We start from the raw sequence: 71,937 nt of genomic DNA, 5'->3' as shown, positions 1-71,937 counted from the left end.
ATGGTTTAGACCACTACTCGAGGTTTGTATTTTGCTGCGGTTTGAGAATTTAGTTGCGTGTTGCATTGGTTCTTCCGGAATGAGCTAAGTAAAAGGTTTCTATGTGATGAAGTGTTTACCCTATTAATAGTTCGGAAGTTAAGATGAAATTCTTGTACTCTTGCGCATTGGTATGATTAAATGCAGTGATCGGCATGGGATTCAGAAATTGAGGATTAAGGTTGTAGTTTGGTGTCGACAAGAATGTCAAGAGCTCGGATGAGCGGGAAATGACTCAGATGGTTAGAGTCAGCTGGCATTGTTTTTGGCGTCACCTGAGATCGGTGTCTGGTGTGAAGAGGCTTGGCATACTGAATGCAGATTCTTGAATTGTTTTACAGCGTTGGTGCGACCGGTAGTATGAATGTACAGACTCGTTGTCTGGTGCGGAAGGTCGGGGGAGCGTGTCCCACAGAAAGATTGTATAAGTGTAACAGCTAGTCACTTAAATGATTAAAGATCTAAACCAAGCATGGAGGTTGTGGTATTATCGTTGATGTGAGAATTTGTGCCTGAAGGGCGCTCGGTTCATTTGGTTGTGAACTGAGAATGTTGTTCTGGATTTGGCGGCTATTCGTATGTGTTATGGGACAAAAGGGTTATTATGGACCCTTGAAAGGTTATTAGCCTAGTACAGTGCGATCAGAATCGTCTTGAGGTCCATGAAAGGATTTAAATATGAATATGGGCTCTGTATCAGGCTGGATGTGTTCATTTCAGCATAGTGCTCCTTATGGAGGAGTATTCGGATGTTGGATGTCGTTTCGTCGTCAGCTATTTCATGTAATACTATATTGTGTCGTGTGAGTTGTAAAACAGATTGATAAATTTCCTATGTGTTGAGGTTCCGCATAGCGATGGTGTTATGTGAGCGGGATGGCTCTCGAGATCCAGATCATATATCGCACCTTAGTTGTGCTTGAGTTTTGTAGCGTATGGTGCTATCTGTCTCCCTAGGGATGGTATTAAGCACTTAGCGTGCTTGTGGCCGATATTCGGGTATTTTGTAATAATGAGTATTCTAGCTCGGTAAGTATCTCCTTATATACATTTTATGTTTGGATCAGGTTGCGCGCCGCAACAGTGTGATGTTGAGTACAGTCCCCTATATTCTATTTTGTGTGCTTTGCATCCCATTTTCTGAGGAAGGTTCATGATACCTTTTCGGTTGTCTAATTAGTTACGTGTGTTGAGTATCCCTTCCAGAGTTCATTTTCCTTATGTATAACATTCAAGTTTGTAGTTTGTCGGCACATTGTGGCATCATATGAGAATTTTGGCAGAGTCTGAGGTGGCTTATTGCCTGGGTAGCTATGCTGGGAGAGACGGGATTATTGGACTTGGGGTCAGGGTGATCAGATCGGTATGAGGCATAGTTAAAGAGTAAATATCGGTATTCAGTCCAGAATGAAGTAATGATTCTTATCAAGGGGAGAAACTCAATGAATGGTTGACTCGGCAGTTGGTTGTAAATTTCTACGCATATTTTCCGCTACGGCAGCATTACAAGAGTTAGAGCAGGACATGTATGTGGCATGAGGTGTGTTGTGGACATCAGGTTCGTGGAATTTCAGCTATTGTTATCAGAAGATGTTATTATGGTCGTGTGAATTATGCGGTGCATGGTGTAAATTCAGCAAAGGTATGCAGTCATGTTTTGGTATATCGTGTGGTGATTGATACGGTGATCGTATGTTGGAAACAGGCCTAGCAGAAGATTTCGGATGTTAGAATTTGGCTCTAAAGCTAGTTTGACTAAACAAAAGGGGAATCTTCAGATGTACTCGAGCCATTGTGCTCAACTGAGTTGTGGTAGAACGGGTAGGTGCACGAGGTGCTAAACAGTAATTTCGGACAGCTCCAACGCAGTTCTTAGCATGTTCGAGGACGAATGTATGTTTAAGTGGGAGAGAATGTAACGACCCGACCGGTCGTTTTGAGCTCTAGCGCGTCGTTCAGCGATTTGAGGCCATGAGCAGCTTCACTTAAGGTATTATGATTTGCGCGTATGGTCGAAATTGAATTTCGGGAAGTTCGGAGTTAGATTGGAAAGAAAATTCTCATTTCGAAAGCTTTAAGTTGGAAGAATTGACTAAGATTGGATTTTACAGTAAACGGCCTCGGAATCAGGATTTGGAAGTTCCAGCAGGTTCGTATGATGATTTTGGACTCGGGCGTATGTTCGGATCAGGTTTTGGATGCCCAGGGAGCGTTTCAGCACCTATTGTGGAAGTTGGCATTTTGGAAGAATTTCCATAAATTTGGGTTGAAGTACATTTCAATGTTATCGATGTCCGTTTGGAATTTCGAGTCTGAGAATAGCTCCGTATGGTAATTCTGGTATTGGGAGCACGTCCGGAAGTGGATTTGGAGGTTCGTAGGTCATTTTGGAGTCGTTTGGCGAAAGTTAGAAATTTGAAGGTTTTTGAGAAGTTTGACCGGAAGTAGACTTTTTGATATCGGGGTCGGATTCCGATTCCGAAAGTTGGAGTAGGTCCGTAATGTCAAATGTGACTTGTGTGCAAAATTTGAGGTCAATCAGACGTGATTTGATAGGTTTCGGCATCGAATGTAGAAGTTAAAATTTTAAAGTTCATAAAGCTTGAATTGAGTGCGATCCATTATTTCGATGTTATTTGATGTGATTTGAAGGCTCGACTAAGTTCGTAATGTGTTTTGGAACGTGCTGGAATAATTGGTTGAGGTCCCGAGGGCCTCGGGTGTGTCTCGGATCGAATTCGGACGGATATTGAACTTTGAGGAATTGCTGATTTCTGGGCATTTGCTTTCCTCTTCCGCGATCGCGAAGAAAGGGCCGCGATCGCGAAAGGTTAAGTAGACTGATGGGATTTTTACTCTACGCGATCGCATATAATGGTTCGCGTTCGCGGACGGTCGAGCGGGAGGTTATTCGCGTTCGCGTTGGGGCTATCGCGAATGCGTTTTGTTAATGGGGCTGGCCCGCTTGGTGAAGGTTGTTCTAAGCGATCACATAGAGGTGTTCGTGATCGCGAAAGTGGAAGGGGCTGAGCAATGCGATCGCATTTTGGGCATCGCGATCGCAAAAGGGAATCTTTTAGGCAGCTGTTGATTGGCCTTCGCGATCGCGAGTCGGTTTCCGCGATCGCGAAGGGGAAAGACCTGGGCAGAGTTCTTTTAAAATTGAGGTTTTGGCTCATTTGCACTTCATTTCCTTCATGAGAGCCGGTATTGGAGCGATTTTGGAGCTCCATCTTCATCATCTACATCAAGGTAAGTGATTTTCACCTATTGCAAACTAAATACAAAGTTTATAAACGGATTTAGATATGAAAACTAGTAGAAATTCGAGATTTTGAAGAAAGACCTAGAACTTGGTATTTTAGATTTTTTCACGAAATTTGGGAATGGAATTGGGAATAAATTATATATTTGAGTTCATAAGGCTATGGGTAGTAATTATCTTTGAAAATTTTCGGAATCCGGGTACGTGGGCCCGGAGGTGATTTTTATCAACTTTTCGAATAGAGTTGGGAATTGTTGTAAATAGGATTATAATGAGTATTAGAGTATATATTTATGGATTTGCTTACTTATTGACTAGTTTTAGAGCATTGTGCATCGATTTGAGTTGATTGAATGGCTTGGGAGCCGGTTATGAAACTTCAGAGCGAGGTAAGTCTCCTTTCTAACCTTGTAAGAGGGAACTAACCCCATAGGTGAATTAAATAAATGTTTGTACCTAATTGTGGGGGGCTACATACGTACGAGGTGACGAAAGTCCGTACGCAGCTACTATTATGCTATTTTTTGGGTAGTTTAGGACCCGTATCTTGTTATACTTGGAATGTTTGTGCCCTTACTTGCTACTATAATCACTTAGTCATCATAGAAATTGATAAAAGAATTGTATAAGGTTAAATTCACTTACTTGAAGGTTCGTATGAGATACTTGATTGTAAATAAGAAACTTGTGTTTTTTTGAAAATAATTGTTATTTGTGGATCGGGCCGAGCACCTCGGTAGTAAATAGATGCATCTATGGTTCGCGTCATTCAACCCTCTAGCAGTACACAGTTTAAATATTTATTGGATCGGGCCGTACGATCTCGACATTATTTGCGCATGACTTAATTGATTGATTTGGAATTATTGACAATTGATATGGCCTCATTGGCCAGAGATATAAATTGTTAAAAGATGAAAATAAATTTGGAAATCCCCTATTAACAAGAGAATTATTTACCTACCTCATGTTATTGTGTTTACTGTTGCCTCATAAAATCCATAATTCATCATATCATTGGTATATTAATTATAGCCCATAGTAAGTGTCCGAGTCGACCCCTCGTCACTACTTCTTCGAGGTTAGGCGGGATACTTACTGGGTACGTGTTGATATACATACTCATGCTACACTTGCTGTATATTTTTGTGCAGGTACACACATGTTTAGCGGCCTTGTGGGCGCAGAGGCGCGAGTATGGCAGGGACTTAGGTGAGCTGCATTCTATACGACGCTCCGCAGCCAATAGAGTCTCCTTCAGAGTATTTGTATTTTTTTTTCTGTCCAAATTTGTATTCCGGACAGTTATTGTATTTTATTTTGTTCCTTAGTAAATGTTCATGCTTTTGTGACACCGGGTTTTGGGATTATTCAGTATTGAAATTTGCGAAAACTCTTATTATTTACTCTGTAAAGTTCATCATTTATTATTGAATTGAAGGAAAATTATGATTTTAAAAATATTAAAATAAGAATTTATTAAGTATTTATTATTGACTTGCCTGACAGTGGTGTCCGGCGCGATCACGACCCTTATTGATTTTGTGTCGTGACAAGAGTCTTAGTTGAACGTCAATTTAACACTAAAATTAAAGCAATTCAAACAGACTGGGGTGGTGAATTCCGTTCTCTATCACCTATTTGTGCACAAGGAGACATTGTTCATAGAGTTTCTTGTCCTCACATACATGAGCAACAAGGAAAAGTTGAACGTAAACATCTGTCATATTGTTGAAACTAGACTTAATCTCATGGCTCATAGTTCTACTCCCTCCAAGTTTTGGCATTATGCGTTCGATACTACGGTCTATCTTATTAATAGACTTCCTACTCCTAATAACCGGGGCAACCTCATTATCATTGACTTTAGAAGTCGACCTTGTGTTTTCTTAGGCTATAGTCCTAGTCATCATGGGTATAGGTGCTTTGATAAACTTTCTGGACGTATATACATAGCTAGACATGTGAGCTTTTATGAGAAGCAATTTCCTTTCTCCAATGAGTCTATACTTGGTCCACCACCGTCAAGCTCGTTTCCTTCATCTCCTTGGGTTTCTTATCCAGTTGTCCTACCTATCTCTCCCATTGGAAGAAATTCACTATCCAACTACCTCTTTGAATAATCAGAGTGTTGACTCCAATGTGGAGTCTTCCCAGAATCCCTCAATGAATATAACATCCAAACACACTAAATCTTACCGGCAAGAGTCACATATAGACTCTTCACAAGCCACGTTGCCATCCCTTAATCCAATTCCCACTTCTCATATTCCCTCATCCCCTATAACTAATGTCCCATCTTCCCTTAAAGAAGTCCCTTTAGTTGTTGAGTTATCCAAATACCACATGACTAGTCAATCAACTAAACAAAATCCCTTGCAATCTAGTAAGACACAAAACCAACCCAAAGCACGTAAAACAAAGAACACAGAGGCACGTCAGCGTACTCACCATATGCATTTGCATAAAATGTCGCCTTCTACTAATCTGGCTTCTAGTTCTCTCTCTTCCACATCTCCTCCTCCTTCCACAGAACCAACTTGTTTCACGTGTCTATCCTTTCGGAGTTTAAACGACAAGCCTTGTCCAACTAAAACTCTATAGGATCTCTCTTATGTTTATCATATAGAGTTTGCTCTTATCTTGACTTCTTGTTGGTTTGTACTATAAAATATATGTTGTACCATGTTAATGAATGTCAATAAAGAGTGGTTTTCTAGTGTGTCATTCCAACGTGTTTCTAGATTTTACACTAGTTTAACTCGAACTCTTTGTCCAACTATTTAAAAATAAAAGCATTTCACAAATTAATACACTCTTCTTATTCTCATCGTAAACGAGAGACCTTAATTCACTCACGTAGTGAAACTTCATTTCTTTACTTCTTTTATTTGTGAAAGAGATGCATAAATAAACGGCAAAGGGATAAATATACCCATGTACTATGAGAAAAGATTTAGATATACCATTCGTTATACTTTGGGTCCAAATATATCCTTATCGTAATACTATTGGTTCAAATATACCCCTCTTCTGTTAAGTTTGTCCTAGGTGGACATCCAATACTACGTGACACTGTTATTTGATGAGGTGAATGTCACATGGCATGCCACCTCAGCGCCCCTAATCCATATATAAAAGACTAAAATCTGAAATATAATATTTTTCATGGTAGCGGTAACGGTGACAATAGTGGTGGAGGAGAAGAAAATTTTAGTGGTGGAAAAACAAATAGAAGGGAGGAGTAAAACGGGTTAGGGGCGCTGAGATGGCAAGCCACGTGGTATCCACCTAAGCAAATGTCAGTGCCACATGGGATATAATGTCAATTTTGGATAAACTTAACAAAAAAGGAGTATATTTGAACCAATAGTATAACGACAAGGTTATATTTGGACTCACAGTATAACAAGGAGTACATTTAAATCTTTTCTAATAGTATAGGGGTATATTTAGTATTTTTCCGATAAATAAGTACTAATTTTTTTTACTAAGGATAGAGAGGGGTGTTGTTAGTTTTTTTTTTTAATTATTTTGTGGTGGTGGGGGGATAAGGGGATAAAAAAGAGGAGAAGTTAGGATTTCAATTTTACGGGTTTTAGAATTTAGAATAACGAGTTTAAATGTTGATTACTGGGTTCTAAATTTAATATTTATACATATTTCATAAAATTTTTAACAAAAATATATTGTCTGAACAAAAATTATTGGATTTAGCCGAATCTGTAGCGGGCTTCTTGCTCCGTCCTGAATGACAATAATCATTTTTGTTGGGTAGGCATCAAACAACATGCCCCATTGACATGTACATCATACTTGCTTTCGTTGGACGAGTATAAAAAAGATCGGCCTAACCAAATAATAATTGCATAAAAGAAAATGCTTTTTGAAATATTTTTCAAGTATATAATGAAACACTTTGTAGTGCGTGTTCAAAATTGGCATATCAAAACTTAATTGAGTAAATTTTATTTGTAGCCGGCTGGTGAAATTATTATTATTTACTAGTCATGAATTAAGCCATACAATTTATAGCCCCAAACAAATTATAATGACTAGCCTAAATTGGTCTTCTAGCACCTGCATAATTCAGAATAGCACGTGCCCATTTATGTAGCTTGAATTCTTCTTTGTACTACTATATCACATTTATTTTATCTTTTATTTGAGTTGTTCTTTTATTTCTTGTTCCAAGCTATAGAGCTAACGTGTTCCATATCTTTTCCTCTTAGTTGAAAGTATATATCCTCATAGAAAATATGTGACTTGGCCATGATTAATTTTTGTCATAACCTCATTATGTTTGATTTTTGCTTCTGTACCACGCTAAAGCTAATAAGAAGCAAGTTTAAGAGCTGGAAATATTATGTGTTCTTCACTTTAAATGAGGGTTTTATATACGCAAAGTACTTGTAATTAATTAATTTTCGTTGATGCTACCTATGAAGTTTTTGTCTTTTTCGAGTTGATGGTTAGGGACTCAAAGCCTCATGTATTGTAGACCAGAATAACAAGGGGAAATACTTTATACTCTCTGCGTTTTATTTAACTATTTTAACACGAAATTTAATAAAGAAAGAAGTATATTCAAAACTTGTAGTCTTAAATATGCCATGAGTTATATTTTGGATAATAGCGTTCAGGATACATTAATGATACATTAAGGATACATTGTAAAATGCACGATACATTTTATATATTCAAAATTTATACATCGTAGAACAGTCTATACACTTTGGAAACACAAAAGCGCTCGAGATACATTAATGATACATTATGGATACATTACAAGATGCACGATATACTCTATCACTATATAAAAAATATACTAAAATAGACTATCACTATATAATTTATATACAATAGACTCTCACTATACAAAATATATACAAAATAGACTGTCACTATACAAAAAATGAATGTGCGCTTGTATATGGAGATGAAAAAGAAAAACCTGGATATCACTGAATATCCATTATGCATAACGTTGAAATATATACAAAATAAACTGTCACTATACAAAGAATATACTAAATAGACTGTCACTACACAAAATATATATAAAATAGACTGTCACTGTACATAAAATATACAAAATAGACTGTCACTATATAAAATATATACAAAATAGACTGTTACTATACAAAATATTTACAAAATAGACTGTCACTATGTAAAATATATACAAAATAGACTGTCACTGTACAATTTATATACAATAGACTATCACTATACAAAAAATATACTAAATAGACTGTCACTATACAAAATAGATTGTCACTATACAAAAAATATACAAAATAGACATTTTGAGCTATTAGATGTAATATATTTGAGCCGAATGGACATTTCATGTCAATTGAAAAAACATGAGCTATTAAAATTTTGAGAGGCTATAGAGGACCATTTTCTCCAACTTAATTCATCTCAAAGTTATATAGGACTAACCTTTTATCGGGAGCTCTGAAGTAGGAAAATAAGAGATTGGTGAGTATTAAACCCCCTACCTATTCGATATATGATAAAACTTGACCAAAAAAACATTTATTTAGTTCTTGGATTTCCTTGTTGACGGTATTACTAATTTTTAATTTTCCCAATTTTTGATTTTATATCTATAAGGGGTCAGAATATAATGGTCAAAAGTTTACTATATTTGGTTTGGTTTATTTCCTCATTGTCAAAACAAAATGAGATAAAAGTTGATAATGTAAAGGTTAAAATAGGTATTTTATTAAGTTAATTGAAAAATGAGGGGGAGACTGGCAATCTATATATATATATATATATATATATATATATATATATATTTATATCTATCTATATTATTATAAAAGCACGAATGTTTCACGCTAAACGTTGAGGGACGAAAATATCCTTGAAATATTGATCGTCTTTTATGCTCTTTAAAAATAAACTATTTCCTTAAGAAAACAATTCAGGATAAAATTGTAATATTTAGGCTACCTTGAATTCAACTAAAATTGTGTCAACTTAAATTCAAAATTAGTCCGATCGAAATTGATTATGATAAGACTTCGAATTACATTACAAGTACATCACTTAATTAACTATATGCATATCGCCGAAGTAGGCAATCCCTACCATTACCCATAAAGTCAAGACCAACACTTCACAAACTTCTTTCCGGGAGCAAACAGTAAGTTGTCATACAACTTTTCTAAATCTACTCTATGTTGATGCGATGAGTTACTTGGTTGTCGAGGAATAGCAGGTATGTCGTCGAAGTTGAGATTTTTGTTGAAATTGGTTTTGAGCTTTAAAAAGGTGGATTACGTATGGTTCCAATCGGATATTTGGTTTCTTTATTTTTTGAAAATCGATTGTTTCTTTTTCTTGATAATATTTGATTTAATATCCTGGAGAAAAATAAAAATATACCAGTAGGGAATAATGCGTTTGATATATGAAAACAAAAACCTTTGATTAGGGTCTAGCATAAAGCCATAAAAGCTTATGCAGTGCTCTATATATTCAATACAACATCGTACCATAGATCAAGCATATATGAATATTCATAGATTTTGATGTCTGATTTAAAGTCTTAGAGAATTTTTAAACTATAGATCATATTCCTAAATCAGACAATTTATAGTGAAATCAGACTTAGAGATTTTGACCAATCATATTCCTCTTGCACTAAACCACAGATCATATTCCTCTTGCACTAAACCACAGATCATAATCCTCTTGCACTAAATTAACTCATTTAAGGTCTTAGAGATTTTGACTCTCGGATTCAAAATATTTATGCAAGACACGAACATAGAGACTAGTTATTATAAAAGTACGAATATTTCACGCTAATTATTGAACGGCAAAAATATTCCTAATGTGAGCACCTAATTTTTGACCATATTTAAAGTTCTCGTAACTTTTTAGTATGTAGATATATTTTAAGTTTAATATACATATTTTGCACTTATTTGACATTTTATAGATTTTATTTAAGATAATTAAAAATGATAAAAAGATTCATATTAAGAATAGTACTTTGTTTTGATTTGCAAAAAAAAAAAAAAAAAGTAAAAAAGAAAAATCAAGAAAGAAAGGAGGGAAATACGCCTCTCTTCCTCATTAGTTATAAAGTCACATGCACATTCTTCTCATTTGGTGTTTAAGAAAAGGAAGTTTGATTATTTAATAAAAGAAGATTCTTTAAATGTGGACCCCACCCAACAATTGGACAAAATTGGGCTAACAAACTCTCATGCATAATTGAAATTTATAATCACACACACGCCACATGACAAGGAGAAACAAGAAATATTCCTTTAGTAGGGACCCCACACAGACTCTTATCTCAGTGTTTTCTTGGCCAACAATTCATACTACTACTGCATATATATACACACACGAAAAATAGAGGGACGGGGGTGAGAGCAAATTGGGGATAACAGATCTGGGAAAACGAAAAGGGAAATGGGAGAAGGGGAAAAAGAGATCTGAAAGAGAGAACGATTGGAGAGCTCAAAAACCAAGCAGTGCCTTCTTCTTCTTCTCCGGGCGAGCAACAACAGTAGATCTCTCTTCCTTCTTCCTTGCTTGGTTTCACCTTCACTGTGAGATCGACATGAAAAGCACATCCATAGAACTCCATTAAAGCCAGCTCTTCTCCTCCAAAAAAACCACCATATATCACCCCAAACTTCAACTCTAAAACCCGGCAAAACCTGCCATGAAACAGCTCGAGTTTAGCTCCTAAAACAGTTCAAAGAAGCAGTGAAAATACCGCTGCTTCATGCGACGAAAAATGCAGCAGCTGCCGCTCATCTTCTCCTTCAAAAAACTGACCTCAAACCACCTGTAAACCAACCGAAAATACAAACTCAACAGTTGGCTTCCACCACTGTTAAAACGCAGTCGAAGTTTGAGCTCTGAAAGTCCGTTCTAGTTAGAAGTTTTCCGGTTGAGGTCCTGTTTGTGTTTCCGGTTCCGATGCTGTTGTTCGGTTTCTGTTTTCTTAGCTCAATGGTTATTTCTATTGTACAAAGCTTGGCTTGGATTTCTCTTTATTAATACATTAAACATGGTTTTCCACCGGTGAAGGTCCGTTCCCTTTTATCTTGTCATTCTATTAAGTTGTCATCAATATGCTGCAATAGAAGAACATGAATCCGTAGTCCTTACTGCTTTATTTTCATTATTTAGTTTTGTCTTGTTATCTATTTTTTCTTAGTTATGTTATTTACTTTGCATATAATCTATTTGTTTAAAGTGCTCAATGGTGAATCTTTTATTTATTTATTTTTTTTTTATTTTTTTATTTTTTTTGGTTTAGTCCTGATTTGCGAAATATTAGTTTAATTTGTATGATGTCATTCTTGTGTTGTAGATTAGAGGTATGCTTAGAAGTTTAGAATAATATGACATGGGTTTGATGAAATGAGCCACAGGGAAATGGGTTTAACGTTGGGCCGTCGGGTGGTTTTGAAACATAGTATTTGGACTTTGATTTAAAACTAGGAAGATTTGGACCCTATAACAAGGTGTTGGGCTTCAGTTGTTGGGCCGTGGAATAGTTATAATTTGTCACTTGCTAATAATTGTTAAATCATACATTTCTTCCACAATGCCCATTCCATAAATTTGGCCTCACAATCAATCTCAAGTTAGTTTAGGAACAATTATGAACACTCGTTAGATATGTTTTAGGCGCGATTAATAATACATCATCGTGACTATGGGTACGATTCCCGTGGCATAATCATGATACGCAACCCCAATTCGAGTGTGCGTTTCACGTGACTCGACCACAACTTCAAATAATAATAAAAATAAGCATGTTGTAAATCGCGGGTGCATTTCATGTGGCGCGGTTTGCGGTATGTGTCAAAACGACAAGTGTACGACATCGTGACTTGTTCCAGAAATAATTTTATAAATAATTAAAAGCGGTTAAAAAGTAAAAATGTACAATAGGCTTTAAATATGTAATAAATCAGACAATTAGGCCAAGTATTGATTGTTAAGCGACCGTGCTAAAACCACGGAACTCGGGAGTACTTCACAACTTCTCCTGGGTTAAAAAAATTCCTTACCCGGTCTTCTGTGTTCGCGGACCATAAAATAGAGTCAATTTTCTCGATTTGGGATTTAAAATACATCGGTGACTTGGGACACCATAAATTATTCCAAATGGCGACTCTGAAATAAATAAATAATTCCATTTCGATTAATGTCACTTAAATTGGAAAAACTCCCTTATCCCTTATCGCCCCATCGGGAAAAAGGAGGTGTGACAGCTCTGGCGACTCTGCTGGGGACCGAACCCAGAATCTCTGGTTCAGGGTTCAGAATTCGAGCTTAGATGACTGTTAAACTTGGCTTTTACTTATTATCTGATTTTTTACGTGTTTGAGCCTAATGTGCTAAATGCCTCTTTTTACCGCTTTGATATTGTTTGGACTGTATATAAACTGTCACGAAAACCCTTCTTCTCTCTGAGTCTTCTAAATCTTCTAGGAAGTGCACGCTGGCATGACTTCTTTTCTGTTAACGTCATATCCTAATTTAGAACGAGGATCGGATCAGTTACAAAGCTGGATGGCCTTTTGGTTACCGGTACGTTGCCCCCCCTCGGCTCGAGTTGTCCGCTCGGGTAAGCCAGGTCTAGAACAACACACTTCAGGATTCAAACTTAGAATAACATAGCCTCATGCTGGATCCCTAGTAGGAACGTTTGTTTGTATCACGTGCATTTGACCTTAGGGACTCAACACAGGGGTTGGGTCCGTCTAGGACAGGTGTACCCAAAAATTAAAAGACCATCCTGATACATTTTACGTGCTACTTGTGTTTTCATTTGCTTCAGCTTGTATGTTGACCGGCTTCTAGAATAGGGAAAGAAAATCAAGAAAAAAAAAGTGAGGTAGGTATTTGAAACATTTCGAAACTCTGCGAAAATTTTGAAAAAGAAAAGAGAGAAAATAAGCCAATGCTTTCAAAAGTCACTGTTTCCCTTGTTCCGTCAAAACTGACAGAACTACGCGGGTCTGATTCTCACCAGATGTGGGATACGTAGGCAAACCTCATCGGTTCCTGCCCACAATTTTTTAAAAATCCAAAAATATTTTCTTTACCTCCTCTTTAGAAAGTCTTTCTTTTAGACCACAATTTTTAAAAAATCCAAAAATATTTTCCTTTACTTCCTTCTTTGGAAAGTCTTTCTTTTAGACCCAAACTTTTTAAATATATATATATATATATATATATATTTTTAAAATATATATATACAAAAATATTTTCCTTTTAATTTCTTCTCAAAATCCAAAAATATTTTCATTCTTCTTTCAAAAATTGAAAAGAAAATTCAAGATTCAAAAATATTTTCATTTTTTTTCTTTAGAAGTATTTCTTTCATAAATTCAAAATAAAATTCTAAAAATCCAAAAATATTTCCTTTCTTATTTAGAAGTTTTTCTTTCGAAATTCCGGAAAAAATAAAAACTCAAAAAAAAATATTTTCTTTCTTCTTTAGAAGTCTTTCTTTTCAAAAATTCAAAAAAAAAAATAAATCGAAATCCAAAAATATTTTCTTTCTTATTTATAAGTCTTTCTTTCAGAAATTAGAAAAAAAAGAGTTGGTTTATTTCCTTTATTCCTGATCTTCCCGAACTACGCACGATCTGATTCATGTTCCCACATGATACGTAGGCAACCCACATCAGGTTTGATCGACCAAAAAAATAAATAAATGAAAAAATAAAATAAAAATGATGATGATAATAAGGACCGACTGAGTCCATTCTAACGTGTCTCTTGTTTTGAATCATAGAAAAAGTTTGAGGTGGTCGGTTTGTGGTAAGTTGGCAACACAATATCCAAGGGAAAAATGCCATTGACAACTGGCATCAAAGCTGTTACAAGTGCTCAAGAGACTCAGGGTCAGAGGGTTCTACATGAGTCTACTGTGGTTGAGGAAAATAGAGTACTGAAGCAGCAAATGACTGAAATGTGTCAAGCATGGGCCAATGGCCAAGGACCTCCTTTTTCTATTCATGGTTTCCCAGAGTTCACATCCATTTCGACTACTACCATTCCGGTCTCATTGCCCGATCAATCCTATCCACCTGGGTTCAGTCTTTATCCCAACTGTATGACTACAACTGAAACTTCTGTTGCGCGCTCCCAAAGTGTGCCATTGACAACCAATCAGACAACCACTACTGTTATACCCGTCTTCACCATCCCACAACCGACGGTGGTGCAAAATAAAACTCACGAGTCACAATTTGCTACCCAACAAGAACAATACCATTCTCCTGAGTACCATTCGTACCTATTCGATCTTCCTGCAAAGATTGAGAATCCTGCCCGTAAGATGGCACAGGAAGAAATGACCCAAAGAATGAAAAGCTTAGAACAGCAGTTGAAAAATATGCAAGGGTTGGCAGGTAAGAAGAGTGTTGCCTTCAAGGATCTATGTATGTTCCCCGATGTTCGTTTGCCACTTGGTTTCAAGATCCCCAAATTTGAAAAGTATGATGGGCACGGCGACCCCATAGCTCACTTGAAAAGGTATTGCAATCAGCTAAGAGGTGTTGGAAGAAATGAAGAATTACTAATGGCTTATTTTGGGGAAAGCTTGACAGGGGTAGCCTCTGAATGGTTTATGGATCAAGAAACCTCTCACTGGCATGTCTGGGATGACATGGCCCAGGCCTTTGTCAAACAGTTCCAATACAACATCGATATCGCCCCAGACCGCAATTCCCTTTCAAACCTGAAAAAGAAACCAACTGAAAGTTTCAGGGAATATGCCATTAAATGGAGAGAGCAAGCGGCTAGAGTTAAGCCACCCATGGATGACCACGAGTTAATCACTGTCTTCCTTCAGGCTCAAGAGCCAGATTATTTTCAAAACATGATGTCCGCAGTGGGCAAATCCTTCTCGGAAGCAATCAAAATTGGGGAAATGGTTGAGAATGGCCTTAAGACAGGCAAAATTATAAGTCAAGCAGTTCTCAAAGCTGCAACTCAGGCTGTCCAGATTGAATCTGATAATTTTAATGACACGAATGAGAAGGATGAAGAAACCATGATGACAATAAGGTCGAGAAGAGGTCCTAGGAGAACATCTCGAAGGTATGAGCAGCCTCATCAGGTTTCCGATGATTCCCCTGAGCACTACTATCCACCTCAGAACCCACAATACTCTATTGCTCCACTTTAGTTTGTTGTCCAGCCACCAAGACACCCCAGAAGGCGAGCACCAGCACCACAAAATTTCCACCAGCTTCCACAAAATTTTCAAGTGCCCTATAACCCACATCCAAGCCAGGCGTATAAAGGGGAACAAAGGTTGAAAGATAATTTTACACCAATAGAAGAGTCCTATGCAAGTATGTTTGAGAAATTAAAGTATTATGACATGATTGCACCTATTCCTCCAAATCATGTGGACCCACGTGCAAGAAGCTTTGATCATTCTAAAAGGTGTGAATACCATTCCAATGCCTAGGGGCACAATGTTGAAAGTGGTCGGGATTTGAAAAGAGAAATAGAAAGGATGATCCAGGAAAAACTGATTGTGATCCAAGATAATGACACCTAGAATATCACGCAGAATCCTTTACATGCACATGATGATGCACACTTTGTAGGGATGATGTGTGGTGACATGGAGTATGAGAATCCTCTTGGTAACTTGCCGACTGAAATTGGAGAAGGCCATGGTGATTCTGATGAGCAAATTTATGGCTAAATGTCAAGCTTAGCAATTGAAAAGTCATTCCCTCATCACTAGGAAGGAATCTTGGTAGCTTGTTTTGATGTTTTTTCTATTATCTGGGTTATTCCAGGGTGTGATCCAGATTTTATTTATTTTATTGAGTCAAACCCTTCTATCCCTCTATTTTGTTTGTGTGAGTCTTGTCTGTCCGTTTTGTTGCTATTTTCATTAGCCGGGTTATTTTAGAGTTGTGACTCGGATTTTAGGTTGTTTGTCTTATTTTTTACTCAATGAAATACAGTTTGTCCTTTTGTGTCATTCCATGCTTAGTTCTTTTCCCGCTAGTTTTAGTGATATGACATGCATGCGAAATTTTTGGCCAGATCTTAGAAAACTGATTTAAGCTTGAATTGGATAAATGAGAAAAAGGAACTTTCGAGGATGAATAAAGAGTTGAAACACTTTGGAATTAAGCTCAAATAAAATGACCCGTGGAGGTTAATGATCTTTACCTTCAAATCATTGTGAAGGTCGGGTTTGAGGAAGAATCAATTGAAATTTATTGGTAAGTTTGACATTAATGGGTGAAAAATGTCTTTCGATCACGACACACCAAGAAGACAGACATGTTCATCAATGTTGTGTCGCGAAAGGAAACCATGTTTGGCATTCTCGAGGCTAGGAGGCCATTTTTCTGCTACCCAAATACTTTATACCCTTTGTTACCCCTTTTGAGCCTGCGTTATTTTCTTTGACCACCCTCTTTTGGAATCAAGTTTAGAGTCAAAAGTAAAAACAAATGATGAAATGACAGAAAAATGAAAGGAAAAGTTCATGTCCCAAGAGTACAAACTGGGGCGACTCTTAGAAAGTACAAGTGAAAAAACAAAATAGAATAGTCAAAGATCCATGTCCCAGAAAATAGAAGTTGGGCAACTTGTTTTGAAAAAAAAAAGAAAAAAAAGAAAAAAAAGAAAAAAAGAGAGCAGAAAGAAAGATGAAAAAATAATAGTTAGGTCAGATGTTTGAACTACGTTAGACCTGATTCCTTTAAAAAAGGGATACGTAGGCAGCCTTACACGGTTCGGTCCAACCAAATAAGAATTCAAAAAAAAAAAAAATTACAAAAATCCCCAGTATCAGAAACTGGGGCAAAAATTTTATTTCACTTTTGAAAGAGTCGATTCCAAGAGTTGTAAAGTGTACAACCCATCATATTGAGTCTACTTAGAGCCTCCATGCCGACCCATCTTTCCAACCCTATCCAAAAACCTTCCAAATAAAGACCTCCCGATATGCCTTCAAGAATGCCAAGAAACGCATGCAATGAGCAACGGTTGTCACACGACATAGAACACCGCCGAGTTTCTCACACAAAGAAAAAAAAAAGAGAAAAAGAGAGGGTCTTACTAGTGAAAACCCTCACGGGCACTGTAAGATGACGGTAAACAGAGATGAATAAATGAGAGAGACTTGTTGGTGAAAACCCCTCGGGGCATCATTAGTCGATAGTGAGTCGTGAAGCTGATGCAAAGGATTGGCACGAACAAGCCCGACTTCAAAGGTCATAAGAATGGTAAAAGGGAAGATTGGATCAATTTGAGAGATCAGGCCGTTAAGTCCAAAATGCATGTCATGACCATTAAGGCTAGTTATCGCAAAATAAAAAAAATAAAAAAAAATAAAAAACTCTTCCTTCTATCCTTCCGACAGGGGCATTTCTTGTTAATACCGTTTCTTCGCACCATTGTGTCCCTTCACTTTGAGTCAGTCCTTGTCAAAACAAGCAAGAAAAGATTTCAAAATCTGCTACCAGCTTTTCAGTTGCACAAAGTAAATTTGGCAAGCACAGTCAGGTGTTACAGTCAACTTTCCTTGAGGATTCATGCAAAGGCTTCCCCCCAAAATACCCTTGTCTGCCTACTTGGCTAAAGCAAGCAAAGATAACCTCGAGGTTAATTAGGGGCTCGGGCTCTCTGTAGTACTGAACAATGACTATAAAGTGTGCACATCGTGCAAAAGGCTCTTACCAGTGTGATTCTCTCTGATAGACAAATTGCTCCAAAAGCAAAGCCATTCAAGATATCAGAAAGGTTATCCAAGAAAAGAAATCTCTTTTTTGAGATAAGGCTGACTGAGCCACAAATACAAATGGTGCTGGGTGTGAAACGATCAGGATTGATGCAGAGCAAAAAGTTTCTTGAAACTGACTCAAGCTGATTGAGCAAAAGCCAAGCTGCCTAAGACTCAAGGCCACAAACCGACCACCACTTTTAAAACTGACAAAATTTTCTTTGTTTGAAACAGGAACAAAGCAGTGCAAGGAAGTTGGTTCAAAAACAAAAAGAAAAAAAGAAAAGAAAGAATAAAAAGAAGAAGAGAAGAGCCAACAAAGGGAAGTTTCTCAAATCTTTGCCTTTATCTGTCTTGCTAGTGTGCATAAAATGTTGCCATTTCTCTTCTCATTTTTCCTCCTAGGATAAAAAGTCCTAGTCTGATGAACTTTCTCCTAGGATCAAAATCTTAGTCTGATGAATCTTTCTCCTAAGATAGAAAACCTAGTCTGATGAATCTTTCTCCTAAGATAACAAAAAAGGACCTAGTCTGATAAACTTTCTCCTAGAATCAAAATCTTAGTCTGATGAATCTTTCTCCTAAGATAGAAAACCTAGTCTGATGAATTTTCTCCTAGGATAAACGTCTTAGTCTGATGAATCTTTCTCCTAAGATAGAAAACCTAGTCTGATGAACTTTCTCCTAGGATAGAAGTCTTAGTCTGATGAATCTTTCTCCTAAGATAGAAAACCTAGTCTGATGAAGTTTCTCCTAGGACCGAAATCTTAGTCTGATGAATCTTTCTCCTAAGAATGAAGACCTAGTCTGATGAACTTTCTCCTAGGATAGAAATCTTAGTCTGATGAATCTTTCTCCTAAGATAGAAAACCTAGTCTAACGAATTTTCTCCTAGGATAAACGTCTTAGTCTGATGAATCTTTCTCCTAAGATAACAAAAAAGGACCTAGTCTGATGAACTTTCTCCTAGGATCAAAATCTTAGTCTGATGAATCTTTCTCCTAAGATAGAAAACCTAGTCTGATGAATTTTCTCCTAGGATAAACGTCTTAGTCTGATGAATCTTTCTCCTAAGATAGAAAACCTAGTCTGATGAACTTTCTCCTAGGATAGAAGTCTTAGTCTGATGAATCTTTCTCCTAAGATACCCAAAAAAAAAAAAAAGACCTAGTCTGATGAATTTTCTCCTAGGATAATAAGTTTAAAAAAGGGAAGTCTAAAAAAAAAAAAACAAAGGTCAACTTTTAGTTTTCTTGAGTCATCAATCTTTAGTTTTCTTGAAATCAGGGGTCCTGCCTGGAGAATAGGGTCAGTTTTTAGTTTAGTCAAGCTTAGTTTATAGTTTTCTGCAAGCCCAATCTCAAATTTAGGAGATGCACTTCCTAGTTTGGGTTTTTCAGATTTTTATTTCTTTAGAAGACGCACATCCTAGTTGAGTCTTCAATTTTGTTCTCATCATTGCATCCTTCATCAATAGCATAGGTAATTTATAGTTCTGCTAATAACTCACAAATCTTCCTAGTGTAAACTGGGGCAGAAAAAGTTTCTTTTGTTGTTTCCGTTTTGTTGTAGTTGCAGGCGCCCACCTGGAGAACGAGGGAATTAATTTCAAGTCAAAATAAGGCGCCCACCTGGAGAACGAGGGAATTCATTTCAGTTTCAAGTCATCAGACGCCCACCTGGAGAACGAGGGAATTTATTTTAGCTTTAAGTCAAAATCAGGCGCCCACCTGGAGAACGAGGAAATTAATTTCAAGTTTTAAGACAGCAGGCGCCCACCTGGAAAATGAGGGAATTCATTTCAAGTTTTAAGTCAGCAGGTGCCCACCTGGAAAACGAGAGAATTTATTTCAGTTTTAAGTCATCAGGCACCCACCTGGAGAACGAGGGAATTTATTTTAGCTTTAAGTCAAAATCAGGTGCCCACCTGGAGAATGAGGGAATTCATTTCAAGTTTTTAAGTCAGCAGGCGCCCACCTGAAAAACGAGGGAATTTATTTCAGTTTTAAGTCATCAGGCACCCACCTGGAAAACGAGGGAATTTATTTCAAGTTTTAAGTCATCAGGCACCCACCTGGAAAATGCGGGAATTCATTTCAAGTTTTTAAGTCAGCAGGCGCCCACCTGGAGAATGAGGGAATTTATTTCAAGTATTTAAGTTATCAGGCGCCCACCTGGAGAACGAGGGAATTTATTTCAAGTTTTAAGTCAACATCAGGCACCCACCTGGAAAATGAGGGAATTCATTTCTGTTTTAAGTCAGCAAAAGCGCCCACCTGGAGAATGAGGGAATTTATTTCGAGTTTTAAGTCATCAGGCGCCCACCTGGAGAACGAGGGAAGTCATTTAAGAATTCAATTCAAGTTAGAAGTAGCAGAAGCTCGCCTCAAGAATGCGAGCTGACAGTCCGAGATGACCAAAGGAAGAAGTCTCAATCCAGAATAAAAGAAAAAAAAAAGAGAAAAAGGAAAAAAGAGAAGTGAATCCAAAATACGTAAGCCGATGAAAGACATGAACTGCTCAAGACATGGCTAAATATACGAGCACTGCATGTCCGGTCTTGATCCGAAGAAGCTGTAAAAGAATGAATCAGCACCTGCAGTTAGCAAGCAGCAAGGTTCAAATCAAAAGTCTGCATGAAGAACCATTCAAGCCTCAAGATCAAGCTTCAGAAGACTTATAGATAGGAATCTTGTAACTCATAGCTGACAGGCTTAGTTAGTCTTTTTTATTTTTTTTGATTTTGATGTAATAACAGGATCGCGGACCGGAACCTCGACGGAACGGTATCTCACTCGACTCTGTCATCCTCTCCACATACTCCATCACTTCATTCACCTCTTGAACTACACGCGACCAGATTTCCTTATAACCCGGGATATGTAGGATGTCCAAAACCAGGACTCGGTTGCACCTTTTCCTTTTATTTTCTTCCTCTTTTGAATAACGTTATGGTCAAAAATTAGTCACATGGCTCACTTTGTCTTTGCTTGAAAACTCTTTATGTTTCCAAGCAAAGAGGGGCAGCTGTAAGCACCTAATATTTGACCATATTTAAAGTTCTCGTAACTTTTTAGTATGTAGATATATTTTAAGTTTAATATACATATTTTGCACTTATTTGACATTTTATAGATTTTATTTAAGATAATTAAAAATAATAAAAAGATTCATATTAAGAATAGTACTTTGTTTTGATTTGCAAAAAAAAAAAAAAAGTAAAAAAGAAAAATCAAGAAAGAAAGGAGGGAAATACGCCTCTCTTCCTCATTAGTTATAAAGTCACATGCACATTCTTCTCATTTGGTATTTAAGAAAAGGAAGTTTGATTATTTAATAAAAGAAGATTCTTTAAATGTGGACCCCACCCCACAATTGGACAAAAATGGGCTAACAAACTCTCATGCACAATTGAAATTTATAATCACACACACGCCACATGACAAGGAGAAACAAGAAATATTCCTTTAATAGGGACCCCACACAGACTCTTATCTCAGTGTTTTCTTGGCCAACAATTCATACTACTACTGTATATATATACACACACGAAAAATAGAGGGACGGGGGTGAGAGCAAATTGGGGATAACAGATCTGGGAAAACGAAAAGGGAAATGGGAGAAGGGGAAAAAGAGATCTGAAAGAGAGAACGATTGGAGAGCTCAAAAACCAAGCAGTGCCTTCTTCTTCTTCTCCGGGCGAGCAACAACAGTAGATCTCTCTTCCTTCTTCCTTGCTTGGTTTCACCTTCACTGTGAGATCGACATGAAAAGCATATCCATAGAACTCCATTAAAGCCAGCTCTTCTCCTCCAAAAAAACCACCATATATCACCCCAAACTTCAGCTCTAAAACCCGGCAAAACCTGCCATGAAACAGCTCGAGTTTAGCTCCTAAAACAGTTCAAAGAAGCAGTGAAAATACCGCTGCTTCATGCGACGAAAAATGCAGCAGCTGCCGCTCATCTTCTCCTTCAAAAAACCGACCTCAAACCACCTGTAAACCAACCGAAAATACAAACTCAACAGTTGGCTTCCACCACTGTTAAAACGCAGTCGAAGTTTGAGCTCTGAAAGTCCGTTCTAGTTAGAAGTTTTCCGGTTGAGGTCCTGTTTGTGTTTTCGGTTCCGATGCTGTTGTTCGGTTTCTGTTTTCTTAGCTCAATGGTTATTTCTATTGTACAAAGCTTGTCTTGGATTTCTCTTTATTAATACATTAAACATGGTTTTCCACCGGTGAAGGTCCGTTCCCTTTTATCTTGTCATTCTATTAAGTTGTCATCAATATGCTGCAATAGAAGAACATGAATCCGTAGTCCTTACTGCTTTATTTTCATTATTTAGTTTTGTCTTGTTATCTATCTTTCTTAGTTATGTTATTTACTTTGCATATAATCTATTTGTTTAAAGTGCTCAATGGTGAATCTTTTTTTTATTTTTTTTTTGGTTTAGTCCTGATTTGCGAAATATTAGTTTAATTTGTATCATGTCATTCTTGTTTTGTAGATTAGAGGTATGCTTAGAAATTTAGAATAATATGACATGGGTTTGATGAAATGAGCCACAGGTAAATGGGTTTAACGTTGGGCCGTCGGGTGGTTTTGAAACATAGTATTTGGACTTTGATTTAAAACTAGGAAGATTTGGACCCTATAACAAGGTGTTGGGCTTCAGTTGTTGGGCCGTGGAATAGTTATAATTTGTCACTTGCTAATAATAGTTAAATCATACATTTCTTCCACAATGCCCATTCCATAAATTTGGCCTCACAATCAATCTCAAGTTAGTTTAGGAACAATTATGAACACTCGTTAGATATGTTTTAGGCGCGATTAATAATAAATCATCGTGACTATGGGTACGGTTCCCGTGGCATAGTCATGATACGCAACCCCAATTCGAGTATGCGTTTCACGTGACTCGACCACAACTTCAAATAATAATAAAAATAAGCATGTTGTAAATCGCGGGTGCATTTCATGTGGCGCGGTTTGCGGTATGTGTCAAAACGACAAGTGTACGACATCGTGACTTGTTCCAGAAATAATTTCATAAATAATTAAAAGCGGTTAAAAAGTAAAAATGCACAATAGGCTTTAAATATGTAATAAATCAGACAATTAGGCCAAGTATTGATTGTTAAGCGACCGTGCTAAAACCACGGAACTCGGGAGTGCTTCACACCTTCTCCCGGGTTAATAGAATTCCTTACCCGGTCTTCTGTGTTCGCGGACCATAAAATAGAGTCAATTTCCTCGATTTGGGATTTAAAATATATCGGTGACTTGGGACACCATAAATTATTCCAAGTGGCGACTCTGAAATAAATAAATAATCCTATTTCGATTAATGTCACTTAAATTGAAAAAACTCCCTTATCCCTTATCGCCCCATCGGGAAAAAGGAGGTGTGACACCTAAAATATTAGCCGCCTATTATGCCTTCAATAATTAAATTATATCTTAAGTGTTAATGCCTAAAAACGTAAAAGCAATTCAAATATTATAGAGTCCAAGTCAACATGACATTCTTAGAGTCATATTAGTAAAGGAAACGTATTCGTTCATTCATTATATGAATGGAAAGCAATTCAAATATTATTGAATGTGTGTCTTTGTCGGTGAAGATTAGATTTTGGAGACTTGGAGTTTATTTGTGGAATTTCTGAGTTTTAAATATATTAGATGTTTTACTATTTTTATAGTTAAATGCCAGTTTTTGATTTTCCTATTTCGTGTTGAAAGATTAGATGAAAGTGTTAAGTTTAGATCACCCAGAGAAGAGTAGCAGTTATGGTAACTTTAACAGTAGCAGATGCAATTAGCAGATTCTGAAAAGGTTTTAATTCATTATGATGCATTACAGATTTTGATTTATACAAATTGCCTCGTGAGATTGAAATAAAGTGCATTGCATGGAATTACAATATTTATATGGTTCAGAATCTATAAATTTCAATATAAGATTTGTAATAAACAATATAGATGTTATTTATCATATCTTAATCTAAACAAATATGAATCCCATATACCTGTATCATTAAATATTAAGTAATTACATGGTGTGACCATAAATTTTGAATATACCTATTCCATAAGTGTTTGTTGCATTCTTGAAGTGATTTTAAATCTTTTAACATACTCTCAAAATGTTCAGTTCCAATTTGTCTTTAAATTATGTCAAAACTTTATTAATAAGTTGGTTTCGATTATATAATATTCTTTTTTAAGGAATTGATTATTGAACTGTAAAATACATATTCAGTTAACAAGTGCTTTAAAATACTTATCGCGATAGAAAGTTTATTATTTTGGTACACGTTTTGTAATATTTGACACGTGATATTTAATAGCTATAACTTTTGTATAATATGATTTCTTTTTGTATAACAAAACAAATGTGTTTTGAATGTGTGGCTAAGAAATCTCAAACTTTTTGACATAAAAATATGTAGTAATTGAAACGGAATAATGTCCAATGCAAAAAGAAAAGAAAAAATTATCATGGAAGGCATTGTCACGCCTCGAAACTGGAATGGGACGTGATGACTCTCAACCTACCTCACCTGTTGAGAGAACCCTATTCTAGTTGGCTAATAATTACTTATGCACTAAGCATGTCACAAGTTATTGATAAAGTCTACAAACACAATTGTCGGAAGGAAATTGAATCACGAATCAAATGATAAATATCTACGTAACTAAATCCACTATCAAGTCATGAACCTCTATTGAAAGCTAAATACATAAAACTTTGGGACATTCCCCTCGAAAAATATACATATCTAAAATAAATAAAATCCTGAGAAAAGATTTGCGACCGCTGGAGTGAATCTACATTGCACTACGAGTCTTGAAAGCTTGCCCTCTAGTCATGGACTTTATTACATGTGCACTCAACGCCTGTCACATGATATGGAAGGTCCAAACGGGCTAATTAGTATCTCCAAGGATACCTAGAAAGTCTCATTGATAACCCCCTAAGCGGAAGACAAGACTAGCATGGGCTATATACATATATAATAAAGTGCTGCAAGTAGAACAGACGTTTCACACAACATAACTGAATAATCTAAAAGCTGAAATTAATTCTGCAAATTGAATATAAACTGATAACTTAAAGTCGGAGCTAAAACTGAGTCTTTATCTGATAATTAAAACTAAAACTGAAATCTAAGTCAAAAACTGATATTTAAAACTGAAGTTAAAAATTGAGTTAATTTTCAAGAAACTTTTTAAAAAGCATTGCACATAATGGCTCTTCGTACGATGAGCATCTAGGAATACGCACGGGAAGTATCGACCTATCTCCCCAATAAACAATAGCCCCTACGAGCGTGAGGTAGCTAACCCTGGCCCTTGCGGCACTCACGCAAGGCAAGGGGAGGTCGGCTAGCTCTTCCTTCTGAATGTGATCACATTAATCTGACTAAGTCTGAGCAATACAAACAAATTGCACATAAGCAAATAACTACAACACATCCTACAATTTAATTAGTTTATGTCATAAAGGTTAACAAATATAAATATAGTTTATTCTGAAAATAAATGCAAGCAAACATATAATTTAAAATGCACATTCTATCTAGCCATCGACAAAGGGAAGAAAACTTAACTCACCACGAGTTTTGAGCGTAGCTTCAACTTCTCGTGTCGTTTGGGCTAATCAAATTACCATTCACACTTCACCTTGAATAATCTGATTTGTAGCCTCACTTGATTTGCAAAGACTTGCATTATTTAAGTCCTTTAAAGCCTTTGGAGGATTTAGATGTATTTCACCCAAGACATCTTGTGAATTGCTACTGTATGAACATCTTTTCACTATCCCTCAACTCTGCTTCAAGTATTTTCGTCATTTAAATCCAAAATACTTCATCTTAAATTTCACTTCTAGGTATCCAAATCTCAAGGAATAACCGAAATTGCAGAGAGAGCACATGAGTTACCCTTTAGAAACAATTAAAGGTAGTTTATGGATTTGGGATGGTTTGACACTTGATCACTGATGCCTTGCAGAACTTCACTGGAACAAACGCCCCTCCATTCATTCTAAATTTTTCTTAAGGTCGGAGTAGTTGGGCTTTACTCTATATTCTAATATATAAGGTCCAACCCTATGATTATATTTATTGGATGTAATATAATGATAGTGTTATCCATTCTAAAACTCTCTTGCACGTCTACTGCAAGGTTTCACAAAAAGTGTTGATGCACTTCTCTAATGACCAAGCGATTCTTGGTTATCAACAGAATATAGGAGTACTTACTTCTCATGGAGCCATCGTATATCTGGTTCGTATATCTGGTGGGGCTGCCCATTGTGACAGTATGTGTACATGTATGTCACGTCTTAAGCTACCCTGGCAGCTAACACCATCCGTCAAGCGAACCATACTTTTATACCTTAGCCATTAATTTACAGTATTTGATTAATCACAAGAGTACGTCCAAATAATCTGACAACTAAATTACAAACAATTAATATCTCGAAATATTATACTGAAATTCTAGCCCAAATCTCACACTAGACCATGGAGCATTTAAGAGAATTGCAACAGACATCATAAAATAACAATATACACAGTATTATTTTACACCATGTGGTCTGGGGAGAGTAGTGTATGAATGAATAATAAAGACTCTTTTGGCAGCCTCCAGGAACAATGCGGCTACTCACCTCAATAACTGAATCAACTCTAGTGAACTCGTCAGCCACTAGCTCCGTCTTCACCAATAGTATCTGCATAGACATGCAGGTAAGGAGTGCGTTATATGTAAATATAACCCAGTAAGATTCTCGACTCGTCACTCTGAATACCTTTGGAACAAGTCTTAGAAAATACAAGCACACAACGAGCAAAGAAATAATATACACAGAAATTATTTCACAATATAATACTCAACAAAGTTTAAACTAATATTTAACAGGAAACACTTTATATCTCAACACAATTCACACTAAGGACTTGCCATAAACGACAGTGTAGGAAATTAATTGTGAGCAGCTATTGTTTATCAACCACACATATGCTGCTCAAATTTCCAACATCACAAGCAACTGCATTATCCTCATAAAATGGTTTGAATCATTAGTCATTAGCATGTCTCAAGATCAAATTCTAAAATTTCACGGGATTTACGTTGTACACCTTCATAATTCTCCAAAAAAAAAAAAAAAACTCATGTGCCCAGTTCAGAAGCTAAATGGGGACGTAATACTTAACGATTTTTTTTCTGGGGCGTTACAGGCATGACCTAAAGTTTAATGCTTAACAGATTAGACTTTCGTATACCTGAAGACTTAATTAAAGTAAAGTATCGTTTCACAAACGATAGTAAATAATATTGTATTTTTAAGTGAGTTTACAGCTTAAATCACATAACGCGGTTCTAAAGTACTTAATTAATTCCATTTTGTCCTCGTATATTATATAAAAATGTTATTAATTACTTGGTTCGAATTATATATTGTACTGTATACATATTCAACAGTGTAAGCAATTGAAAGTTTATTATTTTCAATACACATTTCTCGTGCAGCGCACGAACGTAGAGACTAGTTGTTCAAAATAGAGGAGGGCGTTTGATTTTTAAAACAAAGTTTAGGAATGTAAATGATTTTCACCCAATAATTCAGGAAGTAAAGGATAATTTATTTTTCATTATTCATTTTACTATTCACGCATTAGACATTTTACATACGAGACTTCTCCAGTTCACAATAAACCATTGCATAAGAAAACTTCAAAATTTGCATTTAAGTATAACATATGTCATGTAGCAGTATAATTAATTCATAACTAATGGTTGCACATATTTGAATTTTGAATTATACTGCACATGCCATGGCAGTAATTTATATTATGTGACAACGAAAGGAAACCACTTATTAATCAAGAGACTAGACAATTTTAGAATTCTGATTATGAAGAGAGAGAGGCTGACAAAGTTCCATATTTTCCCTGTAGAATACCATAAATATTGGTTGTGGCTGAGCACTATATTAAAATTCATTTGATGAATTTCTCTCCATTGCCCCTTAGATTACTGACATCTGTCACCAATTAGACTTAATGGACAAGATTTCTTCTCTCATTTAATCCCCAGGAGCTTTTCAAAAACCAAGTTGCATGATGATTAATCTCAATTACTGAGGAGCAATGTTGAGTAAAACACAGTTTACAGAGAAGTTACTCTCAAAATTAAATTTTCCAATTAAATAATAAAGCAAAACCAAGATTGATCTAAGTTCAACGCAGTAAGAATTATTTGGAAAAAAGAAGATAAAATCCTTCAGTCAGACATGTTAATCGGAAGAACAATTGTTTTGACAATTAATGAACATGTTGTGTCCTAGAAATATAGGATTCGGTAATAATTTTTTCATTATTTATTTTAGTTTAATCAGGCACTGAATCTTTTACATATACAGATAAAACTATTCACAATAAATGAACATACATAAATTGTTTTTGAAAATTTCATTAAAGCATATCACATGTTCTGTAAAAGTAATTCTTCAATTCACAATAAATGAATGCCTAAAAAGCGTATGTCACATGTCATGTAGGACAATTTATGATTCATAATCATCTTTTAATGGAAATGTTATCAATTATTACTCTAAGAGTGAAATATTCTTGAACGACGATATGAAGAGGGTGATCAATGTCATACTATAGGAGTTCCTTTTAAAGAATTATTTGATAGAAACAATGATATATTTATAAAATTTTAAGTAGTAATTGTTATATATAGCATTGCATATGATCGGGTGGTCCTTCTTGTATATATACAACAACCAACAACCGAGTAAAATCCCACTAATGGGGTCTGGGGAGGGTAGTGTGTACGCAGACCTTACTCCTACCCCGAAGGAGTAGAGAGGTTGTTTCCGAAAGACTCTCGGCTCAAGAAAACAAAAAGACAAAAGGATGAAAGAAGACAATATTAATATCACCACAGCAATCGTAGGAAAAATAGGAACACCATGAAATCCAGAAGAAAGATGCAAAGCAAAGGGAGACAATATTAGTATCACCACAACAATCATAAGAAAAATAGGAACATCATGAAATCCAGAAGAAAGATGCAAAGCAAAAGTGATAGCTAGTGAATAGGACCTGCACTGAAAAGCGAAATAGCAATACACAACATTGCCACTAGCTATCTTAGACAAAAAACCTACATGGCTAGTCCCAGAATGGTATGAAGTAAGGCACGACTCAACTACCTCTTAACCTACAACCCTAATACTCGACCTCCACATCTTCCTATCAATTGTCATATCCTCGAAAATCTGGAGCCTCGTTATATCATGCATGATCACCTCTCCCCAATACTTCTTAGGCCGCCTTCTACCTCTTCTCGTGCCCTCCACAACCAGTCTCTCACACCTCTGTATCGGAGCATCTGGACTTCTCCTCTGAACATGTCCGAACCATTTAAGCCTCGTTTCCCGTATCTTGTCATCAATGGGAGCCACGTGCACCTTCTCCCGAATATCATCATTCCTAATATTATCTATCCTAGTGTGCCCGCACATCCACCGCAACATCCTCATTTCTGATACTTTCATCTTCTGGATATGTGAGTTCTTAACGGGACAATATTCAGTCCCATACATCATGGTCGGTCTAACCACCGCTTTATAGAACTTACATTTGAGTATCGGTGGCACTCTCTTGTCACATAGGACTCTAGATGCTAACCTCTACTTCATCTATCCTACCCCAATACGGTGTGTGACATCCCCATCGATCACCCCTCCCCCCTGGATAACCGAACCAAGGTACTTGAAACTTCCTCTACTCGGGATGACTTGCGAATCAAGCCTCACATCCACGCCCACTTCCTCTGGCTCAGCACTGAACTTACACTCCAGGTATTCTGTCTTCGTCCTGCTAAGCTCGAACCCCTTAGACTCAAGAGTCTGTCTCTAAACCTCCAGCCTCTCGTTAACACCGACTCGCGACTCATCAATCAGAACTATGTCATCGGCGAATAGTATGCACCATGGCACCTCCCCTTGAATATGGTATGTTAACGCGTCCATCACCAGGGCGAATAAGAACGGACTGAGCGCAGAACCTTAGTGTAACCCCATTACAATCGAAAAATGCTCAGAGTCGCCTCCTACTATCCTAACCCGAGTCTTAGCCTCATCATACATGTCCTTAATCGCTATAATGTAGGGAACCGACATACCTTTTGCCTCCAGGCATCTCTAGAGAACTTCTATAGGAACCTTGTCATACGCTTTCTCTAGGTCAATAAACACCATGTGCATATCCTTCTTCCTCTCTCTGTACAGTTCCACCAACCTCTTGACAAGGTGTATAGTTTCTGTAGTCGAACGACCCAGCATGAACCCGAACTGATTGTCGGATACAGACACTGTCATCCTCACCCTCGCTTCAACCACCATCTCCCACACTTTCATGGTATGACTCAGTAATTTGATACCCCTATAATTGTTACAACTCTAGATATCACATTATTCTTATACAATGGAACCATCGTACTCCACCTACACTCATCCGGCATCATCTTCGCCTTGAAAATAACATTAAACAAACTAGTCAACCACTCCAAACCTGCTCTCCCCACCCACTTCTAAAATTCCATCGGAATCTCGTCTGGCCCGGTCGCTCTGCCCCTACTCATCTTACGCATAGCTCCCACGACCTCCTCAACCTCGATACGCCTGCAGTACTCAAAGTCACGGTGACTCTCGGAATGCTCCAATTCACCTTTCACAATATCCCGATCCCCTTCTTCATTTAGAAGTTTATAAAAGTAAGTCTGTCATCTCTTCTTAATTTGGGCATCTTCCATCAATACTCTACCATCTTCGTCCTTGATGCATCTCACTTGGTCCAAATCTCGAGCCTTCTTGTATATATAGTTCCATTTAAACATTCTTAGTAATATAGTAGCATTGCATAGGGTGACCCTTTTATAACATTTTGAGGGGACACGTACCTAAAACGTTAATTGACGAAGAAACAAAAAGATATGGGACTATAATTTTCTTCTCATTATTTACTTCGTTAGTATATATGGATCTCACTATAAGTTAAGATTTGTAATTCTTCAATTCTATATTTCTAGTTCAGGCGAATCTAGAATTTCTAGAATATGAGTACACCACTGAAAAAGCGAGAAAAAAATAAGTAATAAATGAGAATCGATCAATATTCCTTTGGATAAATAATTCAAGATCCAGCCAAATGCATCATTCAATCATTTTGGAACGTGGGGCCAACACATAATATTAGGTCAATTTTACGAAATATATACATAAAATACTTAGTTTGACAGAAAGACCATGAGTTCACATGTACTGTAAAAACAACCTAAATCCGCCCCTGATTTCCAGTAATGTACAATTGTTCAAGCACCTCAAATTTAATCTGCCATTGCTCTTTGTACCACACCTTTAAGCATAATATGAATAAAACAATTTTTGGAAAGAAAAAAAAAACGAGCAGTTTACAGAAGGAAGGATATACTATATGTTTGCTTATAAATAGAGATGACCTCTTACCAGCTCATTCACCTCTACTTTTACGCAGTCTACTAATAAACATTGTTTGCTTTCTGTTTCTAAAACCTCCTATCTTTTTTTTAAGAAGAACAAGATTCTTGATATAACATCAATATTCAAGCCTTTTTTGCAAGATGTCAACCTTTCTGTTGGCTTTGTTATCATCTCTAGCAATATTGTGTACAACTATTCTTGGCGCCGATGATAATCAATACATAAATATCACAATACTCAATAGCGCGATTGCAGAAGGCGCAGGTAAAATACTTGGCTGTAGAGTGTAAATCAATACATTCTTCCTTAAGTTATAAAAATTACGTAAAAGATAATCACATGCAGACTAATTATTTATTTTGTGTTTGAACCAACTGCAGTATGCCTAGATGGAAGTCCACCAGCTTATCATTTGGATAAGGGATATGGTAGCGGACTTAGCAGCTGGATTATTGTCATGGATGTTAGTTAATTATTTACTATTTAGTTCTTCTTATTCATTTACTTTTTGTCTTTAACATAATTAAATCACAAGATTAAACCATTAAATATTCTGCTTTGCATTGCTTACGCTGGAAAATTTGGTATTTTTAGGGAGGCGCTTGGTGTCAAAGTATACCAGATTGCCTTAGTCGTTCAACTACCGAATTAGGTTCTTCTAAGCAGATGAAGAATGGATCTCGGTTTGCTGGGATACTTTATAATAATCCCCAAAATAATCCAGGTTAATTAAGCTCAGTAGTCAGTACTATTATCTTACTTTGTTTCTTTTCTCTTTATATGCATAAATTTTTACACACTTCTTCTAACGTTAAGAAAAATTGGAATGGTAGACTTTTACAACTGGAATAGGGTGAGGGTGAAGTATTGTGATGGTTCATCTTTCACCGGTGATATCGAACAAGTTGACCCTGTAAGTAATATTATGTCATATATATTGATAAACATCGCTGAATAATTTGGTGATTAATATATCCCGTAACATTTCTACATTAATTAGGACAACAAACTGTTTTTTAGAGGGGCAAGAATATTTAAGGCCATTATGAAAGATTTATGGAGCAAAGGCATGCAAAATGCAGAAAATGTAAGAATATCAATTACTCTCTGGCTTCATAATATTCATAATTACAAGTCTCGTACTACCTTATTATGCCTCTCTCTTCTTCTTTTTTAAATTCTGATTTCTAACTGGCTAAATCTTAAAAAAACAAAAAATGCAATGTCAGGCAATTTTGAGTGGAGTTTCAGCAGGAGGGTTGGCTACAATCTTGAACTGCGACAAGTTCAAATCCCTCTTGCCAAATGATGCCAAAGTTAAGTGTGTCGCAGATGCAGGCTTTTTCATTAATGGGTGAGCTTTTCTTTCTATGCATAAATCACTTAAGAAATAAAAGTATCAAGTACGTACTATTGATTTATTAATGTCTAATTTATGTTTATGCCAACTAACTCAAGCCTTTCGTGATATATACATGCAGCAAGACAATCTCTGGTACTTCAGATATTCAAGAGATGTATCAGAGAGTTGTGACATTACATGTAAGTTCCATCATCCTTTTTGTTATAGTACGATCGTATAATATATACTTAACAAGTAAGTGCAAGTTAGATTCTTTTTCTATAATATTTTTTTTCTCTTGTTGAAGGGATCGGCTAAGAATTTGCCTCCATCTTGCACATCTGCAATGGAACCAAGTCTGGTAATTAAGAGTTTAAGTTTTTTGGAAACAAAAACCTTTTTCTTGTGCCATATAAATATTGTTATCTAACATTAGTTTTTCTTAATAATGGTGCAGTGCTTTTTCCCTCAGAATGTTGTTCCATATGTCGAGACTCCATTGTTTATAATCAACTCACACTATGACTCTTGGCAGGTCAAGAAGACAAATATTAATTTCTCTCGTTTTAAAAATTTCGTTAGTTTTATTCTTTAGTTCCTATTAAATATAAAAGAAATTCATTCTAATGATTCAATACTCTAACTCTAACTCCAGATTGAAAATATTTTGGTTCCTAAATACCTCGATCCTCAACATGTCTGGGACGATTGCAAGAAACAAATAAGCAACTGCACATTTAGCCAACGTTTAATTATTCAAGGTTAGCACTATTTCTCTGGCGATTAACTAATTAATGCATACCTTCCTATCACATATATATGTATAAATGGCTCTTCTTCTCCTCTAATTCTTTTTAATTTGTTTCATTTTTAAATATAGTTTTTGGAGTGGAATTTTTGAAGGCATTTGAGGGACTCGACCCTTCTTTTACGAGGGGTTATTTCATCACATCTTGCCATATTCATGGTGCAATTATGTCGACGAATTTCTGGTTGAGTCCTACCTCTCCAAGATTACTTCATAAGGTAATTTTTCTTTTGTTTTATATATATAAATAAAATCTGAATACTTTTATGTTTTGAATTTTATCATTCGCCTATCACTGTTAGTAGTTGTAATATTTATGGTTTTATCTGTGTAGACAATTGGTGAAGCTGTTGGGGATTGGTTTTTTGACAGAGCAGGGTTTCAATACATAGACCTATATCCTTGTGCTCGAGATTGCGAGCTACTATAATTAAGTTAGTGAACTGAACTTCTGTAACTAATAAGCTTGCAGATGTTGTACCTGCTGCTTATTTAATTTGGTGATACGTAACTGTTGAGGAGTAGTTAATTAAAGTTAGCTTTATGTTTTACAATTAAATCCTATTATTCAGTAAAAGTTTCTAATTGTTCAGCTTAGCACAGACAGTGCGCAACCTACTACTCTTTACACATATTTTGTTAACATGAGTAGTTAACTCCTTGATATTAAATATATACATTAGTTCCGTCCATACATTAAAACGTTACAAATAATTAAAATATTTAAAGCTACAAATAGGTAGGCAATGCTTTATTTGTTTAAATTCTTTTTCAGCTGTATTTTTTCTTATCACATTTGATTTTCAATTTATTTAATTTCGTAAACTTATCTTAGATTATACATTTGGTGTTTTACTTTTGGCACCTTAACATTTTTTCATCTTTTACATCAATTAAATTTACAAAGATTAAAAATGAGTTGACTGTCTGAAGCAAAGATAAATTAACTAGTCGGATATATATAATTTACTAACAGTCACAAGAAGGTTACATTTCTCCCCTTCTTAGCAAGAGGATGTAACTTTGACATTAATGAGGTGTGAATAAATATCTCTCATATTAATGAGACTTCATTAATATCTATTCTGAATCCATTGGTGAAGAGAGACCAATCTGAACATATAAGATTTTTAAGCCTTTCACTTTAATAAAATATTTGTTCACTCATAACGTACATGTCTAAATTCTACCAATTGTTTTCTCTATTTATGCCCTACAACATTGTCCTCTCAAAAATGGTCAGCTTAAACCAAATATTCTTGTGCTATCAAAATAAAGGGTAAGCAAGATTTTTTCTCTCTTCACCTCTAATTAATTAATTTGTTGGTTTTATTTCTTATTGTTGTGTGCCTCTTTAATTTATTTCTTGATATCTGTGCTTCTATATTTTGAACAATCTCCATTGTTTAGACATAAATTTTTAGGTTGAAAATGTCTTTTAATTCGCAATGGCAGAGCTTATTTTAGTTTTTACACAATAAGACTTTTTGAAAAGCAATATAATTGCACTGAGATATAATAGCCAAACTATTAGGTCAATTATTCACATTCGGGTGCAAGTATAACAATTTGAGATGGTAATTTAACGAATTTTTTACTGAAAAGATCTTATATTACAAGTAAAATTAAAGTAAGCATCAATGTGATTTTTTAAATACTTGAGAGGTTTTTTTAAATGCGTAATGCTTTATTATTACGCGTAATATCTATATTGAAGTGGTAATCTATAGACACGAGTGCCCTTCTATTTTTAATACCATGATTCTAGTTTACATGATAAAAATCATGAAAAGTCGAAAACAATGCTATGAAACTTCTAACATCACTACTTAATTGCTTATTTCCATAGGAATTATAAATACAAGGATGGATTGTAAGCGGATGATGGCTTTGGAGCATACTTGTATTTTTTTCTTTATATTATCTGCGATATCAGTAAATTGTAAAATATATCCGCCATCAATAGAATATGGTTGTTTTTTAGAATGTCTTGACTATTTATTAGTGGAAAGAGGGTTAGATCATACTACTCAAGCAGAATTAGAAAGTAAATGTAGAGAAGGAGTACCAGAATTTAATTGTGAGACTAAGCAATTGTATGATGAGCATCAGATTAAGGTTTGTGATGATCCCAAACGTTTCCCATGTGTTTCCCTAGTAGCAAGGTAATTTAACATATGCATTATTTGTTTATGAGAATAACTACTTTATATTATTGTAATTTCATTTCATGATATAAATATACATGGAATGCAATAGATGCTAAATTAAACATTACAATTAATTCTCTTATTTATGGCTCATAATACTGTTTGGAGATTTATATTAATAGTCCTGAAAGATTCAATTTAATATCTCGAAGTGTCATGAATTTATTTATTTTTCAAATACGAGTCACGATTTAATTAAAACTTTGCGCAAAAAGCAGTTGCCGAATGGGGGACTAGGCCTTACCTTAAAAGTTTTAATTTGATTGACTTCTTTTTTGGTTGTGGTATTAGAACGCAAGGTTTCGTAAACCCTTTTATTTGAGGCAGAATACCTAAAAACCCATCCTAAATATGGCCCCCTGAGCTTATATTTTGTGTTATCTTAATTACCCCTTGAGCTTAACTATTTCTTATAATTTATCCTTGAACATTAATGTAGGAAATTAAAGAGCTTGGATACACTATTTCTTAAAAAAATTAGCATTCCAAGTGGAATAATTTTCAACCGTTAATTGCGAATTAGTCATATTATATACAATGATTTAATTGTTCCAATTATGTATTTCTTCTTGCTTCTTTTTAATATATAATGCATATTATACCCCAACTTTATATTTTGTTTTATTTATTCTTTAAATGCAATGACTATTTGTCCAACTCTATTATTTCTTTCTTCGAACCAAATCTATAAAAACTTGGTTGAACTCCAAACTTTGTGATGGGATAAAAATAGTTTTAGCCAAAATAATGGAGTTCCAATTGCATATTTCTTTTTGTTTCTTCTTTAGATGCAATGGCTATTTATTTCAATTATGTAATATTTTTGGGCAACTATGTATAAAAAGTTGGTTGCGACTCCACTATTTTCAGTCAAATAAAAAACATTGGACCAAATTATGTGTTTTTTTATTATTTCTCTTTAGATACAATGACTATTTATTTCAACGGCAAATTTGTTAAAAGTTTAGCTGAAACTTCATTCATTTTATCCAAGTAGATTTTTTTAGCCAAAATAATGAAAATTCAACTGTGTATTTCTTTTATTCCTCTTTAGATGCAATAACTATTTATTTCATTTCTCTATTTTCCTTTTTTGGGCAAATTCTGTATTAACAGAGACGAGTGGGGTGTGAGACAGAGACGATGTTTCCAATAAAATCTCGACTAAAGAAAAGAAGCAGTGGCAAACAAATGAAAAGGCAAGTATTTAAAAAGACAACACTTCAATTGTTGGTGAGAGTGGACAGAGCACCAGAATAAGTCTAAAAATCATTGCTTTTTCGTTAAGTAGAACTAAAAGCTCATTAGCTTAAGTATATAATGAGATCTTGATTGCATTGCACACATGTAACAACCCAAGTTTCAAATTTCAATTCCAAGTGAAGTGGAGACAATAATGATCAATAATAGGTCAGTAATCAGTACATAGAATCATAACATGATTATTATCTGTTTCCTGTGCTTTGAAGACAAGCATAGGTAGATATGATTACACTAAAAAGGAAGCTCCCGCTATGCGCGGGTTCCGGGGAAGGACCGGACTATAACTGTCTATTAACGCAGCCTTACCTTGCATTTCTGCAAGAAGTTGTTTCCACAGTTCGAACACGTGGCCTCCTGGTCACATGGCACAACTTTACCAGCCCGGTAGATATGATGATCACATTGGCCGAGACAAAAGGGAGGGCACCATTTGTCTTGGTAGGTAAATTGCTTCAAAAGTTGCTAAACATGATTACAAAATTTTAGAAACTTGCATTTTACTCAAACAAGTGCACTACTTCTACCACAACTCATCAGTAACAAATAACCTGTTTTACAAAACCTTCATGAAGTTCATTGCAGCTTCAGGATCAACACACAGAGCATGGCGTGTTTTGAACGTGCATCGCCAGCATTGAAGGAGATCCTGCTCAGATTATACCGGTAAAAAGAACTAGTACTTATTATTCTTTCTGCTTCAAGTCATGTTCAAGATTTACTTCTCAGTAAAGTAGACAAATATTCCTGTATAGGTTAACATAACAAAGCATTTTACTAGTTTAAAACCTATCTTGAATAAGTTAGAAGCATCACCTGTTCCAGAATGACAACCGTACTATCAGCCATTAACTTTGTAATCTCAAGACCTAGCAAATAATGCAACACTGTATTCACCAGGAGGAACATCGGTTATCATGGTGTCGGGTTTGTTTAATATTCGAGTTCAGTTCCGACTTCCATACTAGGTAATTCTAGTCTGTCAAAAACATGATAGTGAACATTACCTTTTCACTAAAAACTTCAACATCATATTATATAAAACCGAAATAAAATTCACAGAAGACGTTGGAGAACATCTCATAAGGTAAACAGGAGAATGCACAGAACATAAGGCATTATACAGATATAGCAGGAATCATTAGGCATAGTATAATTAAGTTTTGATAAATACAGGATTAGTGAACATTGCCGATGAATAGGAATTTACAAATAGTTATGATGTGGAAGAAGATAGACATTAAGTGTGCAGAAGAAGGGTTCTATTTGGCAGACAAGAGAAAGTGTTATACAGGTAGAATTCCAATTCTAGGACTACATTTGCCTTTTGCACTATTTTCAAATGTTCCTTTCAACAGTCCAGGTAGTGACAGCAATATTGAGCAAATATAAGGGCATGCCACATTTTCTGACCACGAGCTTGGTACACGACTTACCAAAGTGCTTGAAGGAGATGAGCCACCCACCATATTCTCTAAGTTTGTGCTAAGATGGTCCCGCTGCAGAAACACCATGCTGTTGTTTAGATCATAGTCTGCAACAAATTACTTGGAATATAAGGTTTTCTTCAATCGGCAAACAAGGGGGAAGTCTGATAGGGCTTTAAGAGATAGGGACTCCAACGGTAAAAGTCACTCAGTGAATAGGTGGATCACACATTTGGAGACAACGATAGGGGCAATTCCTCGCATATAACTAAGAGAGCCATTGAATGGTGACTAAAACACGAGAAATGGGGACTACGAACTAATGATAGAGACAAGAATACTTTCTGGCCAAGTCCTATTAATTGATCATAAACTATCCGTTTCACTTTATTAGGATCTGTACCATTACTTATATTCAAGAGATTTATATGAACCCTACAGAGAAAAGACACATCAATAATATTGAATAAATAGAGATGTCTGATTTGAAACCTCCTTTTCTGCAGTCAACCGTTTGACTACTACAGCAAATCTAGGTAAAGATATGCTGATTACAGATTGATGCAAAGTTAAAACAATTGATAATTCTTTCATTTTGGGGAAACTTGTGAATTACTTGAACCTCCCTCTAGTTTAGCAACAAAATGGACCTCCCACTAGTTAAGCAAACACGAAATAGACCTCCCGTCTAGTTTAGCAAAGCAAAATAGACCATGGCCTCAGTAATTGGCAAGCTAAGATTAGGGTTTTGTGGGTAAGTATTGCAGAATTTGAACTCATTAAATATTTTTGGCTCTAGAAAGGGCATACGCAGCAACACACTAGAAACAGTTCTCTGACATCATCCATTTCAAACAGCTGAGTTAACGGACTTCACTATCTAAGATCAAATATCAAAAAAGGGAGGGGATATGTGCTTCTTAAACTGGAGCTGAGGTCCATTTAGTTTTGTTAAGCTAGAATAAGTGTAAGTAATTTACCATAGATTTACTAACTGAATTTTAAGCAGTCCTCAAATGTTTTTCTTCCTGGAGTGAATCTTAAGTTCTTGAACAACAATGATGTAAAAACTAAAACTCTTGCAATGAACATGCTTCTTTTTTTTTGACAGAGATGAACGGGTCATTGACATCGATCATCACCTTCATGAATTTGGGTCCATTGAATATTACATTCAGGTAAGAGCAACAAGCAACCGCAAGCAAACATTCCATATCTGGTTGACGTTCATGGCACAAAAGACAAGGGTTATCTTAAGGAAGATCCTTTGGACCGAAGAACAATTTAAGCAACTATTTTTATATGAAATAAGGACTCCAAGTTGAGAAATGCATTTTATTGCAAATTTTTGCTGATATTCAATAATTCCAAATATTTGCACTAAAGTTTCTTTAACTTTGTTTTTCTTCTTAAAATATTTAATCAGTCCTCAATGTCGGATCCTGATCGTACCTACTTATCAATATCAACGCCAATTCTGTCTCAAGCATTCCTGATCTCAACTCGGCTATCACGTTACACCATGGAGAAGGTAAAGGCAATTAGTGCTGAAGTTGTGGAGATTGTTGAGCCTCCAAAAGAAGGATATCAGCTGACTTTACGACTCAATTTTGCTAGAATGCCGTATGGTAAAGGTTAGAAATTCCTCACATCAACTCTGCTCCCCCTCTCTCTTTTTCCTGTTTTAGAGACATCTCAGAAGCAGAACGATAGATCATGCAATAAAAAATTCAATGTGGCACCACAAGAAAAAAGGAGAATCATTATAGTGGTCAGCTACATCCACTTTGTTATGGTGATAAGATGATGTAACTGAGCCATCCGTAGTGGAACAAAATTGAACTTCTTTCTAGTCAAGTAGTTGGAGCTTTGTAAACCTATAATCACATCTTTCTTGCTGCTAGAACAGTTCCAGTTAAGATTAACTCTCTGTTGATTCAAGGAAATTGGACAGTGGAGGTTTACTGAGCTGTTTTAATCATATATTTTTCTCGTCAACAATAAGCTTCACAAAATGAAGAAACTTCAGCAGAAAAAAGAAAGCACGGAAGAAGGAGCTCTATGGAGTGTCATGTCTACAAAAGTTCAAAACAGGGATACTCATGTTTTAATAGTTAAGTAAAGAAATAAGATTAGAAATTAAGTTTAATGCAAATCGGAAAAAGAAAAATAGATATGGACCGAAGAAAATAATACCTGTCTTTAGATACAAATTTCTGTTGGCCATTACAGAAACCAAGCCCGTCCATTTCAAGATCTTCAAACTAAAATGAGCAGAGGCTGATTAAATGTACTGAAACCGGAAATTATTTATTGCAAAAGAGAACGTGCAGAAGATGCTTTTTACATCATTTTAACAACCTGGATCAAGTAAAGGTTCAAATAGTCCTAAAGAAAACCAGAAAATATATAGATACAAATCAAAACACACTCAGAAATGTTATTGTTGCTTCCAAGAGAGATCTGAATTATCTGCCATCTTCATTTTATGCTGTTAAAGCAATTTCTTTCTAGATATTCAAATTTAAATCACTAAACTGCTTCCCCCTTTCTGCAATGAATTAAAAATTACCTACGACTTTGATAATATTACACAGTGCAATGCTGCTCATAAGATTGTGTTGTATCATGTTCTTTTCAGAGTCGATAAAAACAATCACAGACATTGCTGCTGTGCAAGGCGTAATTCTGAGTTCTCAGCTGGAAGAAATGCTGATGAATGTGAATTCACAAGATGTGGCTCAAGGGATGTACAAACCAATCAAACTTGTGTATCACCCAAGAGAGCCGTTTTATGTCATAAAACAGGTACTCCGCATTATGAGATAACTTTGTTCAATCACAATCACTGAAGATACAACTTCAAATTTAAGGACAAGTAAATGAACACACTAAGCAAATAAGTAGCTCTGCTCAATGTAAGAATAGCTAAGTTAACATTACCTTGGCAGTATGTTGATCCACATTGGGAGAACATCAGTAAAGGGATTAAAATAATTATGGAGCAGAAATAATGCTGCAACCCTTATTGAGAAACAATCAGTTCATTTACATGCAGGTAGAAATACAAAAGTATGATTCTACAAACAAAGGGAAAACAATGAAAGTCAGAACATCATATTTTCTGATACCAACAAATTTCAAGTCCATTTCAAACTTTAATATCTGCAGAATGATTTATTGTTCAAACATTAAAACCTAACGTCTTACAGTCTTGAATTGCAAACTCTATTTGCAACAAACTTAATTGCAAGTGTTATATTCAAACCTAATCTATTAGCACAAAATCAAATTTATACTGTACGGAAAGTACACACCTTTTGCCATGCCAATTCAGGAAGCTGCAAAGGAAGGACAAATTGCAGGCATTTCTCTTAAACGCATTGGAAGCATGTTGAAATCAAACTCTAAACTAGAACATATAGTACTTCCAAACTACAGCATATAGCTACAGGTTTATATGTTAAGTTCAAAATATGGCACATGAACAGCAACTATATGATTGACTTTAGTTTAAATTGCCATAATAAATTGCACTTGAATGAAGAGAAAAAATTCTACATAAAAAATAGGATGTAGAGATAAATTCCTTCCTAAAATATGAGATTTGTTAGAGAGAATACAGCCTCATGCTTCTTAATAAGTAACTCCACATTTGTGACAGCCCCAAAAAATCACGGCAGTATTCCCAATGCGTTTTAAGGAGAAAACAGATGTGATTATAGCGACAGCTTTCTTCCAGGTAACACAATTTTATAACATGTATTACTTTGCAATTTTATAGCACGTATGAGTTTTTTCTATTCGAGTATTCAGGATAATTGACAGTTTCCGAGCAGGAACTAATGGATGTTGCAAATTCAGAAGCATGTGCTAAGGCACCCCATTGCATCTGGTCCCCTATTCCACCTCCTGAGCTAAGAGGAGAAGCAATTGAAGACTTGAGCACAAACGGAGGCTTTGTTTCTTTTGGTATCGACTTAAGTCCTATTAGCACCTCACGTCTACACACAAATCACTTCTATACACAAATTACTGTTTCTTCAATATAAATGAAGCATTTGATAAAGGCAAAAAGAAAATGTTTACGTTACTTTTGGAGAAGAAAACAGAATTCAAGAACTTCCTAATACATGAATGATGATTTGAAACGGACATTTAAAAAGAGAAGGCCTACTTGTAAAACTTAGAAGATACTGGTGTTCTTGTAAATACTTTACAGCGCTTACTTGTTGCCGAATATCAATAAATGACATTTACCAATTAAAAAAAAAAAAAAAAAGAACATATCTTAGCGTTTCCTTACCTTCTGTAAATCTTGGAATTGGAGTTGGCATGATATTTATCATGTGCATTCACAGATATTACTTCACGGCATATTGAAGGCAAAAGGCTAGACAAGACTGTATGGAACTTTCTGAACTTTTACGCATTTGTCAAAAATCATGTAAAGGTAAATATCCTTCTATATTCATAACATTACACCTACTCACATCTTATGGCTATATTCTGCATCAAACAGAGCACTCGAGGATTTATACAAAGAAGAATGAGAACACGTCTGAAGAGCCTAGTTGAGGTAAACAATAGATCAACATTATTCACCAGAAGTAGCACAGTATTAGTTCATGAAGTATAAACAGTAGAACCTCTCTTACTCTCTGCACTCTGAGATGTCAATTTTGCAAAAATACGCACAGTGATGAACTACTATCTGATTGCAACTTGCAGGTCTTACAGAGAACAGGACTTCAAGATGACCAACAGATTAAAGAGGTGAAAGGTATGAATGTTTGATTTTGAGGTTAACATATATTTGAATGGAAAACTTAAAGAGAAACCTAACAACCAAATGACAGTATGACATGATTTATGATGTTTATGCAGATATAGTAGAAGAAAAGACTGACAAGAATTATGTGGATTTATCATATGTTTCATATGAAAGACCATAAATTATATTAGCTAAAAGCCACTTACCTTCTATATTTCTTTTTTTCCTTTCTTTTTTCACTGTTTTCTAATTCAGTACATTATTTTTCTTTTACTTTCTCCTCATTTTTTACCAAACAACATTTATGCAGGATACAAGCCCATGAAAAGATTGGTAAATTTCTCAAAATCCAAAATACTCAGATATAGAAGTGAGTTCACCAGTAAAGTTAAGAGGATTCGTTCGAGATTAAAAATCCATGGTTTTAGCCGTTTTCGTCAAAAATGGTTGACATTCCCCAGCTTCTCCTCCAAGACAAAATACAGAAAGCTGGAAAAAGATATTTCTCCTCAACATAATTAATAGAATCTGCTTATGGTCAGAATTTTCCTCAAAAGGAACAAAAATATCCTTGAATTGGGATAGGTGTTACACTCTAGCATGTAAAACACCTGTATTTGTCACTTTCTCAGATGTGGGCACTACATATAGATACCCGTGTACAAATATTAAAGCACAATAAACGGAGTTGTTTTATACTTCAATCACAGATTAAATCCAGATTTGCATATTAATCTAGCTGTTAAGTAAGAAAGTTTCTCTTCTATTTGATAATCAACAGTTTGAAGGTGAATATTTAGTGCAACTGTCCATAGACATTAAATCAAGTTGTTACCTTCTTACCATGGAAGGAAACTTACTCATAACTATTCCACTATCTATTGGGCATTACCTTTGATTTCCTTTAATATAAACATCAAATAATTGAGCAGACACCCTCCACATCCTACAGTCCGAGATTTAGTACGGATGAAAAAAGTACATAATATTTTTCTTCTTTTTTTTTCCTTTTTTCAAATCATACAAAAGTACATGAAGTAACTTGATATATGCTGTATATATGCAAGAATCCTGAAAAGAAAGATAAATTGCTCGGACTCTTGACACATTTGAAATATTTGAAGATGAGTTTTATGAACAAGTATTTTGATGAGCGATCACATTTAGGAACTGAGGCGCATGTCCTTTGGCATTGACATGAAAGGAAAAGCGAGAACTCTAATAGCAACAAAAAAGGAAAGGTAAAAAGGGAAAGAATTTTAACTTGATTTCACAAGAAACAGTGAAAAAGATTTCGATTTCGGATAACCTCAAGATAAATTACTCGGGAATGCAGAAAACATGGTTCGCTCATCACTGTTCCCTGTTTGCACTGTATGGACTCTTTGGAAAAAGGAACTCTAGATGCTTTGGAGGAAAATCTATTCCTTCTTATAGCACCAAGGCTTTCTGTTTAACTGTCTTAGCTCGTTGGTATAATTTTCACTTGAGATGATGTAAATAAACTTTTGTATTTCATAGGCTCCCCACATTTGTAAAAGGGATGGCCTTGCTTCTTTTGTAATTCACAGCAGCCCTTCGTGCAAAAATAAAGATACCTACTTTTAGCATGACGATACTTACTTTAAAGACAAGTCCGTAGTTTGACTCAAGAAGTTCTTTCATTGACTACCAGCATTTTGCCATTAATAACCAGAATGAATATAGAAATACAAAAAGACAACAATCATATATTGAATTATAGAAGCTCCTTTTCATTTAATAGTAGGAAGTGTTAGAAATGAAAATTTTCATGCTAGTAAGGTACATTAGAAAAGACATGAAGCTCAAGAGAAACAAAAGGCTACAATTTCCTACATAGGATTTAAAAAAACATCTGCAAATTCAAAACTTACAAATGCTGCTGTATCAAAGAACATCAGGAACTTCTCATTCTATCTCTAATTCAGGAAGCGGACGCATCAACACGCCCTCCGATCCAACCTGTGCTAGCAATGGTCCACTAGTATCACCACATCTCATCCTCTTACTCTTATTCAACAACGCAAACAACCCCAAGCTCAAGATCATCACCACGACAACGTGCACTATAAACAACAGATTCATCAATGCAATTCCCCTCAACTTATTCTCATCAAGATCACATTTAACATCATTCTTCCCCTTTGCTAATGCCGCCAGAAGATTCCCACACCCTTTTACACAAAACACATCAGTATATAACAACAACCCCACTTGCAAAACCCAAGTCCCTTTCAATACAAGCACAGAGGAAAACAAAAACTCCACGAAAAATGCACATGGATTTACTGCTAAACACAAACAACAACCAGCACAAACAAGTCCCAATTCTCCTAAATGTCCATACACATTACCACTAAGACCAACAAGTCCTTTCCCATTCATCAAGAATTCAACGGCAAAAGAAACACCAGCAAAACAGTAAACAAAACTATCAAGAATTGCATAAAGATCAAAACTTTCTTTAATTATGATGAGAATTAAGAGTACCCAAAAGAGGAAAATGACTAAAGATTGCTGCAAGAATGAGAATTTATAAGTTATGTTGGTGCCTGAAAAAGCTAGGAAGAGAAATACATGAGAAAATGAGGCAATGGGAAGGATGATTAGAAGAGAATATAAATCAAGATTTTTCCATTTAGGTTCTGAGAAATACCAAGTTCTTGATCTGTAGAGGGATGGGTTTTTAAGGTAATTGGAGATGCAGCAGATAAGACAGCGAATGCCTAGTGTAAAAAGGAAAAGGAATGCTGAGAAATGGGTAGCTAATGACATTTCAAAGAGAAATGTATATATATGTGTATGGGATTTGATGGGATAAAGGAGAAATATGAATAATTAAGATTGTTTCAAGGTCATCAATGGTGATGTTTTTAGCAAAAGTCAATACGTGAAGATCACCAACGCCGGCTGGTGGCAAGGGGCCAAAAGAGAAAAGAAACCTTAAAATTTGAAGAAGTGTTTATTATTAATTGATACCCTATGTTTGGAGTTCTGTTAATCTGCTCCCAGATTTGGTAAATTGTTACCCAAAGCTCACCCTGAGGGTGTTAAAATAATTTTATAAGTTGATCGACCTGTCTTAAGTTAAAAAATCAACCAAAAATTATAAGTTTGTCACTTATAACTTATAAGCACATTTTAATTTAATCAAGTTTTTTACTATTTTATTCTTAATATATTAATAATTCTCAAAATAGAATCCTTACTTCCTTTCCATTCCATATTTGTAGTTCCTAGTTTTCGCTATCTAACATCATCTAACCCAAACATGCTTCTTGTTATGTCGGAGGTTTCCTTTTTGTTCTTTTGCAGTTTTATAAGCAGAGAAGCTGTTAAGTGAAAACATTTAAGTGAAATTAAATATAGTAAATGCTTTTAATGACACAGTACTGTCAACACATTAGTGAAATGGATACAATGCTAATCTACTCTTTCATATAGTAAATTAGCAAGATCCTATTCTATTGTAAGCTAAAGATCTTTAGAAAAATGTCTCAAGCCCGCCGACTGTAATTAAATGACAAATATATGTTTTATTCACCAAAAATTCGAACAAATTTTGTTTCTTTTTCTTGTTTTCTTTTGTTAGCAAAATTTAAAATGTGAACAAGATTGAATTTCTGGAAAAGTTTAAGGCTGATAGACAGTGGAGGAAGCAGAATTTTCACCAAGGAGATTCAAAAAATAAATAAAAATGTATACACGCAAAGGAACTAAGGAGATACAACACCTAATATATTTACATGCACCTAATATATTTACAATTAACCTAATTAACCTTATACACAGTGTAATTTTCGGCTAAGGAGGTTTGGTTGAACCCCTTCCGCTTACCTAACTCCGCCCCGGTGATAGATGCTCTAGCACTAAATCAAGAAATAATGAGAAGTATTTCTAAACGAATTTCATTTCGGGAATACAGCCGAATTGACAAGCAATTCAATTCTCGAAAGTCCTTAGAAGCTTCATATATCGAACCTACTACTATTATCAACGGCTGAAATTTCATTTCTCCCTGCTTACTATACTTTTCGCATGCATCAAATATGAAACAAAAAGACATTTATGACTTATACAAAGACGAACTCAAATTTCCCACCTTGAGTTAAACTATGTCCTCGTCTTCAAATGTTTTGCACCGTCCAATTGTCAACTAATTTGTATGCGAGCTGATGATTCCAAGTTTCTTGGATTGTTTAAGACTTCGTGTACAATTTAGAACCATAAAAAAGTTCGATAACTAGTTTAACCTCATGAAAATACAGTTAAAAATTGTGTCAAATTGACTGCTGAGAGACTCTAGCAAAGCAATTGAGACAGTTTGTGATACTTAAAAATCATATAGAAGGGCGTTTAGCTATGACTTTTAGTTTTGTACGCTGCATTTTTCTAAATTTTCCGCACAATCATATTAAGTTTACCTATAATTACGGATAACTCTTCGTAACAAATCTTATAACCTGAAAATGCATTCACAATTGGCTAAGTTGGTTTAATAATTGGTTTCTTACATGGGAGATTTGTGATCGATTCCCCTTATCACCAGCCTCCTCAGTCAAAGCTCGCACCGGGCTTGCTAGTGTGATTTACTTCTCATGTGTGGTTTGCGAGTGTATAGGATAATCCTAGACCAACTAGAATCTTGGTTAAAGTTATCTATTTGTTGTGGGTTTAGGTTCCCTGTAGTATACGAACTTGTATTATATTGCTCTCTGTATGTCTATAGACTTAGGAGTCTTATACATCATGGAACTCCATATATATATATTCTTGTTGTAACCACACATGATAAGGAGTGAATGAAAGAACTCTTTGCGGTATTGGAGCCTTAAGTGGTTTAATCAACCCAAGGCAATTTTTTTTAAGTAACAGAGAACGAAGACATTATGGATATGGGAATGATATCAACTCTTTGTCGACCTCTACTACACCAACCATAGACGCTCAATTTCCCACATCTCCTTTTATGCCCTCACCAAATGTTGCGCATCAACTACCGGTAAAACTCACGTCACCAAACTTCTTGTTGTGGAAGACACAGTTTATGCCAATGGTGTGTGGTTGTGGTCTCAACCATCATATTGATGGTAGCGAGCCAATTCCGACACAGTTTCTTGATCAGAATATGCTAAATCTGGCTTACAAAGTATGGGTACGAGAAGACCAACTTGTGCTAAGTTGGATTGTTGCATCAGTTTCTGAAAATATTCGGCCTCAATTAGTTGGAGCAGAGACTGCTCGTGCAGCTTGGGATAGACTTGTTGTTGCATATGCTTCAGGATCGAAGCCACTAATTCGTGAACTCAAGATGCAGTTGCATACCTTGCGTCATGACAACGCAAGTATTGAGGCCTATGTACAAAATGCCAAAGGAATCGCGGATAGATTAGCTGCATTACAACATCTGATTCACAATGATGATTTTGTTGAATTTATTCTTGCTGGACTAGGCCCTGCCTATCGGCCCTTCACCAGGTCACTAGTATCCCATCAAGAAGACATTATGTTTGATGCATTATATGGCATTCTCCTTAATGAAGAAAGACAGTTAAAAATAGATGAGACCATTAATGTTATTGCACCCACCTCTCAGTTCACTCAGAGTTCTATTTCTACCACTCGAGGGCGTGGTAGAGGATTAGGAGGTAGAGGATTAGGAGGGCGTGGTCACGGACGCTCCTCCATCCAAGGGTTCACACAGAATAACCAAAATCGTAACTTTCAGGCATCTAACCAATCTACTAAAGCAAATCAACAATTTTCTGACTACTCCGGACTTATCTGCCATAATTGTGAAGGAAAAGGTCATATTGCACGTGTATGTCCTTCACCACGAGCTAATAGTATCAGCGTGGTGTCTAGCCGACCCACTTCTAATCTTGCCAGTTCTCCCAATCCACCTATACAAAGCTGGTTAATGGATAATGGCATCACGCATCATCTCACAGCAGACCTTGATAATCTAGGCATTCACTCTGAGTATCAAGGCCCCGAATAAGTGACATTAGGTAATGGTTCCAAATTGCCTATATCTCATGTTGGTAAAAGTTTTGTTCTTGTTTCCAATCAAAAGTTCAATCTTGATAATATTTTACATGTTCCTTCTGCTACTCACAATTTATTATCAATCAGCTCCTTTGCTAAATCTAATCAAGTGTCTGTTGAATTTTTTTCCTAACTATTTTTTGATTAAGGATTTGACAACGAGAAAAATCCGACACAAGAATCGAGTAGTGGCGACTTATATTCTCTTCCGGTGCTGCACTCTTCATCACCTGCTTCCTATGCAGCTTCTCTTGGCGTTTGGCATGCTCGTCTAGATCATGCATCATACCCTACAGTTCATCATGCTTTACCATCCAATGTGCTTGCATCATCATCAAATGAATGTCCTAGTTTATGTTCTACATGTGATGTTAGTAAGAGTCATAAACTTCCTTTTAAAGAGTCTAGCTTCAAGGACACAGGGCCTTTAGATTTAGTTTGTTCAGATGTTTGGGGCGCAGCTCCAGTAGCTTCGAAGGATGGTTATCGCTATTATGTCATTTTGTTTTATCATTTCAGCAAATATACATGAATTTATTTTCTTCAATTTAAATCCGAAGTACTTTTAGTTTTTATTCAATTTCGTACTATTATTGAAAAAAAATTTGGTCGCCCTATTAAATGCTTTCAAGCAGACTGGGGAAGAGAGTTTTGATCCTTAACAAATTATTTGAGAGATAATGGAATTGTGCAACGTTCTTCGTGCCCCTATACCCCTGAACAAAATGGTTGTGCCGAGAGAAAACACAGACACATTGTTGAAACTGGGCGTTCCCTTCTACATCATTGTAAGGCCCCGTAGAATGCAAAAGAAAATAATGTTTCGTGGCGCCGAATTGGTTTTACGTGTTGAGGATTATAGAAGCTCGTCGCGGCTAGGACTTTTTGAGTTGAACAATGCACCGGAAAGTTAAAAAAAATACGAAAAAGCGTGTTTATGCGGTCCATTATGCGACCGTATAATCACTCTACGGGCCGCATAATGGCCGCAGAAGTGAGCAGGAGAGGGCCATTCTGGAATCAGCTATGCGGTCGATTATGCGACCGCATAACTGTTATGCAGTGCATTATGCGACCGCATAACAGTTATGCGGACCGCATAGTGACCCGCATACACAGACAGATTTTTGATCATTTTTGTCAGCGATTATGCGACTATTATGTGGTCCACATATCCATTATACGGTCGCATATGCGACTGCAGAACCGTTCCGGAGCTTCATTTCTGGGTTTTTAAAACCCAACCCTATTTCGTTAAATACACTCTTTGGGCCATTTTTGAGCTATAATCTGATATTTTAGAGTGAGAGGGAGTGCCCTAGAGTGAGAAGGAGTTCTTCAATAATTGTTCTTCAATTCTTGCCCAAGTTTTGGAAGATTAAGAAGGGAAACTCACTAGGTCTTCATCCTAGAGGTAAGATTCTACACCCTAACCCTCACTTTCGAATTTGGTGTAGAAATAGATAATTAGCAAGATAATTTCTAGGCATGAGGGTTGTTTATTTTGCATGCATGTGTTATCAAAGGGTGTAGGAAGATTGTTGAGCTAAAAATGGTAAAGATTGGGTTGTGGGATGATGGAATCCTCCATAAAAGGGCCTTGAACCTTAATCCACACTTAGTGTTTGATAAAATACTCAAATGAGCTAGAACCATGAGCATCTCCCTAATTTTGGTTCAATTTGTTATATTTCTACAATAGATTGAAGTTGCTAAGAATTCCGGAATATTTAGAGTGTAAGGAAGCTCAAGTGAGGTATGTTGGCTAAACTCTTCTTTAAGAATTGGAATTCCCAATATCCTTGTAAGTTCCGAGATGTTGATTATAAATGGAGTATTCCGATAAGTTTTGTGATGAAGATATATGTTCAATTCGTGTTTCAAATGCTCTTATCATATTGCATTATAAATTGAGGACGTGTCCCAAACTATGGATTATGTATCCACATGTTATAATTTCTAGTCGTGATTTATGTGGAAGTTATTATGCCAAGTTGTGTAGAGATTGTGATTGTGATACACCTCCACCCGCATACATTAGGGTGAGGCAGCATGACCGCTTTGTGTGGGAATTATGGTATAGATATTGTGATTGTGATACACCTCCACCTGCATATATATTGGGGTGAGGCGGCATGACCGCTTTGTGTAGGGATTATGGTATTGTGGGACTGCACCTCCACCCGCTTATATTAGGGGTGAGGCGGTACGACCGCTTTGTGTATAGTTTTGGTATTGTTGTGGCACCACCACCCGCATACATTGGGGTGAGGCGGCATAGCCGCTTTGTGTTGATATTGGTATCGTTGATGCATTTCCACCTGCATACATTGGGGTGAGGCGGCATAGCCGCTTTGTATAGGTTCTTGATACTGTGGTTATACATCCACCCGCATACATTGGGGTGAGGCAGCAGGGCCGCATGATTAGAGTTGTGGTATTGTACGTACACTTCCACCTGCATACATTGGGTGAGGCGGCAGGGCCGCTTTGTGTGAAGATGGTTACATAGGATCTCATCTTAAATCCTATAAATGTTATTGATAGCTTTTAATACGCTTGCTATGGTTTAAACGGTTATCTATATTATTCTATTGCTGCACTGGTTCATCATATTCATCTCTTATTTATGAATTCTTAAATTAGTGTTTAGTTTTCATACTAGTACTATTCGACGGTACTAAACGTCCCTTTTGCCGGGGGCGCTGTATCTTTAAATGGATGCAGGTGGTTCCACAGCAGGAGATATTGATCAGTGATAGCAGTACACCTTCTTCCCAGCTGACTTGGTGAGCCCCACTTCATCCTGGGGTCATGTATCTTTTGTTCTTTGTATATTCTGTTTGAGGTATAGCCGGGACCTTGTTACCGGCATTATCATTGTACTCATCTTTATCTATAGAGGCTCCGTAGACATAGTGTAGGTTGTGTATTGGTGTTGGGGAAGACAAAATATGTTATGTTGTGGTTGTATTACTTGTCCATTGAGACTTTAAAAATGATGAAGCTATTGGAAATGAATTTGTATTGTAGACGTGAACACCATTTTGTCTAATCAATGAAAATATGTATTATCTCCATTTGTGGATGAGTTTGGGTAGAATGAAATCTAACAGGCTTGCTCGGTCGGGTTCAGTTGAGCACCGGTCGCTCCTCGATTTTGGAGCGTGACAATCATGCCAATGTTCCTTATCAATTTTGGACAAATGCATTTGAGACGACAGTCTATACTATTAATAGATTACCCACTCCCCGGTTGAACAATAAATCCCCATTTTGTGTATTGTTTAATATGAATCCTGGTTATTCTTTGTTGCGCATCTTTGGTTGCTTATGCTTTTCTTGGCTTCGCCCTTACACAAAGGACAAACTTTCACCCTAAATCTCATCCGTGTATATTTTTGGGATACAGTAAATTACATAAAGGATATAAATGCTTTGATATGGCTTCTTCCAAATTCTATGTTTCTCGTCACGTCATTTTTGATGAGTCTATTTTTTCTTTTGCTTCACAGGATGTTGTGGTGCCCAACTCCTCTACTAAAACCACTATTGATCCATTGATTATTAATCTACCTTACCAACAAACCACACCAAGCACTACCTCACCATCAGAGAATCAGAGTTATCCCAACTCCTCACCTTCGACTTCTTCCATAAGGCCAGCATCACTGCCATCAACAAGTGTGGCTCATGGACATACCGATAATGATATTTCCTCTTCTCCATCGAGCATACTGATTTGTGATGACTTATCTACAAACAATATGGTTGAAACATCATCTTTACCATCTAGATCCGGGAACTCCACTAATCAATCTACTCGCAGAATGGTCACACGAGCGCAGACGGGCTCATTGAAACCAAAAAGACCTTTCTCTTTGTTAGGAACTAGCTCAATCTCACTTGAGCCCTCTTGTTATTCATATGCTGCTAAGGATGCCAATTGGCGTTGAGCTATGACTGAAGAATATAATGCTCTTATTCAAAACGGTACTTGGCAACTAGTATCTCCTTCACCATCCCGAAATGTGATTGGTTGCAAGTGGGTTTACAAAACAAAATTAAAAGCAGATGGATCTTTGGATCGCTATAAAGCAATGCTTAAGGGATACCACCAACGTCTGGGAGTAAATATTGTTGATACATTTAGCCCAGTTATCAAACCGATGACTATTTGGTTATTGCTTTCATTAGTTGTGTCTCATCAATGGCATATCACCAAGCTAGATGTCTCAAATGCATTTCTTCATGGTCATCTCGATGAGGTAGTATATATGTCTCAGCCCTCGGGTTTTGTTGATCCCACTCGACCAGACCATGTATATCTTCTCAAACGCCTTTATGGCCTGAAACAAGTTCCCCGAATGTGGAACAAATGCCTCACTGTGCCTTACTTTCACTAGGATTTTTGGGATCCAAAACTGATAGTTCATTGTTTTTTAAGTGTGCTGGTGAAAGAAAATTTTTCTGTCTAATCTATGATGATGATATCTTAGTAATGGGCTTTGACTCTACTCTTGTACAGTCTCTCGTTACGCAACTATAGAATAAGTTTGCGGTTCGTGACTTGGGAAAACTCTCATACTTTTTGGGCATCGAGGCGCATTGGACGAGTGTTGGTTGCATTTGCAACAAGGGAAATTTGTTGGTGATCTCTTGAAACGTGTTCAGATGGATTCCTGTAGCAACATTTTCACTCCAGCTTCTCCTTCAACCAAACTTTCTTCCACTGAAGGTAGTCAATTCAATGATCCCACCTTGTATAGGAGTGTTGTAGGTGCATTGCAATAGTTGACCTTTACCCGGCCTGATATAGCATACGATGTTAACAAGGTTTCTCAGTCCATGCATTGCCCTATGGATATTCACTGGACTGCTTTCAAACGTATTCTACGATACATTAAGGAAACTCCATCTCATGGCTTGTTTTTTGCTAAAGGCACATCCACCTTGTTGCATGAGTACACTGATTCAGACTGGGGAAGTGATGTAAATGATCAAAAATCTACTACTGGGTTTGCTATCTTTTTGGGATCTAATTTCATTTCATGGGCATCACGTAAGCAACGAGCAGTGTCACGCTCTAGTACTGAGGCAGAGTATAGAGCTCTTGCGACTGTCACTTCAGAAATTATTTGGATTGAGCATCTTCTTTGTGGGATTGGCTGTTTTCCTTCTTCTATTCCTACTCTATGGTGTGATAATTTAAGTGCTACATATTTGACAGCTAATCCCATCTTTCATACTCGGACAAAGTATATGGAAATTAATTTTTATTTTGTTCGCGAGCGAGTTCGAGCAAAGTCCTTATTTTCACAAAAAGATTACTCTTCTACACTAAAAATAAATAATTAAAACTTTTGCTCGGCAATTCTAAACTTTAAATTAGGTGGTTCACAAAATTCATCAATAATAACATTTAAATAGAAATATAGAATAAAATAGTTCAAGCTCCTAAATTGTGACTCATAATTTGTGATCATTAAAAGACTTTTAAATAATCAATGAATCACACGGCTACAATTTCACATTATAGACGATCAAGAATGGGTGGTGGTGGACCCCATATGGAAGCAAAAGAACCACTAACAGAGAAGATACAGATCTCCAAACAGATGGGATGAAGAAAAAATATGGGGACCATAAAACAAGAGGAATCTTACTCCGATTATTCAAAGTAAAATAAAATACGTGTAGTTGGAAAAAATCAGAGTCCAATAAAAAATCAAAGCCAGCCAGTTTAATTATGTGGTTCTCAACATTCCATTTTCCTCTTCCTTTCCTTCACTACCACTCAATAAAAACCAAAGGCTACCAAGTTTACAACAACCCCTTCTTCTTCATAAACCACAAAAAAATCTTTTATAACACAACAATTTCTAAAACTCAACCACACACCAACAAAGAATTCCCCTCCATTATCACTTCAATATTGAAGATTTTAGTAGCTTGTAGTTGAAAGTTGTAAGTATTTTCAATGGCAACTACAACAACTTCAATTTCAGCTACTACTACTTTTTCTTCATCTATTGGTGGTGAAGATTATGCCTTACTTGCTAGGAAAGTGCCAATGAACGTACGTATGGGGAAGCCAGTGAGATCAAGGCCAATGATGGGGAATGTTAATGAAGGGAAAGGACTATTTGCTCCTATTGTTGTTGTCACTAGAAATATTGTTGGCAAGAAACGTTTCAACCAGCTTAGGGGCAAAGCTATTGCTTTACACTCTCAGGTAATGATCTTCTACAATAGCAGACTTCTTGTTTTCTATCTGGCCAGCTTGCACGCATCTCGATTTGTCTATTTGGTATATATGTTACTCTAGTGATACTGATATCGCGCGAGTAACACTCACTTCATTGGCCGGGGCATACTTTTCGATGCATTAGCTGACTGCTTTTAGTTTATACTCCTAAGTCCTATCCTATTTTTTCTCCCAAATTTTTTTTTTGAATGTTTTTATAGTTGTGGAATTTTGGTCAAACTATTTGTTTGCATTAAATTTTCGTAGATTTCTTATCCATACTGAATGGTCTATCAAAGTGCCCTGTTGGAGATCAAGTAAAATATCACAGCTGTTCGCAAAAAAAATGATGAAATATAATTTTTACTAGTTGATGCTCAAATTGAGCACTAAGTCTACAAATTTGTCCATTTGGAAGAAGGTGTTTGGATTTTAGATTTAGAAGCTTTAAATCCTTAAGATTATAAATGACATTTATATGAGTATAAAATATGGACTCAATAAACTACGATTTAAGTTTGTTATTCCAATTCAAATTTGATTATGTATATTCAGAATGCGAATGATTCGTGCCAACTGGATTTGAAGTACGTCGGGTCTTTACACCATAGAGGTTTTGGTTCTAAGTTCTAATTCTATTGTTCTAAGCAAAATAGAGTAATGCTTTTCAATGTTGACTTTGACTAGCTGTCCTTGTAGTTTCATTTACTTGATAAATTCATTTTTTTAAAAGTAAAACTTGAAATTGAAGATTTACATGAAAAATACTACGAAATGTTAACAAAAGTCGGACAATATTTGAAAGATTTTGTCAAAGACAATTTATTGGATACTTCTTCTTAGCTGAATGTGGTGTTGAATCACCAAAAGAATAGTCTAATGGTTAAGATGTCAGAATGCAAATGATAGTGTCATAAGTTTGAAGATATTTATACACACACCCTCAAACGATCTCTATAATAATTTCGTTTGTTCCGATATTTTTTTGGTTGCTATAGTGAAGTGTTGTTATAGAGTATATATATTATAACGGAACATAAAAATCGGTCCCGAAAGAAATTTTACTTTTATAGTGAATGAATGTTATATAGAAATATTGTTACAGAGAGGTGTGAGTGACTGACTATATAAGAGAGGTACATTTTTCTACTAAGTCTAATACTAAAAGAGAATTATGTTTATTGTATTTGTTTTTCAGGTAATCACAGAGTTCTGCAAATCAATAGGAGCAGATCAGAAGCAAAGGCAAGGATTGATCCGACTAGCAAAGAAGAATGGTGAAAGACTTGGATTTCTTGCTTGATATCAGCTTTATATATTATAATATGGTGTCCCATACCATTGACATGGGAAATGTTATTATGATCAAATAGCTTAGCTATAGCTTTGTGTACTTGAAACAACTCAATGTTGATACAACTTAGTTATCTGTACTATTCAAACATATGCATTGTAGTCTACTAGGTATGCCTTCTTGTTTTTAACACTTGGATTGTATCCATATTCATTATATTAACCCTTTTAAGGAAATAACAAAGTACAAGAGAAATTATCGAAAAGAAAGGCAGGTCTTCAGGAAAAGTAATGGTGATAAGGGGTGTGTTTGATACGAAAGAAAATATTTTTTTGAAAAATAAGTGATTTTTTTAATTTAGTTTTCGGTGTTTGGTTAGGTAGCAGAAATATTATCGAAAAATTTATAATTTAGGCACACTATATTAGTTGAAATGGGTAAGGGGCGGGGAGGATGGTAGGTTAGGGTCTAAGGGCCGGAGTGGCGGTGGCAATGTTGGGGAAGGGTAGGTGGAGTTGGGGTGGGAGAGTGGGGGTAGGAAATGGGTAGGTAAAGTTGATAAAGAGTTTTTGAAAATATTTTACCTCCTTTTCGTATGGAAGTCATTTTCCTCAGGAGGAACATATTTTTTAAAATATTTAAGTCAACCAAACATGGGAAACGACTTGTGTTCGGGGAGACATGGAATTTCTATCTCTCCGTTTAATGTCAAGTGGAGGTTCAAAATACACGTATCAAACTACATTTAATATTCGGTGTTAATTCGAACATAAATTCTTCAAGTTTTTTAAAATGACATTTCCATATTCAAAAACCTTACATGGAATACTACTAATCATATTTGTAAATCATTCAAGATATTAAAAAGAAATTTGAAAAAAAAGTAAAAAAAAAAAAAAATTCTTTGATCCTCCAAATAATGTGTCATAGATGATGGAACAATTGGAGCACACCATTTTGCGTCATTGATAATTCCTCTCGCACAAGGCAACTCACGCAAGGCTGGCTTTGAGGGAGAAATCCTAGTTGATGGGTGCAAACTAGTGGTGGCAAAATGAATAAAAAAAATAGTTATTTATCCATATTATTCATTAAAAATGGATTGGATAATGAATTATTTTTAAAATTGGACAAATATGAATAAGATTCATATTATCCAATTAAAAAATAAATAATCTATAATAATCAATGGATAACCAAAGAGTTTAACTTTTACATCAAATTGGGAATTTCTCAAGTTTGGGAGACTATAAATTCTTTCAAAAGTGATGATATTCAAGAAGTCATGGATAATATGAATATTTATAGTATTCGCCATTAATCAATTTTCTATCAGTATTAAATATAGATTGAATCGGATAATTTATCCATTTTTACATTATCCGTTTTCAACCTAACCCGACCGTTTGCCATCCCTAGTGCAAACTAAGAGCCAATGAATATTTGGAAGAGAGTGTATCATTAAAGACGTCAAAGTAACGAACAGATGTTGGACTAAAAAGAGTATTCTTTCTTAAATTCTCATACGGATGCAAAACGATAGGACTCTATGTGAGAGCACGAAACGTTTGAGTTGTGACTATTGCATCGTAAGAAGAAGTGCTACATATTTTGGTACTAATTTAGGGCCCGTTTGGATTGGCTTAAAAAAGTGGCTTTTAAGTTAAGTGCTTAAAAGTACTTTATAAGTGCAGGAACTTGTTTTATAAATAAGCAGTTACGTGTTTGGATAAAAGTGCTAAAACTTAAAACAAGCTGATGAAGTGTTTGGTAAACAAGTGCTAGTAAGCACTTTTTCTTGTTAAAATGACTGAAATATCCTTAAAGTTGTTAACATTATAAAGAAGATGATGACTATAATATTATATTTTTCGTTCATACCTTCAAATTCAGGATAACACGTAAATTCATTGAATGATTTGATTTTAGAATATATTTACACCAATTAAAAAAAAGGAAGGATTTAACGATCAAAAAAATTAAATGTTATGGAACCAAAAAAAAGAAGCCAAAAGAACAATATTTACAAAATAATAGAATGTATCAAACATTATTTAAAAAATTATTGTTTGCTTCAAGTTAAGAACTTCAAAAAATTGACAAATATTGGAGAAGAAAAAAAAATATGTTGTAGGGTTTTTACTTGGGGGTAATTTCAAAATTAAAAAAAAAATAAAGGATAAGAATGTAATATCCTTGATCAAAGCAATATGGCTTTTAAACCGATTTAGAAAAAATTGGGTTTTCCAACTTATTGGTTTTGACTTTTTTTAAACAGATTTTAACTTTTTTTAAGCCCATTTTTTGATTGCCAAACACTTCCACAAGTTAAAAACTGCTTAAAAGCTGGTTTGCCCAGCAAACCAGCTTTTAAGCCCATCCAAACATGCTCTTAGCACTTTAGCTAATGATAGCCTCACTCGAGCAGTTTATTGCTACTATCATTTTCCTTGGATGATTTTCAACCTCTTAGACGGTGAGCTCTATCTAAATTTCTTCTTTTCATTACAATAAGCTACATATCAAATTAGTTATCACTCAACTAAACCTTTTTGACAGAAGAGAAGTCCCTTGGCTTTGGGGAATGAAAAATGCAGAACTCGCATCACTAAATTAAGACATGAGGCACACTTTAGACAAGTAACAAAGAAGCAAACAAAATCTTTAACACAATACATCCAAAGATACATATCAAGTACGAATAAATTTCAAGAAAATCAAAATTTGCAGCAGACAAGCGCAAACTAATGCTAATCGTACAATTTTCAGTAAACTTAGGGACCGGTGTCAATCCCACACAATAAGGGAATTCACACAGTATATCGACTCTTAACTGACCTTTCCTTTTTAGAGTCATCCTGCAACAACCAAAAGAAAGGTTGATTAAGAAAGAAAAAAATTAACAGGAGGAAAGATAAAAGACACTTGATTTTGCAATAATGGTAAGGGGCAACAGAAGTTACATGGAAACTATAGGATATTTTTTCAGCATCGATGATCTCCTTCCACTTCCTACCAATGCTCATCTGCAGCATAAAACCAACCAGTCATATATCATTGCAAAACCATGGAGCATCAAGTGTAGCAACATGCCAGAAAACAAAAGTTAAGAGTGAAGATTGTTGATATCCAGACAGGTTACATGGTCAAAAGCAGGAAATATACGCAGTCAGACAACAATAAACAAAAAAGGGAACCTAGTGGAGAAATGTAATCGAATTTAAATTGAAACCTTGTGTATTGCAATACTGTAAGATGAACATGTCTAATATAAGCTTTTAGTATAATCTGGAACAGTGCTTACAGAATGAAATACAAAAACTTATGTCAAACTCCAAGCTGCATGTTCAGAGGGGAAAAGATACATTTTCCAGCATCTTTTTTTTTGGAATACAATGGGTGATGCGGGCACAATGAAGGAGGTGTTGCATAGTTGGGCCTTCAGGAGGAGGAACAGAAGATTGAGGGCATGTGATGTCGCCCCATCAGCCATTATGTGGGTTATATGGAAAGAAAGGAACATGAGAGCATTTGAAGGGGTTGATAATGATTTAGTAAAATTGCAAAACAATCTCTTGTCTAGTTTCTTTTTGATGTACCCACGAGGTACCTATGTGTATTTCTTTCATGGAGAACCGTATTCTGTTGTAGGTTCTCCACTTTTTGGTATAGGCTTGTATACGGGGTCTCCCCATCACTAATAAAATTATTTACTTTATCAAGAAAACTGAACAAATGCCAGAGAAAAGCTATACCATTACAATAAATAAAAACGTCATAGCTGCCAATTATGGTTAGAGAATAAGTGAAAGGAAATATCAAGGATTCCCTGCCAAGAAAAATAATAATTTCAGCCACTGATTAGCTAGGGTATGTGATGGTTTTAATTGATATTTAAATTATATATTGAATAACAGATCTAGTGCTCCATCCATGGGTCACAATGGGGAAGGGCATTCTTTTCTTGTTCTCAAAATTCGGTGCTCAAATAAAGCTGCTCTCCTTTTTCAGCGTTTACAAAAAAATTGGAGATGGGACAGATCATCATTAAGAAAAAGATAATATTCTGGTATATCCTTTTTTTAATAATATTTCATATCAGATTTAGGATATAGGGGAAAAAATAACACAGTTTTTAGTTCAGAATTTCAGATACTATTTGACACCACGAGAATTCCAAACTAGCCTGAGCTGCTTCATTGGAGGCAGTCCTAGTCCACAAGGAAAGTTTATCCTGACTCCGACGAACACTGGCAACCACTCCACATATCTCTTCTGATTCATCAAATTGCTCACCCACCAATGCCATCAGCTGCCCAAAAGAAATCCATCCAGCAAACAATATGTGAGCATCTTTAGCAAGAAATTAATCAACATAATGCTTTCATGACATCCTGCCTACTGAACAGAAACCAACAGAAGCAAAGGGAAGACTTTATTACAGTTTCAAGCCACATAGTCTCAAGATTAGCCTTTCTGCTGCTCGTGACAGTCCACTTGCCACCATTGGCACACTCAGGATCTTCCCATTTGGGCTCAATCCCAGCTTTGAACAAATGAAAGTCCGCATTAGCAGTCAACTTGCTGGGCTTGAATATCTGATCATATAAACTGCAAAGAGAAAGATCTAACACTTCAATTGGCATTTAAAAGCAGCTTCTATCCAACTATTACACTTTCTAAATAATAATATCTCGTCAATGAATTAAAATAAAGCCACACAACATCCCAAGTATGGATAAATTGCAGCGGTAGAATCCATTACTGGGGAAATTATGAAATTTAAGATAAAAATGCACGGTTTGGTTTTATAGCACACTGCTTGACTGGACAGTAATTATATTAGTGGTGGTTGAAGAAAACACTAAATTGATATCTAAAAAGTTAGTTTTATAGAGAACATATCACAAGCTTTGGATTGTTAAATAATTCAAATTCTTGGTTTTTTTTAAATGATGCGGTATCCAGCTTCCGCCGGGTACCTGCAAATGGGAACTAGTATTCTTTTCACTGCCGCTGTAATTTGAACCCGAGACCTCAAGGTTCTTCTCCCACTTCATTCACCACTAGCTACACCCATTGGTTGCAGTTAGATTCTTGAAAATTGCAAAAGATGCATAGAACAATATTCTTAAAGAAACTTTTCCATAATAATACTCAATAATTAGTGTAATGGTGAAAAATTCCTGAAGTCCCAAAACAGAGAGTCATATAAGCAGGAAGTAGAAAGTATAATTTTCAATATGTTTTCCAGCACAAAGAAGGTCCAAGATATATGTTCTCTTTTTGTGAAGGTAACATATTCATATACTCTTACATCAACATAGAACCTTGCAGCATGAAAGCATCTTAACTAATTAAGAATGGAAGATTGTGCTTTTTGTCCCTTAAACATTGACATATTCTAGTTATAGTCCTTGTGCTATCTGCTTATGCATACTTAACCTTGAATTAATTAAAATGTGCACTTTTGATCCTTCTATTTGTGAATCTACACAACTTTAATGAATTGTTAACTTTCAATATCATTTAAGTACCCCTATGTTATGTTAAATTTGTACTAGCACTTCTTATTTTAGGGTAATATAGTTCTAAAACTAATCTAAATGTAACATATTTCCTATGTAAAGGGACCAAAAACACACATTTTAATGAATTCAAGGTTAAATAGGCTTACTTAAATGCTACAAGGAACAAAATCCGAATTTATCAATAAATGATGATCAAAAGTGCTATTATCCCAATTAATAAAACAATTGACAAAATTTCATTAAAAATCTAAATTAGGGCAAATAAATATAACCAGAAGAATCTAGAAGTGATCTCGTGTTTTGTATTTTTTGTATACCTCCAGAATTCCTCAACAGTTTCGAAAGTATAGGCTTTTCGAAGAGCACTTGCCCAAACGGCGCCTTGCTTCGGCTTATCGAACCAGAATGTCCATCTCCTCTCTAGCTTATGCGGCTGCTTCTCCACCGTATCCGGCGCCGGCAGAACCTCCGTCGCCTCTATCGGTGCTTCAGTGGCCATTGATTTTTGCCTCAAAAAATCCTCTCCCTTTTGTGTCGATTGAGGCGTAATGGAATTGTTGGGAAGAAAATCAGGTTATGGAGCTGGAATTTTATTTATACTGGCCCAGTTGATTGCTATTATTGGGCCTCGTCTTGCAATGTTCAGGTCCATATATGATGACAGACTGGGCCGGTAATCCTACCTCGGGTATTTGTTGTAAGGCATTTTTTCATACCTATAATTCAATTTATTTACCAAAGTTCTCTAAAGAATCAAAATTTACACGCTATAATGTATTTTCTTTATTATTTATATACAATCTATTATTAGCACTTTAAATCAGGAGATTTAGTTATACATTTTTTCTTTTTCTCTGCTCTCCTCTCTCCATCTTCTATTGTGTCCATCCTTCTTCTGCTTTCATCTCTCCTTTTTCTTCTTCTACCATCATCTCTCATCTCCTCTCTCCTTCACCTTCTAACGAAATAGCTTAGTTTTTTCCATATCCATAGCAGCAATAGCAAGACAGAGGTAATTGAGAGTATTGAAATTGGCAATGATCTTCGTAAACAGCAAATTTGATAACAACTTGCTAATTTTATATAAATTTGGTATAATTGAATTTTTGGTTAAAAAGCATGTCTAATCTACATCTATATCTATCTATGTATACTATATTAAAAGCACAAACGCCCTTAGCAAAATGTCGTTCACATTTTTTACCCTTTTAAAATATAGTTCACGCTAGACAAAAAAGGCATTTAATTATTTTCCTAAAATTGAGTTGTTTAAAATCAACTAAAATTATGGCTATTAAATCTTTCCTTATTTGAATAATGTAGGAACTCCTAATATTTAGAAACTTAAAAGTATTGAGTAAAATTATAATTATAAAAATACTTTCCTTAGCAATAGTTTTGCGAAGTAAACTATGTTAAAAGTTGAACTTTTAAGTTAATTATTTGAAACACATAATATTAACCATGTTAGAAGTTATATTAGGTAAGAAACTCTTTGCATTATACGAGACTTCTTAGATCAACTAATATTGTTATTTGTGATCTTTTATACGTGAGTATTTTTTTATATGAAGAATTAACACAAATAGCCGCACACCTAATCTTTTCAATTAAAAATAGCCCGCATATGTATAATATATGTATAATTCATATACAATAATATGTGTATAATTATATATAATAAATGTATAATTTATATATTGGCTAGAAAAAGTAAATAATGAATTTGGATGGCTATTTGTGTAACAATACCTTTTTTTATTATTATAAAGTCAAATAATATTTTAATCATTACTTAGATAAGTTTAAAGTTCTCTCAACTATTTTATTGAAATATTTTATTAGATGTGTCTAATATCAAATTAATTGGTATAATATTGGTTCATAATTAATAATTTTAAGCTTCTATTTTTCTAGGAGTTGTAGGACCAACCTTCACTTTCAAATTTCTAAAAGACCAAAATTATCGATTTCTTTATATTTATTATTTGACAAATCTTTGAATATTTGTAATAAAAGTATGTCACACAAAATAATTTAACTAAATATAGTTTTTCAAAAAATAAAACAAGTTCAAACAAAATGCAGTAGTTTTGAATTCAGAATTAGATTACTTAAACAACAATAATTTTTATAAGATATTTCAAATAATATGATGTTCTTGTTGAAACTAAAAGGAAAGCATGATTACTTGTGAAGTTGAGCAGATAAAATTATAGAAGTGAAACTTAGTTTAAGTTGAATATAAGGAATGATGATTGAGGACTTCTATAAGGCAGAGTTTCATAATTTATTGAGTTACCTATATAGGATCAATGGTCATCAATGTCAGAAGCTTAAATAATCTTTTTATGAGTCAATCATGGTTTTTAATCTAATACTTATTTATGAAAAAACTTATAAAATTTATTCATCGAGATAGGGTACACGTGCGACGCGCGCACTTTAGATTTAGGAGTCTCTTCTACCTATAAAATAATAATAATTTCACAGATTTATTGTCGTGTCTTTGCAGTAATACTATGCAAGTTCTAAGTCTTCTCTATTCATGGTGTCTTGATCCTGCTATATCTATATTAGACCAGGTCTCGCATTATATCCTACTACTTATAAAACTTAAGTGTGTATTTATTTTTAATAATTGTATTGATATCAACATCATATATAGAGTTATTGCTCATGAGGATTATTATAGTTTTAGAAATTCCAAGACATGTCGTACATGTGCATTTAAATAATTGAAGGAATTAAAATTTAAAGTCCACGCAAATTTCTTATTTCTCCAAATTAGTGGGTTTTTTCATCAAAATAACTGCAAAGACGAAAGAAGGAAGAAACAAAAATTACAAAGAGAAAAAAGGAAAGAAAAGTCTAATTAAAAAGGGGGAGTTTCATAACGATATCAAGCATTGCAAATTTACTTTCAAAGTAGAAACTAATCATGGAAGCATGGGAGAAATAAATATTTTAATATGGGAGAAATAAGTGACAAGTAGAAAGTTAAGGCATAGAAAATAATTTAAAGCATGTAACAGTTAAGACATGGAATAAAATAATTAATGAAATGCGGGAAAGCATGGTAACAGGTATTTTGACGGCGTATATACACTCGCCACCTCGCATATACGTCGCTACACATGTAATTCACATAGCACATAGCTCAAGGGTTTTTAATTCCATCAAATCAAGGTTAAACCCAATACTTACCTCGCTCCGCAAGCAAATCAAAGCTCAGTCGGGGCCTTTCCTCTAAAATCCGCTTCCAAACCAATCGAATCTAACCAAAATCGACTCAATAACATCAAATAATGTTAGGGAAATCAATTACAATACAACACCAACAACCCAGTAGAATCCCACAAGTGGGGTCTTGGGAGGGTAGTGTGTACGCAGACCTTACCCATACCTATGAAGGTGGAGAGGTTATTCCGAAAGACCCTCAACTCAAGAACGTTAAAAAATGGAGCAATAGAGAAACAATAGTGTAACGACCCGACCAGTCGTTTTGAGTATTACAACCCCGGTTCCCCATTTACTACTCAATTTATGCTTTACAGTTATTATGTGATTTGCTGGGGAAATTGGTTCGGGTCCGGTGAGGTTTTGGAATGAATTGGAACACTTAGTTCCAAGGGTTAAAGTTTAAGTCGAAATAGTCAACCGGATGTTGACTTATGTGTAAATGACCCCCGGAATAGAGTTTTAATGATTCCAATAGCTCCGTATGGTGATTTTGGACTTAGGAGCATGTCTGAAAAATTATTTGGAAGTCTGTAGTTAAATTAGGCTTGAATTGGCTAAAATGGAAATGCAAGTTTGGAAGTTTGACCGGGGAGTTAATTTTTTGATATCGGGGTCGGAATCCAGTTCTGAAAATTTTAATAGGTCCATTATGTCATTTATGACTTGTGTGAAAAATTTGAGGTCAATCGGATTTGATTTGATAGGTTTCGGCATTAAATGTAGAAGTTAAAATTTTATAGTTTTATTAAGCTTGAATTGGGGTATGATTCATGGTTTTAGCGTTGTTTGATGTGATTTGAGATTTCGACTAAGTTCGTATGATATTTTAAGACTTGTTGGTATGATTGAATGAGGTCCCGAGGGGCTCGGGTGTGTTTTGGATCATTAGTTGAGAAACTAGTTATGTTAAGGATTTGGAGTTTGACCATGGTCAATATCGGGTCAAGATGATATCTTTTTGGTATTTTGAGTGCGCGAGAAGGTTCGTAGCATGTTTTATGATTGAAACACATATATGATTTGTGTCCGGGAGGTTCCGAATGAGTTTTGGGTGCTAAAACGAAAATTATTTCGTTGCTGATTTTCTAGTGTAAAATAATTACGGAAATGTCATTTTTTATCCCTTAAATTTCTAGACTTCATTTAAATCTTCAAAACATCATATCTCCCTCATTTTAAGGCCAAATTGGGTGATTCAAAAGCCTAACTTGACTAAACTTTCACAAGGAATCCATTGGAGGCATCAAAATAGAGTTTCAGGATTGTTTGGTACATGAAACGAGATAGAACAGCTGGGCAAAAAATATCTAATATCGAGGGTTTGTTCATTTTCCATTTTTGACGAATTGAAGCTCGGGAAGATGCGATTTTTGAGAGATTTTCAAGGAAAATAACTGGATAAGTGTTCTTAACTCAATATTGGTCAAATTACCCGAATCCATAGTTATTTTTAACATTTAATTGGTGAATTAAGTTGGAAAATTTAGAAAATCCTCTTGGTTTAATTTGAGGATTTGAGGGTCGAGTTGATGTCGGAATTTAGTAAATTTGATATGGTTGGACTCGTGGTTGAATGGACGTTCATATTTTATAATTTTTGTCGGGTTTCGAGACGTGGGCCCCATGGGCGATTTTTTAGTGTACTTTCAGATTTTGTGGGAAAATTAGTATTTTGATATGGAATTAATTCATATAATTTGTTTTGACTGATTCGAATTAATTGTGACTAGATTCGAGTCGTTCGGAAGTTGATACGCGCAGAATCAAATTTCTGGAGTATTGTTTAGCTTGCTCGACATTGGATTCGACTTATTCGAGGTAAGTAACATCTCTAATCTTAGAGCTAAGGGTATGAACCCTGATTATACGTGTTATGTGAATTGTTTGGAGGTGACGCACATGCTAGGTGATAGGCGTGTGGGCGTGCACCGTAAAAATTGAGACTCGGTTGATTCCGTAGAGCTTTATAGTCAATTAACTTGTATTTCTCCATGTAATTTTATGTGTTAGAGAAACTGAGCTGTGACTCATGTTAGAAATCATGCTTAGGCAAATGTTGGTATTATTGGAACTCACTGATATCATTTATGCTGTCGAATTATTTGTTTAAATTATAACTTCATACTCAGTCATATTCATTCATTTCATATCATCTCTCAGTCTTTGTTGCTATTTATTGATTCACATATCATCATTTTTGGGCTGATTTTCATGACATTATGAGTCCGAGAGACTGGAGAGATTGATGACTGAGTGAGGCCGAGGGCCTGATGGTGAGGATATTTATGGGATCGGGCTGCCCGCCGCAACATGTTTTTATTGATTGATTGTGACGACCCGACCGGTCATTTTGAGAGTTATAGCCCTGATCCCCTGTCTACTATTTCCCCGTGTCTTTTTATGCTTATGTGTCTTGCCGGGAGGTGTTGGTCGTGGTTTCAGAGTGTTTTGGGACACTTAATCCCTAAACGGAAGCTTAAGCCTTAGGATTTGGACCGTAGTCGGAACTGTGTGAAGACGACTCCGGAATGGAGTTTCGTCAGTTCTGTTAGCCCCGTTAGGTGATTTTGGACGTAGGGGCATGTCCGAATTGTGTTTTGGAGGTATATAGCTCATTCAGGCTTGAAATGACGAAAGTCGAAGTTTTGGAGATTATGACTGGTAGTGGAATTTTCGATATCAGGGTCTGATTCCAATTTTGAAAGTTGGAGTAGGTCCGTAAGGTTGATTATGACTTGTGTGCAATATTTGGGGTCAATCGGACATGGTTTGATAGCTTTCGGCATCGGTTGTCGAATTTGGAAGTTTCAAGTTCTTTAAGTTTGAATCGGAGGATGATTCGTGATTTTAGCGTTGTTTGATATGGTTTGAGCACTCGACTAAGTTCGTATAGTATTTTAGGACTTGTTGGTATGTTTGGTTGAGGTCTCGGGGGCCTCAGGTTGATTTCGGATGGTTAACGGACCTTTTGAACTTAAGAAAAGATAGCAGATTTCTGGTGTTTTTGTTGCTGACATTTCTTCATCGCGTTCGCGAGAGAGGTCTCGCGATCGCGTAGGGCATCTGGGAGGCCAACTCAAGTTTGTTCTTTGCGTTCGCGCAAAGGAGCCCGCGTTCACGAAGGTATGCCCAGTGGAAGCATCGCGAACGCGTTCGTGTAGAGGAAGTGAGGCAGCTGGGGACCCCAGTCATTTGGTCTACGCGTTCGCATAGTGGGTATCGCGTTCGCGAAGGACCAGGAAGTGAAAGGTACGCATTCGCGAGAGGTCCCTCGCGTTCGCGAAGGAGGAAATTTGGTCGGTGGAATTTTTGTTATACGTGAACGCGAGAGAGTGGCCGCGTTCGCGAAGAAGGGAACACCTAGACAAATTTAAAAGTTCAAAATCGAGGGTTTATGTCATTTTTCACCATTTGAACTTGAGAGCTCGGAATTAGGCGATTTTTGGAGGGATTTTCACGTGGGTGTTTGGGGTAAGTGATTCTTACCTAGTTGTGGTTAATTCCCATGATTATGTCTTTAATTTTATCATTTAATGAGTGATTTGGGGTGAAAAATTAGGAAAAATTGAGAAAAGTTCTTATGCCGAGTTTTTGGATTTTGATCGAGATTTTGGCATCGGATTCGGATAATTTTGGCACGAGTGAACTCGTGAGTGAATGGGTGTTCATATTTTGTGACTTTTATCCGATTCCGAGATGTGGGCCCAGGGAGGCTTTTTAGGGCGATTTCCCAATTTCTTGCTTTAGCTTTGATTTCATTAGCTAGATTAGTTCCTTGTAGTTATATTTATGTTATGTAATTGATTTTGGCTAGATTTGGGCCATTCAGAGTCGGATATTCGTGGAAAAGGCATTGTCACTGATTGATTGAGCTTGGTTCGAGGTAAGTGGCTTGCCTAACCTTGTGTGGGGGAAATCCCCTTAGGATTTGGTACTATCGTGATATGTGAGCGCCGTGTACGTGAGGTGACGAGTACGTACACAGGCTATTTGTTGAAAACCCCGATTTATTTTACTGAGTAGTAACATGTTTTTCCTTTAATTTTAGTTATACCGTTTAAATGAGTATTAGTCTATTTTCATTCTTAATTGAGCTATTCCAACATACGTAGTTATCCTGATTAGCATGATATCGCATGTCTACGTGCTTTAACTGCCTATTTGAACTTTGTGAAGCATGCCTAGTTGATTTTTCCTGTTTTTCCTTGTTATTTATCAGTCTTAACTGTAGAATTCTTGCTGTTAACTATGGTATTTATCGGTTGACCTGTGTGTTTACTTTTGAGACTACGAGGCGGTTCCTCGGGAGTCCCCCCTGCATATTTACTTTTGAGACTACGAGGTGGTTCCTCGGGAGTTCTCCTTGCATATTTACTTTTGAGACTACGAGGCGGTTCCTCGGGAGTTCTCCCTGCATATTTACTTTTGAGACTACGAGGCGGTTCCTCGGGAGTTCACCCTGCACATTTACTTTTGAGACTATGAGGCAGTTCCTCGAGAGTTCTCCCTGTATATTTACTTTTGAGACTACGAGGCGATACCTCGGGAGTTCTCCCTGTATATTTATTTTGGGACTACGAGATAGTATCTTGGGAGATCCCCTACTGTTTATCCTTGTGTGTTGCATTGTTATATCGATGTGTTTTATTTTAGTTAAATTCCAGTCTCTTATTATACTGTTATATTTTCCTGCTTTATTTATTATATACTAGTGGGCCTGACCTGGCCTCGTCACTACTCTACCGAGGTTAGGCTTGGCACTTACTGGGTACCGTTGTGGTGTACTTATGCTACTCTTCTGCACATGTTTTTGTGTGCAGATCCAGGTGCTTCTTATCAACCCCGCTACTAGCTGAGAGTGCTTGTTATTGTACGGAGACTTCAAGGTACATCTATCGCGTCCGCAGACCTCGGAGTCCCCCTCTATTCTCTCCTATGTCACTTGCCTTCCGTACTTCTTTTGGTAGAATCTGGTGTATAGAGATACTAGTTTCCTTCTGTAGCTTGTGACTTATGATGTTATGGGTTTTGGGAAGACTGTGTATTATAGAGTATTGGTTATTGCACATGTCGAGCGACATTGTTATTAGTTATTTAGTTATCTACTGTTGTTAGTTGCCAAGGTTTACTTTCATTTTTGTTATATTCCTCAATTTGTTAGGCTTACCTAGTCGTAGAGACTAGGTGCCATCACGACGTTACATGGAGGGAGTTTGGATTGTGACATTGATGCCATGATTGGCTTGATATAGCGCTTGGTATGAAGGAGCCCCTCCGGAGTCTGTACACACCCCTAGTGAGCGCAGGTACCTACTGAGTGCGAGTGTCGAGTGCGAGTGCCAAGTGATTGGGAGGATTGAGTGACTGGGAGGACTGAGTGAAATGATACTCTGAGAGTATGCATATGGTTTTATCACTAAGTTGCATCGCATTGACATGCACATTTGACATACAGGCATAGATTTGTATTTTTCCTCATGCTATACGATATTGCGGCATTCATGACTTCTCCTATATATTGACATGTAGGCATAAAGATGTATTTTCCTCACGCCTTTTTTTAAATGAAACATTTACCTATTGAAAGTTTTAGGAAAAATCATATTTTTCAAACTTACTCATAAATTTGGTGATTTAGGTAAAGGATTTGGGTTTTCACTGATATATTTGAAAAGCAGGACTATTTTTCTGGAATTGTGAACGAGCTGAGCATTTTATCTCTGAGCTACTTCTTTTATTACTTCTATTATGTTGTTAAGAACTGTTGTTGGCTATTGGTGTTGGACCCTAACCTTTGTTCCAGCTTGTCAGTACTTTCAACCTAAGGTTAGATTTGTTACTTATTGAGTACATGAGGTCGGTTGTACTCATACTACACTTCTGCAGCTTGCGTGCAGATATTGGATGTTGATGTTGCTGCGATCAACGGGAGCTGGATTTGAAGATGTACCTATGATCCGGTCGTAGCTGCCTCTTGTTCATGGTAGCCTTAGATTTATAAAAATCTGTTTATGCACATTTCGAACAGATAATGTATTTATTTCATACCAGCTTTATAAATTCTTATCTTAGAAGCTCATGATTTGTACTACCAGTCCTTGGGGAGTGTATTAGAG

General features: G+C 35.9%; 4 protein-coding genes and 2 long non-coding RNA genes across 10 annotated transcripts; 3 read left to right on the top strand and 3 right to left on the bottom strand.

Moving 5' to 3' along the window:
• Positions 1-24,736: 24,736 nt before the first annotated feature.
• Positions 24,737-25,801, bottom strand: LOC138899476 (uncharacterized). Its single transcript, XR_011411141.1, has 2 exons — positions 25,691-25,801; positions 24,737-24,973 (listed from the first exon to the last, which is right to left on the bottom strand). It is a non-coding gene; the product is annotated as an uncharacterized lncRNA (long non-coding RNA).
• A 5,844-nt stretch (positions 25,802-31,645) lies between these two features.
• On the top strand, positions 31,646-37,477 carry LOC104106115 (pectin acetylesterase 8-like). Of its 4 annotated transcripts, XM_033658656.2 has the most exons (13): positions 31,646-31,880; positions 31,997-32,079; positions 32,211-32,340; positions 32,450-32,529; positions 32,617-32,703; positions 32,846-32,970; positions 33,098-33,158; positions 33,266-33,319; positions 33,416-33,493; positions 33,614-33,719; positions 33,839-33,984; positions 34,101-35,045; positions 35,616-37,477. In XM_033658656.2, exons 1-12 carry the CDS (start codon positions 31,757-31,759, stop codon positions 34,194-34,196), a joined length of 1,170 nt encoding a protein of 389 aa, XP_033514547.1. In that variant the 5' UTR covers positions 31,646-31,756; the 3' UTR covers positions 34,197-35,045; positions 35,616-37,477. The 4 variants fall into 4 exon arrangements, with proteins under 4 accessions (XP_033514547.1, XP_018629655.1, XP_070041755.1 ...); XM_018774139.2 differs by lacking the exon at positions 34,101-35,045; XM_070185654.1 differs by lacking the exons at positions 31,997-32,079; positions 35,616-37,477 and having other exon boundaries at positions 31,646-31,802; positions 34,101-34,325.
• A 108-nt stretch (positions 37,478-37,585) lies between these two features.
• Positions 37,586-44,141, top strand: LOC104106117 (actin-related protein 2/3 complex subunit 2B). Of its 2 annotated transcripts, none has more exons than XM_033658655.2 (11): positions 37,586-37,677; positions 37,812-37,902; positions 39,775-39,841; positions 40,090-40,297; positions 41,305-41,471; positions 42,328-42,405; positions 42,503-42,635; positions 43,025-43,068; positions 43,186-43,242; positions 43,395-43,446; positions 43,748-44,141. In XM_033658655.2, exons 1-11 carry the CDS (start codon positions 37,602-37,604, stop codon positions 43,957-43,959), a joined length of 1,185 nt encoding a protein of 394 aa, XP_033514546.1. In that variant the 5' UTR covers positions 37,586-37,601; the 3' UTR covers positions 43,960-44,141. The 2 variants fall into 2 exon arrangements, with proteins under 2 accessions (XP_033514546.1, XP_009612888.2); XM_009614593.4 differs by having other exon boundaries at positions 37,589-37,677; positions 43,025-43,116.
• LOC104106118 (uncharacterized) lies at positions 37,818-46,476 on the bottom strand. The gene is made up of 4 exons (XR_011410924.1): positions 45,333-46,476; positions 40,116-40,927; positions 38,053-38,770; positions 37,818-37,885 (listed from the first exon to the last, which is right to left on the bottom strand). It is a non-coding gene; the product is annotated as an uncharacterized lncRNA (long non-coding RNA).
• Positions 46,477-55,255: 8,779 nt separating this feature from the next.
• On the top strand, positions 55,256-57,237 carry LOC104088999 (protein PROTON GRADIENT REGULATION 5, chloroplastic). The gene is made up of 2 exons (XM_009593798.4): positions 55,256-55,741; positions 56,952-57,237. The coding sequence occupies exons 1-2, from the start codon at positions 55,487-55,489 to the stop codon at positions 57,054-57,056; spliced, it is 360 nt and encodes a 119-aa protein (XP_009592093.1). The 5' UTR covers positions 55,256-55,486; the 3' UTR covers positions 57,057-57,237.
• Positions 57,238-59,678: 2,441 nt separating this feature from the next.
• Positions 59,679-63,144, bottom strand: LOC104089000 (eukaryotic translation initiation factor). The gene is made up of 5 exons (XM_009593799.4): positions 62,896-63,144; positions 61,490-61,658; positions 61,234-61,359; positions 60,011-60,073; positions 59,679-59,905 (listed from the first exon to the last, which is right to left on the bottom strand). Exons 1-5 carry the CDS (start codon positions 63,075-63,077, stop codon positions 59,858-59,860), a joined length of 588 nt encoding a protein of 195 aa, XP_009592094.1. The 5' UTR covers positions 63,078-63,144; the 3' UTR covers positions 59,679-59,857.
• Positions 63,145-71,937: the final 8,793 nt, after the last annotated feature.

This window comes from Nicotiana tomentosiformis, chromosome 9 (genome assembly GCF_000390325.3).
Source record: "Nicotiana tomentosiformis chromosome 9, ASM39032v3, whole genome shotgun sequence".
In the NCBI taxonomy this organism is placed as follows: Eukaryota; Viridiplantae; Streptophyta; class Magnoliopsida; order Solanales; family Solanaceae; genus Nicotiana; species Nicotiana tomentosiformis.
Note: the sequence above shows the minus strand (reverse complement) of the source record. Positions and strands in the feature narration are given on the sequence as shown.

Excerpts from the sequence above, each read along its gene's own strand:
- LOC104106115 (XM_033658656.2), top strand. The coding sequence starts at position 31,757 with ATGTCAACCTTTCTGTTGGCTTTGTTATCATCTCTAGCAATATTGTGT. Across the intron at positions 32,341-32,449 it reads TAATCCCCAAAATAATCCAG|ACTTTTACAACTGGAATAGG; the intron begins GTTAATTAAGCT and ends TTGGAATGGTAG. Across the intron at positions 33,720-33,838 it reads CCAACGTTTAATTATTCAAG|TTTTTGGAGTGGAATTTTTG; the intron begins GTTAGCACTATT and ends TTTTAAATATAG.
- LOC104106117 (XM_009614593.4), top strand. The coding sequence starts at position 37,602 with ATGGCACAACTTTACCAGCCCGGTAGATATGATGATCACATTGGCCGA. Across the intron at positions 43,117-43,185 it reads TTGTCAAAAATCATGTAAAG|AGCACTCGAGGATTTATACA; the intron begins GTAAATATCCTT and ends TGCATCAAACAG. Across the intron at positions 43,243-43,394 it reads GTCTGAAGAGCCTAGTTGAG|GTCTTACAGAGAACAGGACT; the intron begins GTAAACAATAGA and ends TGCAACTTGCAG.
- LOC104088999 (XM_009593798.4), top strand. The coding sequence starts at position 55,487 with ATGGCAACTACAACAACTTCAATTTCAGCTACTACTACTTTTTCTTCA. Across the intron at positions 55,742-56,951 it reads CTATTGCTTTACACTCTCAG|GTAATCACAGAGTTCTGCAA; the intron begins GTAATGATCTTC and ends TTTGTTTTTCAG.
- LOC104089000 (XM_009593799.4), bottom strand. The coding sequence starts at position 63,077 with ATGGCCACTGAAGCACCGATAGAGGCGACGGAGGTTCTGCCGGCGCCG. Across the intron at positions 61,360-61,489 it reads AGACTATGTGGCTTGAAACT|CTGATGGCATTGGTGGGTGA; the intron begins GTAATAAAGTCT and ends TCTTTTGGGCAG. Across the intron at positions 59,906-60,010 it reads AAATATCCTATAGTTTCCAT|GATGACTCTAAAAAGGAAAG; the intron begins GTAACTTCTGTT and ends TGGTTGTTGCAG.